Source organism: Gymnodraco acuticeps, unplaced genomic scaffold, assembly GCF_902827175.1.
Source record: "Gymnodraco acuticeps unplaced genomic scaffold, fGymAcu1.1, whole genome shotgun sequence".
NCBI lineage: Eukaryota > Metazoa > Chordata > Actinopteri > Perciformes > Bathydraconidae > Gymnodraco > Gymnodraco acuticeps.
The window spans coordinates 166,502-238,590 of NW_022989764.1; the positions used below are offsets into that span (position 1 = coordinate 166,502).

Here is a 72,089-nt window from a genome sequence, read left to right on the forward strand (position 1 = left end):
AGAACAGCTAAAAAATACATCTCACACCATGTCAGATTTTGGTTATTTTGGGGAGGTCGAGATAAATCATATTGTTTGGTGGATGCAGTTTGAACCAGAGTAGCAGCATGGAGGTTGGATCGTCACCAAAATAAATAAATAAGTGGTCAGAAAAAGGTTAATGACAAAAAAATACACAGCCTTACTCAGGCAGTGTATTTGTACCGGGGTTGGAGACCCCCCCCTTGATGAGAAACTGTAAGAAATGATCGGGGAATCCCTCCGGAGTGGAGTCATGACGACTGGATCTGAATTATTGTTTTGTATTTGGTGGTTTGTGTTCCAGCTGTTGTTGGGTTCAGAATTCCAGAAAAGACAGACAACTTCTAAGTTTAATTATTTATTGTAAAGAGAGCAAAATATATATATTACTTGGCCAAGGGCTCATCACGTCTTTGGGAATCACAGGCAGCGAAGCTGTAATCTGTAACCACCAAATCCGTTAAGAGCCTCGAACCTTGTGCGACAATACATTTTATTACACAGGGCGTTGCCCGTAAATGTATGATTGGTCAAGACTAGCTGAAGAGATACCACGGTTTAGACTTGGTTCTCTTTGGTTGGTGCACAGACTCAGATAGAGTCTCTTGGCAACACGATCCTCCAATCAGCATTCGGCCTGTGGAAGTGCCTCCCTACTCTAACACCATCCTACTAATTTGTTTTCTCTAACGTTTCTTCAGATATAGCGGGAAACCATAATGTTGCTTCCTAGCTTTGCAGGGGAGCGCGGCTCCCATACAAGTCAAGGCCGGTGTGATGTGCTGTTCTGACTACCTCTTTGTGTTCTCTCAGTCTCTGCACTTGACCTTGCTACTTTCAATATTGCAAGCTAAACTTTCTTCTGACTATTCCCCTCGTTGGTATCTAACCCATCAGAACCTGGGATTAGTGATTGTGTCTATTTATTCTATAGTCATAGCAATCTCATGAGCACAATAAGCATATCATGTAATAATAAGAATCAGTCTTGTAATGTTATATACAAATAGACTCCACACTGTCGATCAGCAACTATATAACCATAATCCACCAGTTAAAGGAAATACAACTAATGTGTTGTGTTATATTAGCTGTATAATTTACCACATATGGTGTTCTTAGTTTCCATACCTCCTGTGTTTTACGAGTGACTTATCAAGGCGGCGAATGGCATAAAACATGATTAAACATGATAGTATATAAAACCATGCTCGTATCTATACAACCTATAGAAATGCAAAACGGCGTCAGTTTAAAGTAATTCTGTTTTTCTGTTTACTGCATCATTTATGAGAATACATTTCTTAACAAGAGAACATAATCGAGGGGTGATCAACATTTCCATTTTTATTTATTTCACCAAGTTATGTTTTTGTGTGCACTGAGGAGTCTCAAACAGGCGTTTGTTAAATCATTTTAAGATTGGCTTTAATCAATGTTTGAAAATGAATTATTCATATATGATAAATGAGAGGTAACATTTTATTTATGGTATTATTTTCACATATTTCTCTCCATTCTTCCTTCTGCCAACGGTGTCGCAGTTTCTCGTATCTCCCGTTTTTGTGCTTAGTGCGTACGCATGGGTCAGAGTCATTTTCCCATCAAGTTAGTTTTTTATAAATCGCAAACAGTGCGAAGAAACTGGCGTACGCCATCTTTTGTGCGTACGCACCGTTTATAAATGCCGCCGTGCATATGTCCTCCACAACTACGCCATTAAATAAGGCTGTTGACACAGCCATGGCTTGTGTAGAGTGTGCACGGACCCCCGTGGGGAATGCTCTCCCCGTCTGTCCGTAGGCATGTGCAATGCACTCGCAAAGCCAGCCTGCCAGGCGTTTCTTGGACAAAGCTTTCCCAGTTACCCCACTGCCGAAACACACAAACAGCTGTTCTGTGTGTCTAAGGACAGCCGTCCGCACTACATAACATGCCAGCACACGCACCGGGCAGAGGAGGTGTAATTTAGCCTCCCTCGCCCCACTATGGGGGGGAAGATTAAAACCCCCCAACTGGATAGCCCTCGACCTGAACGTACTCCTTAGGCTCTTGGGCACAAAGGAGGGGTTTGGTCTGAGTGTCGCCCCGCTTTGGTCACCCCGGATGTTTAAACAACTCGGGTGCACCGATAAAGAGGTTAACTGAGACACTCTTTTGGCTGACGTTAAGGCAAGTAGCAATGCTGTCTTCCATGACAGTGTTTTCAGGGAAGAGAGCTCCAGAGGCTCAAATGGTCCTGTGACCAGAGCCTCGAGCACCAGCGGCAGGTCCCACTGTGGGGCAGAAGCGCGCACCACTGGGTACAGCCTCCTGACCTGTCACGATCTGTCTGTGTTGTGTTTTGTCTTGTCTAGATCTGTCTTTTGTTTTCTGTCTGCGTTGTGTTTTGTCTTGTTTAGATCTGTCCTTGGTTTCCTGTCTGTGTGTGTTCCCTCCTACCTGTTCCCTCCTACCTGTTTACTTGATTGTGTTCACCTGGTGCCCCTGTGTTTTCTCCTCCCTCCTCACCTGTCTCTTGTTTCGTTGATTAGTCTTGTGTGTATTTAAGTTCTGTTTTTGCTGTCTGTCCTTGTTGGTTTCTCGTTTGTCTGAGACTGTGTTCTCAAGGTAGTGTTCTGTTTTTTGTCACATACAACCTTGAAATAAAGGTATTTTTCTCTGTTCAATCTGCATTTGGTAGTGATGACGAGATGAAGCCTTATGAAGCTTTGAAGCTTTCCAGCCAATTGGTTCGCAAAAGGGTTCATCTCATGAGGCTTCATCATGGGCTTCATTTGAACACAAACCCCCTGTTGGTCAAAGTGTGTAAAACAGGCAGATTGGACATCTCAACAGTGTGCTCTATCTCATACCGAGTTCCCAATGAGTAAAGCCTTAGAATAACTCTAAACAACGAACATTAAATCATATTTTCATGTTAACAATATTGTTTTTATTCCAGTTGAATGATTGTGATTGAAAAGCCTAAGGAGGCTGGTAAAAATTACAAATAGGGATTTGTATTCCTTAATAATATTCATAAACGTAACCATGTTGTAGCCTGAGAAAGGCTAAACCCTATCAAAGAATACATTTATTAACTACATTATCTCATTTAGCTGTAGCTTTTATAAACAACAAAAAAGACGTATTGACGAGTCGTTGAACCAGGAACCCTGCGATCGTGAGTCAACTGTTTTCCAGCTGAGCCACAGCACACACGCTGAATATCCCTGAAAATACTGTAACATATTTATTCCTGTATTTATTCATTCATGTTTTTTTTCCTACATTTATTTATGCTTGTATCTATTTATACTTATGACATGTTCTGACCTCTATATAGGTGAGGTTTTGAGCTCTTTTAATTCCATCGTGTCACCAGCGGGCCCGGGTACAGGAGGGGTAATATCGTTCTTATTATACATCCATGGGTATTATGAGCGTTGTGGTTCAACGGTTCAACCGATCTGAATCGCTTCGTGAAGCAGTCACGTGGTATCGACAGGCAGCAAGGCTTCGTTTGTCATCGATGACGTCACTGGCCCAAAACGATACAAGCCTCGATACATGCTTCACAAAAAGCTTCGGGGATTACTCGACACACGCTCCGAAGCCTCGGCGCAATACGTAACATCACTAGCATTTGGGTCCTGCCTGTTTCACTAACCCTAACAGAAGAAACCAACCAAGACATGGACCCAGCAGATGATCCATTTGAGGTGGAATTACGACATTTTACCTTTTATTTGGCTTGCTGCTATGATTGGTGGAAGGAAGCGTCCAGTGTTCAGCAGAAGAAGGCCGCTCTGGTAGAGGCGCAACGGAGAAACCAGGTTTAGTGAAATTCTTACCTGGCTGGATTTTGGACTTCCTCTCGGTGTGTGATTCCTGGCCTGTTAGCCCCAGGCGTGCTGTCCCCCTGCCTCCCGGTTCCCAGCCTGACACCATACGTCTCGGCGTGTTACGTCTGGAGTCAACCTCTGCTTCTTCCCCAGTTCCTGCTCCTATCCAGGAGCCGTTCTCTGGAACTCGTCTGGCTTTTGGAGGTCCACGGAGCCTCCAAAAGGCTCCTAAGAGAGGGAGTCGCAAGTCCATAGCAGCCCGAGCCCCTAGAGCCATGGTTCCAGCCCCAGTTCTGGCCCCAGCGGCCATGGTTCCGGCCCCAGTCCTGGCCCCAGCAGCCATGGTTCCGGCCCCAGTTGCCATGGTTCCGGCCCTAGCAGCCATGGTTCCAGCCTCAGTCCTGGCCCCAGCAGCCATGGTTCCGGCCCCAGCAGCCAGGGTTCCGCCCTCCTCTAATCCCTTCTCTAGTCCCTTCTCTAGTCCCATCTCTAGTCCCCTCTCCAGTGCCTCCTCTAGTCCCTTCCCTAGTCCTTCCTCTAGTTCCTTCTCTAGTCCCTTCTCTAGTCCCTTCTTTAGTCACTTCTTTAGTCCCGTCTCTAGTCCCTTCTCTAGTCCCTTCTCTAGTCCCATCTCCCATCTCTAGTCCCCTCTCGAGCCCCCTCTCCAGTTTCCTTTCAAGTCCCCTCTCGAGTTCCCTCTCCAGTTTCCTCTCAAGTCCCCTCTCAAGTCTCCTCTCCAGTTCCCGCTCAAGTTCCCTCTCTCGAGTCCCCTCTCGAGCCCCCTCTCCAGTTTCCTCTCAAGTCCCTACTCAAGTGCCGTTGGAGGTTCCGCCGACTACTCTTCTGCCAGGGGTCCTGCCAACTCTATGTCCTGTGTCGTTGGAGGTCCCGCCGACTACTCTCCTACCTGGGGTCCTGCCAACCCTATGTCCTGTGCCGTTGGAGGTTCCGCTGGGGGTCCTGCCAGCTCCATGTCCTGTCCCGTTGGGGGTCCCGCCGACTACTCTTCCAATGGGGGTCCTGCCAATTCCATGTCCTGTCCCATTGGGGGTCCCGCCGACTACTCTTCTGCCGGGGGTCCTGCCAACCCTATGTCCTGTTCCGTTGGAGGTCCCGCTGAGAGTCCTGCCAATCCCATGTCTTGTTCCGTTGGAGGTCCCGCGGTCACCTGTCTCGCCGGGGGTCCTGCCACCTCCTGGTCCTCTTCCGTGGGGGATACTGCCGAAGCCTGTCCCACCGGCTCCGGTTCCTGTCCGGCCGACACCGGGTCCTGCCCAGCCTCCGGAGCTGTCCCGTCAGCGCCTTCCTGCCTGTCCTCCGGAGTTGTTCAGTCGCCGCCTGCTTCGCCCTCGAGCCTGGCCCCCTGAGAGCCGCGGTCGTCGCCTTCGTGCCCGGCCCCCTGAGTGCCGCGGTTTTCGCCCTGGAGCCCGGCCCCCGAGTTCGCCCGCTGTGGTATTCGCCCCTCCATGGACTCTGCCTTGCCCCCGGGCCTTCCGCCATGGACTCAGCATTGTTACTATTTTTTAATTTTCTTAATGAATTTGTCCATACATTACTTGCTTTGGCAATACTGTATGTCATTATGGTCATGCTAATAAAGCTATTTGAATTGATAAACGAATGCTTTCAATTCATTGTTGAATGTTAGTTTATCAAGGCCTAATTTTAGAACACAAATGTACTCAATGGTTACCTATAGAAGACGTCGTTCCTCAAAAGCATAAAGACGTACAGACCTTGTACAAAAAGTGTTTCCTTGAACATTTCAATAAGTATTGCTTAGTAATGATTCTTCTCTTTCTACTTGCCCCCCCTGTACAGAGTGCAAGTTCCACTGCATCAATGGGAATTGTTTGCGTTTGGGCTCGCTGATCTGCAACCAGCTGAATAACTGTGGGGACAACAGCGATGAGGAGAACTGCCCCGTGGTCACCCAGCACCCCCCCCCCCCCAAGCATCTTCAACTGTGAGTGATCCACCTTTCTCTCTGCTTTGTTATATGATGAGACATATGTGATACTGCAACACAACTCTCCATGGAGGAAAAAAAGACTACTAGGATTGTGTGTTATTAGTTGGGTGGGTAGAAGGGGGTATCATGCAACCCCCTGAAATATACTTTTAATCAGCTTTTCTAGATTGAAAAAATTGTGTAGAAAACGATTAGCTATGTTAAAAAGTTGAAAAATTGTCCCACGTATATTTTTTTCCCAAATTAGTGTTTATTTACCCTAACAATCAAGTTTCACTCTTTTTACACCTTTCACTATATCTCAGCCATTATTGCAGATAACTGAACAAATAAGGTATCCAGATCCATATTTTGACGGTCAAGGAACACAATACAACTATTCTTAAAGTGATCACATGTGTGTCTGGCATGCTATTATGCCAATTAGTGCCGCCATTACAAGAAAATAGCATTTTAGTCTTGTACCAAGAACGATGTATTTTGCACCGACACAGAAATATTCTTATAATCAGTGTTTCCTAAGTGGAAAAAGTATGTAGAAAATGATGAGCTATGTTAAGATGTTGTCTGGATGTCCCACATGTATTTTTTATGCAAATTAGTGTCACAATTGCCAAAAACGGAATTTTCACACTTTTCACTCTATCTCAGCCAATATTGCAGATAAATGAACAAATAATGTGTCTAGACCAGGGGTGCCCAACCTTTTTTGAACCGAGAGCTACTTTTAAAGTTGCCAGTCTGCCGAGATCTACCAGTCCAAATAGAGAGGCGTAGCCATTACTGACAGCCTACTACCAGGTAAATACACACTTCTTCTTGTATAAATCTGACCTTTGTACGATTAATACTCCATAACATACTGCAGATCCTTTATTTTACCTCTTTCTAATCTACACACATACAAGTATTTAACTGAAGTTACACAACAGTGTTGTTGATACAGAGTTGGAGTTTATTCACACGTCACTACAGTGGGTAATGTTTTCAAGAAACATTGAACAGTGCTGCCACATATGACACAGAAAGAAAGAAAAGACTCTGAACCCTTTCTTTGTCCTTATATAAAATTAGTGTTGCTACAAAAGTATAAATTAGGCTTACTAATAAGACAACTCAGATCTGAATCTACACAGGAATCTGCTGCAACAGTGCAATAAAAAAGACTAAATTAATAGAATCAAACCCTTTTTTTGTTGCATTTTAGTAGAGTATAAAAATAAATACCTTTAAAATAGGATGCAAGCAACACTAGTTTCTTAACCTGAATTGATAGATTATAATCAATTTAAGTTTGCATTATTATACCATTTTGTACAATAATTATAATGAATAAGTTCAAACAAACTCAAACTTACAGCTGATTAATAACGGTATCTAACTTGAGTTTTTATCATATCAAAAACCTGTTGAAATGCTACTGTTATTTTTATTACGCATCGGCAGCCTCCAGGAATGCTTCTTTCACAACTTCGCCATCTTTGAAAGACTTCATGTGTTTCGCAAGAACGTGCGTGACACGATAAGATGCTATGGTAGCAGCCTTGCTCTTGTTGTTGGGCCTGGTGAAAATGGACTGCTGTGCATTTAGCTGTCCTTTCAGGCCCCTCCCCTTTTGGAGCGTAGGGCAGAATTAGGAGGGAATTCCGTCTCGTAGCGTTTGTGCACTGTTTTGAAATGCCGCTCCTAAATTACCCTTCTTCGATAAAGCCACGCTCGCATTGCAGATGAGACAGATGGACTTTGAATTGGAATAGATACAAACATAATCATCCTCCCACTCGGAGAGAGAATTATATATGTTTTGCTTGTGTGCGGACCAGACCCGGCGGCAGACATACGTCTCTGGGCGGGCATTTGATTCACCCCGAAACGTACATATCCCGGGAAATCTGAATTGTCAACGGGGGGAGGGCTGTTAGACGCTTCCCAACTTGGGAAAGCACGCAGGCAAACCTGAGGAGCGCACACAGGGTGGAGAGGTGGAGTGAGGTTGAGTCATGGAGAGAGAGAGCGATATTGAGCGAGGCAGAGAGCGTGTACAGCGGTCTGCTTGCGCACAGAGCCGGAGTTTATGAGAGAGCCGGCTTGAGAGTCAATTTCTCTTCAAAATATAATTGATTGCCAGCCTCCCTTGTCCCTGGCTGGCTTGCTAGCTCGTTGGTAACGTAACTGATGTCTTATAATGTGCCTGCATCTGGCGCTGAGTTGCCATATTCCTTTCATGAACCACTTCCTGATATCCATTGTTGCAGATAAATATAAATGATAATAGCCAAACTAACCTAGCAAGAGTAAACTGACAGGCTGCTGTGCCGCATCTCACTCAAAAACCCACACGACTCAACCCAGCGAAAAACCAGTCTCGCGCGCAGCCTTTCATTCAGAATTTCATAGCAAAATAAAAAAATGATATTAAACTAATCTTTCAACATAGTTTAAAACAAAAATAAATATTAGGACAAAGCCCTACAAATAACAATAAATATAATAATAAAACAATTAAAATGTTGTATTCAGCCCTGATTAAAACAGCGGGCCCAAATCCTGGATGGGCGGGCCCGGCCCCATGGGGCCCGCCCATGACGCCGGGTCTGGTGCGGATGTCACTCCTGTTGACACGGACAACATTAGCGAACTAGTGCACTGCCCACTGCCCACCAGCCGCGCCCCGACAAGTCACGCCGGCCAATCACAAAGCTTTGATGCGTTCAAATGCATTATTCTGGCACAGGAAGATTATGTTATAGGACATTAACGATAAAACAGAATATTGTTGTTCTATTTTTAGACACATCTCGCGATCGACTGGGAATCTCCCCGCGATCGACCGGTCGATCGCGATCGACTGGTTGGGCACCCCTGGTCTAGACCCATGTTTTGATGGTCAAAGATCACAATAAAACTATTCCCAACGTGATCACATGTATCTGTGACATGCTATGCAAATTAAGAGATGCCAATATTGCAGTACAGTAAGTGAACACATAAGGTGTCTAGACAGATGTTGTGTATTTAACCAATATGTATTTGTTTTGTACTAGCCTACAGCAAGGGTCAAACATCATAATATAAGTATTGATGTGACTACTCTTTCCCATTCCAGATAAGCAGTCAAGGTTTGGCTCTCCACTATCTGATTAATACTCAATCATCATTTTCAATGCTATCATCAGAGTCAAATTCCTCTTCCTCTTCCTCCTCATCTTCCTGTTCACGCTCTGTCGTGTCCAGGAGATCAACCAGGGAGGTTGGCAGGACAGGACCACAGGACCATACCGGTCTCAACACTCCATCAGTCCTCATCCATCCCTGCTCCTCATCATAGAGGATTGGTTTTTCTAAAATTGATTCATCAGCTCGCATGTACAGGGCGACGCGATGGTTCACACGTTGGACGTGCGGCTTCAGAGCATCATAGCATGGAGGAAGGCGAGCCAGGTCAACCTTAGACTTGGCAGTGAGTTTATCGTCCTGCCCCACCATTTTGCGCAGCAACTTGGCACGGACTACGTCCACTGAAGACTCACGACTCTCTCCATATAAAGGACAGGTGAATTGCTCCAACTGCTTCAGCACCTCAGGCTTGACATTCCAGTTGTCACCGAGTTGACTGAACGCCCTGTGAAACTTCGGGTTCTTCTCCTGCTTTTTCAAGGGCCCCACCTTCCCCTTCCCTTTGAAGGCACTGGTGCAGTCTTCTCCGCTGAACACATGGAATCCAAGAAGTGTGGCACAGTAGTCTTCTCCCAGGGATTCTGCAAGCTCAGAGAGGTTGAGAAGTTGTCTATGTTTCCCTGACCCCGTATCCAGGTATATAGTCAGCCTGATGGCATGAGCGTGGTAAAGAAGAATCACAAAGATATCTGAGTCAGGTGTTCTGACCACAGCATTCTTGTACCCAAGGGCAGCAGCATGATGAAGGTAGAGTACCACCCTTGTATCAGTCTCTTCCTGGTTGCTGTAGATTGTGGGGAGCTCACTTACCTCAACCTGATACACAATGGGACATTGCACTTTGATTAACAATGACAGAGACTAGACACAAATCACAGATAATCACTTAGAGTATAATTAAACCATCAATCACTTTTAATATAGGTTGTGTCTTCCTGGTCGAATGTACTTATTGTAAGTCGCTTTGGATAAAAGCGTCAGCTAAATGCAATGTAATGTAATGTAATGTAATATGGGCTTTCAATTTACCTTGCCATTTGAGGAGAGAAGTTGATGGGCTCTCCCTTCCACGACCAGCACTGCCATTTCTGTTCTTTCCAGCCTTGAAGCTGCCTGTTGATCACTCCATACACGCAGCAGGAGCTGGCAGAGTTGCTTTTTCTTGTCATCATTTGTGAGAAACATCTTGAAGTCATATGGCTTCCTGGTTGCTGGTCCAGCCAAAATGATCTTCTCTGAACTGCCACGTCTCAAGCTCTCCTGTGCTTTGATAGATCCTGGATGGTAACTGTCAGTCGAGAACAAAAAGTGCTTTTTGGCCACCATCTGATCAAGCACTTGTAGGCATATCTCCCCACAGGTTGGAGGAAGGTTGGTGAGGACATGGAGCAGAGCCATGCCATCCTGAATGAACAGGGCATCCTTAGGGTATGGCAGATCCTTTGGGGTGGTGTCCGCCAGAATGTAAAGAAAGGGTCCAATCATAACCACATGACGGACAAATGTATCTGGCCAACACCAGATGATGGGTAGGGCTTTCATACAGACACCAAAATCAAATGTATTCAGGACCCACCTCTGATCCACCTGATCAGTGTATAGCTCAGAACGCTTCAGTAGCTCACAAACAACTGTATTGTCAGTGATTGGTTGATGGATGGGCGTGAAGTAGTCCACTGTTGATTTTATGAGTGGAGGAGTACCAGTTGCAGAGGTGAAGCCTCCAAGTCCAGGCACAGGCTGCTTTCCATTGCTTCCGATGTACCTGATAAAGAGCCAGATTTAGTACACTTGCATCTCAGTTGCATAGACTGTGTCATTCTCTGCTGGCGGTGTGAATGATGAGCCATCATTAAACTTTGGGTCGGCGCGAGTGAAGTGCAAGGGTGGGAGTGTTTCTGGTGTGTTGACTTTCAGGCTACGCTGTTGCGACTTGTCGATGACGGGTAGCATTTGGACCTTGTTGCTCTCAAACCCAGGCTTGACCACCTGGACCATGATTCCCCCAGCACTGTTGACAATGTTGCTGCCGTGCACACTGGGCGTGGTTTTATTCAAATTGTCCCACTCACAGTGGAATACCATGTTTCCCTCTCCTATCACAATTGCGGGTGTCCGATAGGATGAGACTTTGTCCAGGACCTTTGCCAGGGCAGTTTCCAACTCCAAACCAAATCCATAGCTCTCAGAGTGGCCAAGCCTGTGTAATATTGTGGTGAGCTGCTTGCTTCTGAACAAGTGCCTGACAGTCACACAGAGTATAATGTGTTTTGGTAACTTCCATTCTCCCTCTGACACTGCACGGCACAGTTCTTGCCCAATGGAGAATACCAGGCGCTTCATCTTTTCATTCGTCTCCATGTCTTCCTTGCCAGCCATAACCATGCTGAGAAACCGGACGAGGTCTATGGGTAGGAGGTTTTCAGGAGTGAGCTCCATGTTGTCAGCTGTTGGCGGCCACTTTAGGTCTTTGGACTCTCTGAAAGCCTGCAGAATATTCTGGCGGAGTAGGAGAGCAACGTTTTTGTACTTGTCTGTGGTTCCGAGAGTGTAAGCTCGTGCAACGGCATTCGATACCGTGATTTTCAAGCTGTACACCAGCCAGAAAGAAATGGCATCAGCATTGTCGTGGTCAACTCTCGTAAACTGGATATGCTCCTAGATTGGATCTTTCTGTAGCCGTTTCAGGAGTTTCTCTGAGCCATAATTTGTGTTCTCGTACCCATTCAATTTCAGCTCTTCCACATACAGCAAGCGCAAGGAAGATAGCTGTAGGACCTCAATTTGCTGGACTACATGAGTTCCAATGTGTTCCAGTATTGAAACAAATGCCTTTTCATGGGAGGCTGACATGAAAGCTTGGTTAGTATCCTTAGCTCCTGCTTTAAGAATACTGCTACGCTCGTAGTTGGCTAATGCTGTGCGTAAAGATTTAAAGCACGACTGATGGTGGTTAGCCTCACAAGCAAAGAGGTCTTTGCCCTTCACTTGTCTTTGAAGTCAAACTAGACCCATATTCTCAGCCCGTGATTCTATTTTCTCCCATGCATTTTCTTTGTTCTTATAAGATGGGAAGTATTCAGGTCTCTCAGTTTTACAATGACCATCTTTGTTCTAAACTTTGTCGCAACTAACTAATTTTAGTTCGGGTTTTTTTTAGTGTGAACGCCTAAAGACACCCTGTTATACAATCAGAACTTTTGAAAATTATAAAAGATGTTCTGAGAGCAGCCATCATGTTCCACAGTTTAACCTGTTAAGCCCTGGGCCTATTTTTCAGGCCTCAGGCTCGAAAATGACATGCCCAGAATGAATGATTATATCTTCACAACTAAAAGAGGTATATAAATAATATTTTTTATCAAAGCAATGATACAATAAAGAAATCTATCACTACACAACATATTTTTAAAAAATGAATGCCATTTTAGTTTTTTGTTACTTTGTTCTGAAAGCTGAACCTGCTGCTCCTCACAGAGAGAAGAGGGAAGAGGCTGTGAATTACTTTACATTGTGGATAAGGGTGGATAGCCCCCATTGTTCTGTGTGTCAAAATGAAAGACAGCCCACACATGCAACTAGACATGAGTCTAGTTGAGTTAGCTACTTACCTTGTGTGTTTGAAGGTTGAATGTGTGTGTGTAGCCAAGTTAGCTACTTGTTTGTTTTTGGTGGGAAAATGTTTTCACTACTGCCAGAGCTGTATGCCACAGATACATGTGATCACTTTGGGAATAGTATTATTGTGATCTTTGACCATCAAAACATGGATCTGGATACCTTATTTATTCAGTTATCTGCAATAATGGCTGAGATATAGTGAAAGGTGTGAACATTCAGTTTTTGGTAATGGTGACACTAATTTGCATAAACAATACATGTGGGACATCCAGACAACATTTTAACATAGCTCATCATTTTCTACATACTTTTTCCACTTAGGAAACACTGATTATAAGAATATTTCTGTGTCTGTGCAAAATACATCGTTCTTGGTACAAGACTAAAATGCTATTTTCTTGTAATGGCGGCACTAATTAGCATAATAGCATGCCACAGACACATGTGATCACTTTAAGAATAGTTTTATTGTGTTCCTTGACCGTCAAAACATGGATCTGGATACATACCTTATTTGTTCAGTTATCTGCAATAATGGCTGAGATATAGTGAAAGGTGTAAAAAGAGTGAAACTTGATTTTTAGGGTACATAAATACTAATTTGGGAAAAAAATATATGTGGGACAATTTTTCAACTTTTTAACATAGCTAATCGTTTTCTACACAATTTTTCCAATCTAGAAAAGCTGATTAAAAGTATATTTCAGGGGGGTGCATGATATCCCCTTCTACCCACTAGACCAGGGATCACCAACTACATTTGTCCAAGGGCCAAAATGTATCCAATAGACACTATCGCAGGCCAGCGATTTTTATATAGCCCAGAATTTTGAAGTGGGGGGTGCTAGTGGAGCACGCTCAGGTACTGTGGACCGCATAAAGCTAACGAAGGATCACTTCTAGGCAGGGTTGGGAGGGTTACTTTGTAATTGTAATCAGTTACTGAATACATGCTCTGAAGGTAATCAGAATACAGTTACAGTTACGTGTCTTAAAAATGTATTCAGATTACTTTTAGAATACTTTTGGATTACTTTCTTTTTCCATAACAGATGGGTATGTTTTGGTGAACAGGAGACACTTATTTTACTGTTTTAATATGGAGCTATTTCAGGGTCATAAGTTTTGATCATTCAAAAAAATACAATTTATTTGAAAGTCCAAGTTTTCATCCTGAACTTTGAAAAATACAATGTTGTATTCAAAACAAAAAAAAGTATTTGAAATCATTTTTCAGGTTGAATATTATTTTGATTCAGTTCAGCAATTTTTTGGAATAAAATATTCATATTTCACTTTTATACATATTTTGATATTTGAATATTTTTTTTTTTCAGTTTCAGATTTTATTTTTTCAGTTTCAAATTTTTTTTTTTCGCTTTCAGATTTGTTTTGTTCGCCTTAGATCGTTTTTCACTTTCAGATCTTTTTTTTTCGCTTTGAGACTATTGACCCTGATATTGCTTCGGGGGGCGGGGCTTACCAAAGAGTAGTTTGGTACCCTGAGTGACAGCCCTCCCTCTGTCATGATGCCTTCGTGGATTTTAGGTAGCGCAAGAAATACAACTACACACTTTCTATACACGATACTCCCATGATTGGTGGTAAACAAAACTGATACCAGCCTCAAAGTTCCGTTAAGCGAGCTGTTGAGCATCGTAGTTGGCAAACATTGCTGTATAAGAGCAATAAACTGTGCTAGAATGTGAAATTACGTATCCGCAATGAAGCGTTGTCCTTCCCCACTTCCACGTAGCTCCTTGAACGCAGCATAGTATTGGCTTGGCTTTTGTGATGGCGTCAGGTCCACCTGCTGGCTCCATGGCTGGCACCAGCGCACAGGTAAGAAATATTAACTTTTTTCCATTCATGGTCTTAGATGTTATCCAAGAGCATGATTATAATATTATAGCGACATACATAAAAGGAAGGCAGGCCTTTTGAGGTGGGGAATGAATGTGGCAATGCGGGAAACTAATCATGGCATTGAGGCTACTCATGTAGGCTATGCTATTAGCTATAGTCAGTAGGGCTGTGCAATTAATTGTATTTTAATCGCGATTACGATTTTGGCTTGCAACGATTACGAAACAACAACATCCGGTTTCACTCCGAGTGGTCGCATTTTCGAGAGCTCCCGCTTTGGCGGTTATTCCTCACGATTTTTTACATATTTCATCCTCCTGACAATATGGATTATGGACTCCTACCTCAACTCATCAATGAGGCAACATCACTTAGAGAAGGAGAGTAATGAAAGAGGGGATAAAATGAACCACAATGACTTTTACCTTCTCAACGGCTGGGAAAGGAAACACCTCGCTTTTGGAAGTGCAAGCATTCATGCCTTATTAACTTCAAACCCGACACGAAAGTACTTACCCCCGTCAGGCAAACTAGACCGAAGAAGTATGATCGTCTTGGTCTTATTGTTAGCGGGAGACATCCATCTGAATCCGGGCCCGGTGCAGACAAGAAGCCAGTCCTGCAGGCTCGAGGGGCTAGCATCTCAATTAGCATCAGAACTAGCATCTCTTCCGCTGCAACAACAACTACGCGACGACAACAGAGACCGTGGAGACAGCGGAGACCAAGGAATAAACGGATACTTCGACATTCCCCCGGGGACGCCTCGGCAGACAGACACGCATGAGGCAGTGACGAGAGGAAGAGAACCGAGATCCGAGGGAACACATATCCGCCATGTTGTTAGCCATGTTGTTAGCCACCCTGCTAGCATATCAACGGCTAAAGCTACAACGGAGCCTCCCTCCCCCCCCCACCACCACCACCACCCCACCACGACAAGCCGGTTGCTATAACGGACAAAGACAAATATCTGCAAGCTGACGACATTGTGCATTTAAGCAACAAAAATGGACTACATATTTTTCATCTGAACACTAACAGCCTGAGACACAAACTGGCTGAACTCAGGCAGCTATTCATGAACGGTAAGGCAAGCATATTATGCTTTTCTGAGACCAAATTGGACAATTCCATTACAGATTCAGAGATTGAAATTGAAGATTATCTTGTAGTGAGAAGGGACAGGAACGTGAATGGAGGTGGTGTCTGCATGTACATACATAAAGACACCAATTTCAAAAACCGTACTGACCTGCATCATGAAAATATTAAATCTGTGTGGGTTGAAATTCTTTTTGACAATGCTAAATCTGTAATAGTCGGGACAATCTATAGACCACCGGAACAGAGTGACTTTTATGATACATTAGATGGGTGTTTAGCTGATGTGGGGGATGTAGAGACAATTATTATTGGAGACTGGAACACGGATATGCAACGTAAAGACACGTCCGTCTTCAAGTCCTTCAGTAGGATTTGTGATCTGCACGGCTTCAGCCAGCTAATCACCCAACCCACCCGGGTATGTGAAACAACACAAACTACCATTGATCTCATTCTGACCTCTGACAAGTCCAGGATCTCCAGTAAAGGGGTTATAGCATGCGGTTTAAGTGATCATTATATGATATTCTGTACCCACAAAAAGCTAAAACAAAGGGCCGGCTGTCACAAAACAGTCATATCTAGAGACCTCAAAAACTACTCTAGCGAGGCCTTTAACCTAGAACTGGAGAGCCTGGACTGGTCAGATGAGCTCAGTGGTACACAAGTTGAAGAAACATGGCTTGGTTTCAAAAACAAATTCTCTGCAATACTCAATGATTTGGCCCCCCTAAGAACAACCAGGGTAAAAAATCGCGCTGAGCCGTGGATGCACTCCGGCATACTGACCGCCATGAAAACCAGAGACAAAAAATGCTCTGAGTTTCATAAAAGTCAGTCAATGCTTTCCAAAAGCACGAGCAGTGAACTCCAGGCCCACGTGACTGAACTCAAAATTGAAAGAAACAGACTAAGAAATGACGTAAGCTCCATGATCAAAACTGCCAAAAATAATTTCATCAATGTCAAAACTGAGGAAAACAAAAATAAACCCCGTGAACTTTGGAAATTACTCAATAACCAGCTTGGCTGCAGTAAAAAACTCAAAACGAGATTTTCTAACTTAAACATAAAGACAGATAACAGGCTCATCACAGACAAACTGGATGTGGCCAAGTACTTGAACATTTTTTTCACAAACATAGCCACAACTCTTGTAAATAAATTACCCTCTCACTCAGGGCTTTTTGGAGTAGATCACATCATGACCTACTACAAAAACCTAGGGGTACGCAAAGATGATTTCAGTCTAGCAAGGGTAACAACAGCAGAGGTACTCATTAAACTGAGCGCCCTCCAACCTAACAAGGCCACTGGCCACGACAATATCCCCTCCAAATTCCTCAGAGACACAGCAACAGCCATCTCACCAGTCATAGCTCACATAATTAACCTCTCCATAAAACAGGGAAAAGTACCCAAAGACTTCAAAATTGCAAGAGTAACCCCCCTGCACAAAAAGGGCAGCAAATTGGACCCAGGCAACTACCGCCCTGTTTCTATACTTACCTCCATCTCGAAAGTCATGGAAAAAATAGTATATGAACAGGTCGAAAAGTACCTCGCGGAAAATAAACTAATCTATGAATTTCAATCTGGCTTTAGAACATCCCACTCCACTGACACATGCCTTCTTTATTTGAGCGACCACATCAAACAAGAGGTGGACGAGGGCAAGTACTGCGGCATGGTGATGCTGGACCTACAAAAGGCTTTCGACACTGTCAATCACCCCATTCTGATTGACAAGCTAAAAGCAATTGGTTTTGATAAACTATCGGTGAGCTGGATGCAATCCTACCTGGAGGGGAGAGAACAGATGGTGGAGGTAAACGGTAATCTGTCCCCCCCCCTCCCAGTGAGCTGTGGTGTTCCACAAGGAAGCATATTAGGTCCGTTACTGTTCCGAATGTATGTAAATGACATGTCATCAGCATGTGACTGCAACTTGTTCCTGTTCGCGGACGACTCAGCCCTGCTGGTCTCTGACAGGAACAGGTTGCAGGTTGAAAAAACCCTCAGCTCCGAGCTCGGCAGAATCTGCACCTGGCTCGCCGATAATAAATTATCATTACACCTGGGTAAAACTGAGTCCATTCTCTTCGGTTCGAAACATAATCTCAGCAAATCCGACGACTTCTCAGTTGCAGTGGGCGACATTATTGTCACAAGTAAGAAGGAAATTACATACCTAGGATCTATTCTTGAGGCAAACCTCTCCTGTGACAAAATGGCATCCAATGTAATAAAAGTCAATCAAAGAACTAGATTCCTATACCGGATCTCCTCTCTGGTAAACAAAAACACCCTGAAAACTCTGGCAGGAGCACTCATTCAAGGGTACTATGACTATGCTTGCACGTCATGGTACCATAGCACCTCCAAGGCGCTAAAAATAAAACTTCAAACATCGCAAAATAAACTGGTCAGACTACTGCTTGACCTTTCATCTAGAACCTACCTCACCTCTGCCCACTTTGACAACCTAGGATGGCTTAGAGTAGACGACAGAGTACAGCTACTTGCAATGGGCCTGGTCTACAAGATCCACTACACCTCTATGGTACCCATGTACATGTCAAAATTCTTCCCAAAGGTCAAGGAATACCATGATCATAACACCAGAGGGAGCTCCACAAATCATGTGAAACCCAGATTTGGCACAAAAAAGGGGGAATACACGTTTCGCAATTATGCCACATCAAGGTGGAACGCTCTTCCCACAACTGTAAAGGAAAGTAAAACTATACTTACCTTCAAAACCTCTCTTAAAGAGCACCTTCAGGGGAGAGCATTGCAAACTGGCCCCGGTAATGGTACAAATCTCAACCTGTCGTTCAATGGACAGCTTTCCCCCCCCCCCCCCCCCCCATCTATGTATATACTCGCATTTTAGACTCTGTTACTAACTGTATATCTGTAGACTTGGTATGTCTTAAATGTCCGGTTAGGATGTATTAGAATGAAATCTAAAATGAAAATTGTAAACAAGCAATCTGTATGTAAAAAACCACCTGTATGTAAATTGTAAATAAGCCATCTGTATGTCAAATATGTCTTATATGTCTTAAATGATATGATGAATTGGAAATGGGGGACCCTGATGTAAACAAGACGAAAGTCTTTCTCTGGTCTGCATCCCCTTAACAATTGTATGTTTTGAGCTGTACTGTACTGTACCCAATATACAAGCTGTTAATAAACTTTTCAATCAATCAATCAATCAAAACAACGTAATCGAAATAAAACGATTATTATTTTTATTTAAAAAAAAAAAAAATGTAATTATTTTTTTATTGTTTTTTCAGTTGAATTATACTTACAGTTCAGGTTAATCAACTCTTAAAAACATACGGTTCACTTTTTGAACGGAAATGGATAATCGTTTTTAATAATCGTGATATCAATTATTGACCAAAATAATCGTGATAATGATTTTTGCCATAATCGCCCAGCCCTAATGGTCAGTGCAAGTGAATTTCTCTTATGTTGATAGAGTCCAGCTCACGTGTTTCTCAATCTGTCTTTGCCAGAGTGGCGACCGTAATTCATCTGTGGCTGCAGCAGCACACACTTTAATAACCATGCTCACACAGCATCTAAGCCAGGGACAGCCGGAAGGAAGGAAGGAGGACCAGACACTGCCTGGTCCTTCTGTAGAGCAGGAGATGGCCAGGTTTTAGATTATAATACATATATATTTGTGTTTATCTACAGGTAAACTGCAAGTTGATATGTCCATTTATGATTATGTGCTAAACAACATTACTTTTTTGTTTAAATAATGCAGATCTTTCCCTGGATTCTTTGTGAAAAAAAAAGATTGCCTTGGGAAGAGAAAGCTTCCAGCTCTCAAGACCTTTGCAACTCAAGCGAAGAAAAACTGGAGACCCTTTACATTTTATGTTTACCTGTTAAACTTCAATGCAGACAGTACCCCAACAGCATCGGAAGAATTTGCGCTTGCCCAGGCGGGACTGGGCAAAATACATATATCGATGCCCCTGGACGTGAGCCATGAAGAGGTATTGTATAAAGAAAACCATATTTATATAACCTGTGTTCATATTTGAAACTTCAAACTTATTTGTAGAGTTGGTTTGATTTCAAGAACACCCTACTTTATTGTTTCCTTAGTTCTTCAGTCTCCTGAAAAAGTAATATTCAAAGTTGCAGGCGCTGGATGGAGGATGGCTCCTCTACAAATCAACAGGTGCGAAAAATGTGTCAAATAACATTCATTGTAATACATTTTCATTTAAATATTGAGCTTAAAGCAACTGAAATGATTCAAACAATGTAAATTACAGGAGGTCAGGGTAAACGAAAACTTATAATGATTCCGCCTGACTCGGACGGATACACCGGCACACTCCTCCGCAGTGTCACAGGGGCAGGGAAGAACACCCTGTATATTGTCCCTCTGCAGCATGAATTCGACTTAACACCTTTGCCCGCGGATGCTGTAGAGTTCCAGAATATGCCAAAAGCCCAATGCCAAACATGCAAGTTACATTTTCCTCTGCAAATTTTGGCTCTGCATGTCCGGGAGTGTATGGAGGAGTGTCTATCATCGGAAGAAGACATTGAGGTAAATGTGGGCATGAAATATATGTAATGTTGCATTTTTAATAGTACAACTTGCTTTAAATATTTTTGTATTCAGTGAGTTATAACATATGTGTTGGTAATATTTTTTGTTTGTTAGACAACAAGTGAGGTGGAAATTGTTTCGGTCGTGCACCCTGTGCAAAACCATACAGAGAAATCTCTTGAAGAGGTAAAGGACTTAATTGTATTGCATTGCACTGTAAAATTGCCTATATAAACTTGATACAGCTGCTAATATTTAAACTTTTACCTCCATCAGAAGGTGCCATGTCCCATCTGCTTCGAGAGCTTCACACCACAGTTTTTAGAAATACATGCAAGCATGTGTGGAGAAAGGTATTTTAGAGCGAGTACATTAAGGTTCATTTTACATGTTTTATATTAACGATATACATCTCCTTTGTACTTTTTTAGAGATCAACATGTCCGTCTGGATGAGAAAACTGACATGGGCCACAACAATGGAAAGGCAATGGAGAGGCAATTCGAAAGGTAAATACTGGGTTCTTCATTCTGCTTGGATCTTCATTCTAAAAAAGCTCTTTATTCAATATCAGTAGTTTACGCCTGTTAATTATGAGTTTTGTTTGGCAGTGTTGATGACGTATTGGACACAATCTCTGGAAGAGTAGACGAAGAGAAACGTTTCAATATACAAATCTCACGAACAAACATTCTCGAAAGAGGCCTTCTACAGTGGCAGCGTCAAAAAGGGAGTTCACCCATAGCTACCCTGAACGTGACCTTCTTTGGGGAGGCAGGAGTCGACACAGGAGCCCTCCGAAAAGAATTTCTCACAGATAAACAAAAACAACAATTTTTGCATTCTTACATTTGACTCTTAATTAAAATAGTCTAGATTTATGGATAATGTCTGTGAAACTTTGGTTGAAGGGCTGATTAACAAAGACTCATGACATTTTTTTTCTTTTAGTCTTTGTTACATACTACTTAACCTTTTTTGTATTTAAACGGGGTTAGACATTAATAAAATACTTGTAAAATAGTATCCTGATTATTAAAGTAAATGGTCTTTGTACTTGTGTGTAGAAGTGGTGGCAGGAATTGAGGGTCGTTTCTTTGAAGGACCTCAACAGCAGCGGATCCCACGTTACTCTCTGAATGACTTGGACAGTGACCTCTACAGGTTTGTTTACTTTTAAGCATGACCAGTAAGGACCAACTGTTCATTTTTGATAAATGTTATATAACGTAAAAAATGCATTCATGCTCAATCTGTGTTAATAGGACAGTGGGAGAGATTTTGGCTGTTAGTTTGGCACAAGGTGGCCCCGCCCCTGCCTTCTTCAGCCCATGGACTTACAGTTACCTCTGCAGTGGACGTATAAACCAGAAGGTTCTCAACAGTGATTCAGTGGCAGATGTCCAGCTGAGAGAGTTAATTGACCAGGTATGAGTTCTATATTATGTAAATGCTGGGTTAATAAGAAATAAGCATTTATTTTCCAATTATAGTCATAGGTTTATATTGAATATGGTAAAGAGATGTACTTCTCTGTTTTTAGGTTGAGTCGGCGACTGAGCATTCAATGATGATAGGCCTATCTGATGAAATATTGAATTGTGGATACACTGGAAATGTCTCCATTCCAAACAAGGACACCATTGTTCGGTATGCTTGACACTTGTTTATTTTTGTATATTAAAAGATGTTACATGAGTACCTTTTATTTAGGATTGCATTTACTTTGTAATTTTGTAGTGCCATCATACTCCACGCAGTGCTGCGGCTGCAGACTATGTTGGAACAACTAAGGGAAGGCTTGCAGCTGTATGGGCTCCTTTCACTGATGAGTCAGTACCCAGATATCTGCCAGCCCTTGTTTGTTTCTGGGGAAGATGTCAAAGTGAGCAGAACAAAAGAGACCATTCTTTACAATTTGATATTTAAAGTTAAGGAGTAAAGAGTACATAATTTACATCTGGATTTGTTCTCATCATAGGTCAATGCAGAGTTTGTCATGACATCCATTCTTCCTCAACTGAGTGACAAAGGGACTACCAGGCATCAGGTTGAGCTGATATGAAGGTATAAAGTTTTCAATGTACTTCTAATGAAGATTTAAGTGTAAGTTGGGTTTTTAAATTTGAAGGCATTGGGCTTGGAAAACCATTAAAATGTCCTTGAATTTAATGTTTAAGATGTTGTAGGAATCCTGAATTACAAAAACTTGATTACCTTTTTTGGATCAGACGTTCTGTGGTTAAAATACCTCAGTACAATTCACTTGCACTAAAGGAAAACTACACTTTAAACTGTCATAACGGTTTTTGTTTATTTTCCTCATAGCTGAAGATCATGGGCATGTAGATACAGATGGCCTACATCCCATCACACCTGCAAGGTTTCTGCAGTGGATCACAGGCCAGGGTCACGTCCCACTTCTTCCCTCAGAGAAGAAGGACTTTGCAGTTGTGATCCAATTCAATCATGACTGCAGTGCAGACTTTGGGCATCACAGTGTCTGTTACCCTGTTGTGACAGCATGTGCCAAGACAATCACCTTACCTGTGAGACATATGAGGCCCTATGACAAATTCAAAAACATCCTGACTGAAGCGTTTCAATTAGGCCAAGAATTTAGCAATGTGTAATAAGGTAACCATTAATGACCTCTGTTCCAAGTTAACCTTACTGTTTAAGTGTTAAAGGTTTAGCATTGACTACTTCCAGTCAAGTAATCTTAAAAAAAAATGTAATGGCAGCAATAGAGTGGTGCAGTGATGACGTGTTTTTGTAGGCTGACCCGGAAGTAAGCTGCAAGGGTTCCTTCAACAAAAAAGCAGTGGGATTTCTCCATACTGTAGGATATCCCATTGCTTTTTGTCGAGGGAACCCTTGCAGCTTACTTCCGGGTCGAACTACACAAATACGTCATCACTGCACCACTCGGTTAAACATTTCTTAAAGAAAAACAAAGAAATTGATATAATGTTGTAACATGTTGCTACCCAGAACTGTGATATGGAATATAATAAAATGTTAAGGGTTTAAAGGTGTTGATGTTGTTATGACCGGCTCGTAGGCCACAACGGAAAGATGACAAGACGTACACGAGTTTCCATAAACCACGGCACATTTATTGCGGTTGTTCAGTATAAAGTACAAGGTGGATGGACGAGGGGAGAGGATCGCCGTATTACTCCTCCTGCGGCCGGCTTGGAGAGAGTCAGGGCCGCCATGTGACTCCGGGCAGCTGGGCTTAATAGCACCTCGGCTCCGGCCAGGTGTTCGCGATCGCGCTGATTGGCCTCTTCAGCTCCACCCCACCGTAAGACCTGTAACACACCTGCACACAGGCTCTGGGGCCGTTACAATGTCTAAATGGTTAAACCCTTGAAACATGTTTGCATTTAGGATGCATGATTTAATACATGGTTCAATACAGCTAAATAAATGTCTCGGCCGTAGGACCTAGATGGTCTTGTAACATCAATATTGGCCAAAAGTCCTGCCATATCCTGCTCACTGAGGGGACTTTCAACAGGTGGGAGAATCACTCCAGGACTGGTCTCATCTGGCTCACTGGCAGTGTTGAAATCAAGATCTGCATCCTCCATTTCCTTGATAAAAATTAAATATCAGTCATGGATTTTATGGGACCAAGAATAACTTTAAACACTAGAGAATGTAAAGAATAAAAACAAAACACTTTTTTGCCTTTTCAACTGTACACCTATCAAAAGAGGTGATTTTGAGGTCTTACAAAATGCATTTCAAGTGCAGTCCCATGCTTTGCATTTTACATTAGTAAGCAAGTTTTATGCAATTTTATAGAAAAATATCTATCTTTCATTTATTTGATGCTAGTGATTGTAAATTCCATTGAAACATGACAAATATAATTTTTTCCTAGCCCAAAGGTTCAATACTAATGTAATGAACAGCGAACATACAGTGGCAATGCCAATTTCTTTCATAATATAAGTTTAATGGAGTTCCTTTAATTTTGTTAAGCTGTTTTAAGCATAATACTTTGGTCTAATATATTTTAGTTGAAATAGTTTGAGAACACTGGCCAAAATTATGAGTAATGAGTACCTCTGCAAGGTCTGGAACATCAATAGGATTATGGAGGAGTCCCATTGTCCACAGTTGGTGTGGGGACAAATTTCGCTCTGTCCTTAGAGGGTGATTATCCCAACCCATCCTGAAGACATTGAGATCCCTCTGAAGACGCGGAACAAATACATGCTGGTCACAGAACATGTGGATGCTATCAGACGGATCTAGAACACCCTCATCCTCGAGGCTGTGAAGAACCTCGTAGTGCACGTTTGAAACAGCCATCCAAACATCTCGCCACAAACGTTCGATTCTGTTAAAATAAAAATCATCAAATTGGACAAAGCACAGTATATTCACAAATTATGGCTTTGTGTTTGTCATTGTTTGACATTACTTCAAAGAATGTACCTTTGATTGTGCACACTTTTCCCTGACATGAAGCTTCCCCTTCCACAGCCCCTTATAGTGAACATGCATCGCGCTATGCCAACATTTTCCACTCCTTGGTCGGCTCTTACTCTTAAAAAGATTAATCACACACATGAAATAAAACATTACAAAAAGTTATGACATGGCATTTTTAAGATTTCTTAATGTAGAAGAAAATAGGCAAGTTATTTTTATTATCGTTTTTTAAAGACAGGTCAAAAATGAATATGTAATGGTATAATGGAAATAATCCTAAACATGGTTTGTTTGGAGAGACAGAAGGTGACTTAGTCATCAAGTATTCTATACGATATATTTTATCATCAATAGGGCTTTGGACAGATTGAGGTTGGTTTCAGTCAGATTTATTTCGAGAGTCGTAGTTACTTCCTGACTCGGTCGTGAATAATTCTCGGGTCATTTCAGTGATCAAAACATTGATCACTGTAAGTGTTATACAAACCATTATGCATCTTTTAATGACAGATAAGGCCCAAATTACTAAAGAGTACAACAGGGAGCCACACCTAATGTTGGCCTTACCTTAATGGAAAGCCATACTTTTGCACACCCTCCAAGAAGAAGTCAAGTGAAGTCGATGCTTTATTATTAGTGGCAGCACCCAGGTACATGATCTGCAGCAGAGAAAATTATTAAGCAGAATAAATAAAAGCAGATCTCTAAATGTGTTTAAAAACCAAAACCAGACATTCTTGCTACAAGGTTTAAGATGGATACAAACTTAAAATATAGATATTTTGAAAGGAACTGTAAATCATGCATCAGGTTTAGTTATTAACCAATAACTGTCATTATCTGACTTATAAATAATCGTTATTTGTGAAAACAAAATTACCTTCCGTGAGAAGCCATCAATCCCTCCAAAAATAACAAGACCATATCTTTGAAAAACAACACAAAATCACTTTTAGTGTCTGTTATCTATTATGCAAACAACTGTGACGGGGCATTTTAAAACATAACTTTTTTAATTTGTACTCTATTATCCTTTATTGTAAATAGCATGTAAACATCAAATGTGTGGCGTACCTGATGAGTTTATGATTTGTGTCGATGTGTACCAAGTGCAGAGGACCCTGAACAGAATATGTCCTTCTTGCAACACACCCCATCCTTGCCATTCTTGTGAGTACACCCACAGAATCAACACGATGCATTGATGAAGACACTCTCTTCCATTGCACACGGTGACCCATGGCCTTCAGGATTCCTTTCATCATTCGATATCCTACATGTGGTGTCCTGGCCTTAACTGACCGAACCAAATTGTCTAGTTCATCATCAGTTAGGGTACTGTAGGACTGTTTTATGGAGAGGCCATTTTCATGCATGCGCCTTTTGACTGTCTTCTCAGATACACCCAGAAGTTTTGCTATGGCCGACACTGGTAGGGACAAGTCTTCTATTAAGCCTTGTAGTTGCTGAGGACAGACAACATATTTTGGTCGTCCCATTTCTCCTTGCATTACTGGCACTTGATGAGGGGTCTGATTAGAGATGTCTTCAATATTGACAAGCCTTGACAGCTCAGTCAAAGCATTGATAACATCCTGTGGCATATCAACCTGGCCTGATAGCGACCTAAAAAGAGCCATCTCCTGGTCCACTACAAACTGCAAATAGTCAACATCTAAGGGCAGTCTTTGCGTGATCTGGGAAATTCTAGTCAGTAGTCTCTGAAGAAAGTCCCTTTTCAGTTGCTCCTAGAATTGACAAACATCAATTTACCATATTGCACTGGATTAGTTCATGTTCAAATAATAAACAGCATGAAAACTATCGTTAAGGACATGTGCAAAGAAAATGACTGCAACAATTATGCTTTGTAAACAAACTCTATAAATAGGTGATCAAATCAAAACATAATGTAAGTTATTACCAATCATTTAAAGAGAGGTGCTGTGTGAGCACGGTTATTAAAGTGTGTGCTGCTGCAGCCACAGATGAATTACGGTCGCCACTCTGGCAAAGACAGATTGAGAAACACGTGAGCTGGACTCTATCAACATAAGAGAAATTCTCTTGCACTTACTATAGCTAATAGCACGAGTAGCCTCAATGCCATGGTTAGTTTCCCGCGTTGCCACATTCATTCCCCACCTGAAAAGGCCTGCCTTCCTTTTATGTATGTCGCTATAATATTATAATCATGCTCTTGGATAACATCTAAGACCATGAATGGAAAAAAGTTAATATTTCTTACCTGTGCGCTGGTGCCAGCCATGGAGCCAGCAGGTGGACCTGACGCCATCACAAAAGCCAAGCCAATACTATGCTGCGTTCAAGGAGCTACGTGGAAGTGGGGAAGGACAACGCTTCATTGCGGATACGTAATTTCACATTCTAGCACAGTTTATTGCTCTTATACCGCAATTTTTGCCAACTACGATGCTCAACAGCTCGCTTAACGGAACTTTGAGGCTGGTATCAGTTTTGTTTACCACCAATCATGGGAGTATCGTGTATAGAAAGTGTGTAGTTGTATTTCTTGCGCTACCTAACATCCATGAAGGCATCATGACAGAGGTACCAAACTACTCTTTGGTAAGCCCCGCCCCCCGAAGCAATATCAGGGTCAAAAGTCTGAAAGCGAACAAAAAAAATCTGAAAGCGAAAAAAAAAAATGTGAAACTGAAAAAAACAAATATTCAAATATCAAAATATGTATAAAAGTGAAATATGAATATTTTATTCCAAAAAATTGCTGAACTGAATCAAAATAATATTCAACCTGAAAAATGATTTAAAATACTTTTTTTTGTTTTGAATACAACATTGTATTTTTCAAAGTTCAGGATGAAAACTTGGACTTTCAAATAAATTGTATTTTTTTGAATGATCAAAACTTATGACCCTGAAATAGCTCCATATTTTAATGGCTTATCAAGAACTCAAACACAACATCTTGGTGTCATTCTGGACAGCTCCCTCTCATCTGCACCCCACATAAAAAACATCACCCAGACTGCATTCTTTCTAGTCTTAAAACCTTTCCTTGGAATATGTTAGGTGTCCTTAGGTGCTTTGAAAGGCGCCCCTAAATAGAATGAATTATCATTATTATGTATTATCTGAAACGATGTAATAACTTTAAAAACTTTTTCCAGTCACTTGCCCCATGCATTCAGCAGCAGCAGGCCATTCACTTAGATTTGATCCAGTTATAAATGTCATCATCTCGACAATAAAGAAATGCTACATAAACGTTATCTTGCACATTTTATCGAACCATCTCAGTTTCTAACTTTCAATATAGTTTAAAAGAGATCTTTCTCTCATCTGCGTGCGGGGGCGGGGCCTCACAGACACGCTGCATCTCTCTCTCTCTCACAGACATGCTGCAGCGCTGTGCAGTGTGCACACAGTTCTGCCGGTAATGAATATTACATTTTGTGAGGAAACGTTTCCTCCAATAATTCCAATAAGTATTCCAAAATGTATTCACTTCAGGTTTACGAAAGTAACTGTAATCAGATTACTCGTTTTTCAAATGTAACGCCAGCTGAATACAGTTAGCCTACTTGATTTTTGTATTCTGATTACGTAACGCCGTTACATGTATTCCGTTACAACCCAACCCTGCTTCTTATGGAATGCCATTTAAGCCAATATTAAATAAATAAATATATACATAAATAATTAAATAAATACATATATATATAAATATGCCTATGAAATAAATTATAAAATAAATAAATTAAGCAATAAATATGTATACATGTACATTTAAATACACATTTATTTATTTCATGGGACTTTTATTTCATAATGACACATTTATTTATTTCAAGAGACTTGTATTTCATAATGACACATTTATTTATTTAAAGAGACTCGTATTTCATAATGACATATTTATTTATTTCAGATGACTTGTATTTCATAATGACGCGTTTCTTTATTTCAAGAGACTCGTATTTCATAATGGCTTATTTCATGTGACTTGTATTTCATGATGAGACATTTCCATTCCTTATATGGAAATGAACGGGGCGTGGTTAGCTCACAGGTCCAGAGACCCAGACCAAAGCAACAGCACCACACTGACTACTCGAGAAGAGGAAGAAAATGGAGGAGAAGGACTATAAGGCAAACTACTAAATTCTCAGAGTCAGACATCGCATGTAATCTGATACTCTAAATTTCACCCGCCAGAAATGTTCGCTTCTTCTTCTTCGGTGTAAATTGTCCGTTGGCAAACCAGTTGACTTCTTCTTCTCTCGGTTTTTTGGCGGATTGCAAACAACTTTAAGGTGCATACCGCCACCTACTGTACATGAGTGTGAATCATCATATAATTCCATCTCTTAACTCATGGACGTATCTATGATCTAATCCAAAAATAAATAAATTAGGGCTGTCAAACGATTAACATTTTTAAATCAGATTAATCACAGCTTAAAAATTAATTAATCATGATTAATCACCATTCGAACCATGTCCAAAATATGTCATTTCTTTATGTATATTGTTGTGGGAATGGAAAGATAAATGAAAGAAGGCGGATATATCCATTTAACATGTTTATTGTAAACAATTTATGTGTGTCAAAATGAAAGAGAGCACCTATCAATCATCAAACCGTGGGGTCTTAATTCATTACGTATTGATTTCTATCTTACTTAGAAACTTCAGGAAAGTCGACGGGGGGGGGGGGCGCTAGTGGAGTGGAGTACTTCGTGACCACAAATAGGCCATAAGGTGAACCCTGTTATCGTTTCATCCCGCTCCACAGAAGTGGAACTACACAATCTTTAGTTCATAAAAAAGAACGAGTCATGCTTATCCACCAAAAAAAAGTTTGTCGCTAAAATTCCTGTCAATTCTTCGAGGCACGTAATTATTGGCTGAACTAGTCCCTTCAAAGCGTAATAATATCTTGGTCAAAAGTAGTGCCACGGTCCGTCACGTGATCGTGCTACACCAATTGGGTAGCTGCATATACCGGTATCAACAAACAGATTTGGAAAAAATGGCGACCGCCATGGTTTCATCGAGTAGCGCACCAGAAAGTCTCAAAAAGTCAAAATTATCAACACACAAACATTGTTACATGCATATTACGTCTGTGAAGCACGAAAAGGTTGATTATTTTACCAATACAAGATGGAATACGTACAGGACAAGCTTACAACGGTGGCATTGATTTTGAAGTTACAAATACAATATTATCATATTACAATAATAATAATATAATATATATATATATATATATATATTATATATCTATAATAATAATATATATATATATATATATATAATAATAATCTATATATATCTATAATAATAATCTATATATATCTATAATAATAATCTATATATATATATAATAATAATCTATATATATCTATAATAATAATCTATAATAATAATAATAATAATAATAATAATAATGCAATTCATCAAATTATTATATGATGAATGAGTAAATAAATGAATCAATGGTCATTGGTGTAAGTACTGCATTTTATTGATCTAAATTACTTAACGTAACAAGTTAACCTTCTTGGACGCAGCTATGTATGAAATCAAGTCATGTTTATTGTAAGAGTGCATTTAACGTGTACAGGGTAACAATAACAACAGACAGACAGACAAAAAGTCCTCAGTCTAATGGAATAATCCACGAGCTCAGCCAATGAACCTAGCGATGCGAACATGGTAGTCCAGGAATGTTGTTGTAGCTGGAGTTGGCTGATAAACGCTGCTAGCCAATGTTGATTCGATGGTCAACTCTGTTCCCAGATAGTAAAACCTCTCACAAATACCGCGTATATAACGCAAATACCTCGGACTTAGTGATGTATTAAGACATATGACAAAACATGACATAAAACAGGCATACAGCACTGTTTAGAATCCATTTGGTCTGGTTTAGCGTAACCATGTAGGCGGCCATCTTTCACTTCTGTTGACAATATGCAGCTACCCAATTGGTGTAGCACGATCACGTGACGAACCGTGGCACTACTTTTGACCAAGATATTATTACGCTTTGAAGGGACTAGTTCAGCCAATAATTACGTGCCTAGAAGAATTGACAGGAATTTTAGCGACAAACTTTTCTTTGGTGGATAAGCATGACTCGTTCTTTTTTATGAACTAAAGATTATGTAGTTCCACTTCTGTGGAGCGGGATTTCTTTTCTAAAGGACTTTTCGAGGTTCACCTTGCGGCCTAAGAGTGTGAACGTTGTGATCAGCTGTTTTAGCGCAGTTCTCCAGTGAAGGGAGGAGTCTCCCTCTGCAGCCGGTTGGCGTAATTTTGGCACAATTCCGTTGTACAGACCGACGTTAACAGCAGCTCTGTCTGTGCACACGGAGACCGACTCTGTCGTCCGGTGATCTAACCGCCTTCTGGAAAAGCTTCACAAGTACGTCGGTACGCAAATGTGCTTTGTGACACAAGTGACGGTACGCATTTCAGATTACGCACATAACCTGCGTACCAGTTATGTGTTACCTGTACTACAGCTAAAGTATTCTCCGTCGGGACTTCCTGCAACAACACCACGCCGTTATCTTGATTCTGATTGGCCAGAAGACATTATCAAAGATGTTCTATTGGGAAGACGATCACTACGTGACAAAAGTTTTCAAAACCGTTTCTGGTCTTCCGTATTTCCAGACAAGTGGCTGCTGAAATCAGTCTTACTAACTGCTGTCTGTGCAATTTACTCCGCGCGAGTTGGCGGACTTTATTTTGCTTACTTTAACATCATTTTTCATGGTGGGGCTAAGCCATTTCTTGGTATGGGTGTAGCCTACCCCAGCCATACCCTGTCTTTATAAATATTTGTGTGCTGGCATACCAGCAGACCAGCATTTATCTATCACCAGCTTATGTTAGTATTAAATATTCAATGTATTCTGGTAACTATCAAAATAAAGACATTGTATAGTGTTCATAACAGTATTTTTATTTAATAAATTACACTTAATACAATATTACAAAAAAAACCTACATCTAAATAAATATACAGGGTTCTTACACCTTTTCCAAAGTCAAATTCAAGAACTTTTCAAGCATTTTCAAGGTGCATTTTCCAGCTTTTCAAGCATCTTACAGCTGTTGTAAATTACATATTTATATACACATACACAAATGATTATTTCCCTACCTCACATTAAATCAGACGTTCTTTATGCGATAAACAACCAAATGTGTGTTTCGTGATAGCATTCTACACGAGGATGAAAAATTAAAGAAAACAAAACTAAGTTTAATATTTCAAAATGAGTGACCCATCTGTATGTCCCATATAACCTGTCTGAGCCAATATAAAACAATCAGCCAAATAACTTTTCAATACATTATTGATTACTATTTTTGAGGTACTTTTAGGTTGGAAGTGAACATAAGTCAGAGGTACATGGTGTACTTTTCCTCCACTATATGTATTTAATCCCTTTAGTTACTTCACAGATGTGGAGGAATTATGTGAAATCTAATCAAGTGTTAAATCAGACTTTAGTTCCACCTGGAGTAAATCCACCAGCTACCCTGCAGTATACAAAGTCATTCAAACTAGCTGCACCTTTACCAGCTTTGAGAACACTTTCATGATCAATCATTATAAAAACATATCATATATATTATTCTGAAATGGACCAATCTGCACAATGACTACTTTAACTGTCGCTACTTTCACTATATTTTGATGAGAATACTTTTCTACTTTCACTTGAGGAACATTTTGAATGCAGGACTTTTACTGTAACAGAGTATTCCTACACTCTGGTACTTCTACTTTTGCTAAGTACAAGATCTGAGTACTTCTACTTTTACTCAAGTACAAGATCTGAGTACTTCAACTTTTACTCAAGTACAAGACCTGAGTACTTCAACTTTTACTCAAGCACAAGATCTGAGTACTTATAATTTCACTACAAGATCTGAGTACTTGTACTTTTACTTTTACTCAAGTACAATATCGGAGTACTTATTCCACCTCTAGTAGTGTATTAGCCTGAATTGTAGCCACAAAATCACGCAGAGCTGCATAAAAATAGACTCACAATGGTAACAAGTGGAAAATAATATGTACAAATGTGTACAATGATTTGTAGGTAATTTTGACTACTCAAGACACCTGACTTCTACATCTTCAAAGGAAGACTGTGTTCATTCTACAATTACATGGGATTAAAACAAAATGTAGTTTTACTTGTATAATACTTCAATTTTATATAAAAGACAGTTTGTTTTCATGTTTTCAAATAAACAAAGTATTGGCTTTCAGAATATTAAACTTGTTTCGGCAAATGTAGATGATAAATACAACTTTGAAGCTTCGGCATAATTACAAGCAGAGAACGGACTAATGTAACGTCACAGCAAGCAACAGCCGGTGTTTCTTGTAAGTGTTTCCCCGGTACACAAACGCAAAAATACACAAACACACTCGCGAGCTTCCCCCAGACCAGTAATACAAACGAAAATGTGTCTTCGGGTCAATGTGACTGATTTCGATAGAGCAAGTCACATTTGGTTTAGGCACGAAACATACTACCAGTAGAAATACATTGCTTTCAAAATCGCTCTGTGTCGAATCAATAGATTATATTTCGTGACTATAACACAAAATGCCGTGAGTGCTTCATCCTCTGAACACCACAGGATGGCGACTGTAACGCACATAACATAGGTACGCTCCTCTGAAATGATTGTCCCATGCAATTATTATTATCCCTCAATCGAGTTCGCTATTCAGCTTGCTAACGTTAGCTTAAACAAACGTAACATGCAACGTTCGCCTAATCTAAAATGCTCAACTACGGCGTACCTTTCATGGCTCGTCAGCGCAGACTCTCCCATCGTTATGTTGCAAACTTTGCAGGAGGCTACTCGTGGGCTGTTGCAAACTTTGCAGGAGGCTACTCGTGGGCTTGACCCTCGTCTTAGCCATGGCTTGTATTTGTCTTCTGCTAGCCAACGCTCGTTGAAACTGCACCTCCTGGCACACAGTCATCTATCACTCATCAGAATGCCCAGGTCACACATAACACAAACACTTGCAGGTCGCGCGCATAGCGCGGGAAGGTGCAGCGGAGCTGTTTTATGTAGAAGCGAAGCAATTATTTTTCTTTTAATCTAAAAAGCGAACTATACAGTCAGACAGACATTTATTGTAAAAGTAAAGCATTTACATTTTCAAGCACTTTCTCAATTTCAAGCACCATTCCCATAATTCAAGCACTTTCCCAACCTTGAAAACACCACATCAAATTTCAAGCATTTTCAAGGATTTCAAGCACCCGTACGAACCCTGAGTACTGCAACAGCGACTGACCCAAAAATGACTTGGCATCTAGAAATATGACAGATTTTCTTTTTCTCACCCCGTTGTTGTTGCCACTCATGCTCTGCAGGACGGGACGGTCCAGCCCGAGCTTCAGACTAGCTTTATCCAGCATTTCCCTCTCATAGTTTCTAGTGATCAGACGGTACACCTCCACCGCCTTAGACTGGCCAAAACGATGACACCGAGCTTGAGCCTGAAATACAAAATTAAAAGAGGGGTCAAAAGAGCATCATGTGCAGCTGCTGTTCAACGTTTTTAAGCATTAAATGGGAAAATATACACTTAAAGAACCGAGGGAATAAACGGAAAGACTGTTGTTGTTGTTGTAGCCCTATTGAACTATCTTTAGGACGGACAGAGCAGATATATATATATATATATATATATATATATTGTACCTGCAGGTCATATTGAGGGTTCCCAGTCAGAGTGGAATATCACACAGGTGTCTGCAGCAGTGAGGTTCACAAGCTCTTGATCAGGTGTTTGATGTGGGCTGGCATGATCCTTTCTGCAGCGATGAATAAAGAAAACAAAGAAGACATTATTAATAATAGTAACAACAATAATATTAGTATAACTATTTATATAGCACTTACACAATAATTGCAAAGTGATTCTCACAACAAAAATTAAGAACAAAACAATAAAAAAACTAATTATTATAGGAATGTTAAAATACAAATAAATGATAAACTACAAAAGGTAGACTCAATGGCTCTTGATGACATCAATGAGCAGTCCCAAAACATGCTGCTGTATAAAAATAAATAGGTCCAGATTTCTTCTATTTAGTGTTGGATGATTTGTTGTATTGATTGCTGATGGATGTTAAGAAATGTTTTACAATTATAACAAAAAGATTATTGTAATTGGAATCAAAAAGTTTACAAATCGTAGTTTTAATAAAATGACTAGCAATATAGGATTTATTCAACAGCGGTAAAGCATTAAGTTACTAAATTAACGTACACTGAACTGTAAAACTTACCACTATTTAGGAAAGGACCTGATCTGAAGGATTGACTAGTAAGACAGCAAAGAGGCGGAGGAGGTCTCTGTCATGTACAACCATTGGTAGATGTTACACCTGAAAGAAAGATAAGGAAATAAGACAACACAGGAGGACAAACATCTTCTTAAGTAAAAGACCAAATCATGTCAAGCTTTAACCTGAGGCTGTTTTTTCAGTCTTTACAATGCACAGTTGGAAATTACATTCCAAAAGCTAAATTCAAACTCAACACCATAAATAACTGGGTACCAAAGTGCTTTACCTGATAGGACACGTTCCACACGGAGCAGCAACCATCCGGCTGGGCCGTATGCTGCATATCATCTCCTCCCTCTCCACTGTTTCCAGTAGATCTCTACTGCCTGTCCAATAAAACTGAAATGCCCCAAAACAATCATATTTCAAAAGTTAAAAACAATAACTTGCTTTTGGCATTCAAATGTATTATAATCTCACCTTTTTCCTGGATGTCAGGAAGGCGTTCCCTTCAAGTCCGCAACCAGTCATAGGAGTTCAAATGCAAAGCCTGAAAGATGACAAGAGCGGGAGACTTACATGTTACAAGATAAGTAATACCAGAGCAGTGTTTAGGACATGCAGAGAACAGATCAAATCCCCTGACAGACTCACACACTTTGGTGATGTCCTCATCTGATAATGATGTTTCATTTTTAGCAGCAAAGTAACATTACTCAAGGTATATGTTGGACCCAACTCATGTACAGTATGTTTTGCATCTCCTCAACAATGGTCTGTATAGTTGAGTAGAAACAAACTGTCCCTACAGTTTCAGGTAGATTAACAAAGAAAAGTTTGCAATGAAGCACAAAACCCCTCTTTGTATTAAGCTAGCTGCCACAAAAAGTACAGCTTAACATGCTAACCTGGTGGAGCTAACTTCCTGTCCAACACAAAACCTCTAACGTGCATTACATTGACGATTTTAAACACAACTTAACTCTCTCAACTTGTAAAATAACGTTAATTTAACATACCCTTAAATAACTACATCACGTTTTTCAGGGGCAACACAAACTGCAGAAAACGTTAGCTGCTAACTGTTGTTAGCTAAGAAAGCTAGCTCGTAACGATAGCCTCCTAGCAAACGTAAGGTTACGTTAACATTAACTTAACGTTGTAAGAAAGCAAAACGAACCTTCGAGACATATTTTACTCTCAGACTGGGTGTAATTGTGTAGCGTTGCTTACCTCCAGAAGGACTTTTAGCTGTTTCCCAGTAGAGAGAGAGCTGTCAGAGCGGTTGCTCTCAGAAGAGCAGCATTGGGCGGACCAGATAAGACCAGAGAAGCCCAGATAAGAACCAGTTAAGTCTTGGAGCCCACCGACGTCTTCCATGTTGTTATTTTCATTTAGTAGTTTGCCTTATAGTCCTTCTCCTCCATTTTCTTCCTCTTCTCGAGTAGTCAGTGTGGTGCTGTTGCTTTGGTCTGGGTCTCTGGACCTGTGAGCTAACCACGCCCCGTTCATTTGCAGATAAGGAATGGAAATGTCTCATCATGAAATACAAGTCACATGAAATAAGCCATTATGAAATACGAGTCTCTTGAAATAAATAAATGTGTCATTATGAAATACAAGTCTCTTGAAATAAATAAATGTGTCATTATGAAATACAAGTCTCTTGAAATAAATAAATGTGTCATTATGAAATAAAAGCCCCATGAAATAAATAAATAAATATGTATTTAAATGTACATGTATACATATTTATTGCCTAATTTATTTATTTTATAATTTATTTCATAGGCATATTTATATATATATATGTATTTATTTAATTATTTATGTATATATTTATTTATTTAATATTGGCTTAAATGGCATTCCATAGATTCTAGGCTACTGTCCCGCAGCTCCAGCCTCTCTGTTGGACTCTGTCGCAGCGGGGCTACTGCTGTGGTGCGGACCGCATTAACCAGACTCTTCACAACGAAGGATCAATTCTTGTTCAAGGCAGGGAAGGTTTCGCAGTACGCAGTCTACTGACCCGCAGCTGCTGCCTCTCTGTTGGACTCCGGTACTGCACCTTACTCACGAGACGTTGTTAAAAAAAAAAAATGGGTAGGAGGCGAACGCAGTAACCACTCCGCCAACGCCACAGTCACCCCCGTCGTGCGGGCCGGATGAGAATGTCTGGCGGGCCGGATGTGGCCTGCGGGCCGCCAGTTGGTGATCACTGCACTAGACTATGGCAGGTAGATTAGACTATGGCAGGTAGATTACAGGTCCTACGACCCTCAGCACAGAGTGATTAAAGATCCTGAACCTTAATCAGACTTTACACAACACAACAACCACAACCTTTCTACAGGGTAAAGAACATAAAGGAAGTCAAAGACAAGAAGACAGATAAGATCTTAAATATTAAATTTAAACAATGTGTGTAAATGAATAACAAAACATTAAATAGAAAAGTATTTCCTTATTATATGAAATCGAACGAGGCCCTTTATCACCAGCTTCCCTTTATCAAATGTGACTATCTACACTGAATTAGAGGGGTTCCTGCTACGCTGATGGGCAGAAGAAATAAATATTTTTTTTTTAAAAACACACTTTTGTTCGTATACTTCTCACAAAGCAACTACTATCTTCATTCTTTCCATAACATTTCTAAAATAATGTTATTATCCAATTTATATCCAGTTAAAACTCTGAGAACAGGGACATGTTACATCATACTGTAATCCAGTGGCGAACCATGTCTATCACAACTGGACAGTACACACGCACCCCCCGCCGCCGCCCACCCCCCTCCGCGGCATTATAATGTCTGTCTTTTCACTGAATTGTCGTCTTGGAAAGGGTACTCACAACATTCCGCAACAACTTCATCTTCACCTGTTGCACTTGTCATTTCAACGTTACAAACAATAAAACGGCATGAATTGCTTCGTCGCATTCATCTAGATCCTCTGTCTCGAGCCAGTTAACTAGCGGGCCTTCTAGAGTACCCTGGAACCGAGGGAAACTCTGAAAGAATACGCCCATTGGCTACAAATCAATATATGATTGTTTGATCAAACTGTCAGTCCAAATGTACGCTCTCATTCAGTGCAACGGCCAGGGCATTCGATCAAGGATGTAGAATACCTTGGTTGAAGGATATTCTACCCAGAGACCCAGAACAAGATCTGATTGGTTGCTTTCTTTTCTAACACAAAACCACTGAAATGCGTAATGCATGGTCCGAGAAGGACAAACAAATCAACGTAACACTGTGATATTACAGATCAACAACACAGATACGATTCTCATTTTTTCATTTTATATACATTTTATTTATATAATTAAATCGATTTGTTGTTTGTTTTATCTGAGTGTTCCAGGGTATTCTCTGAATACCTTGAAGGCCCTGGCGGTTCGCCACTGCTGTAATCACTACAAGAGAAAAGCGCCAGTGTGTTTCAGACTGATGAACATTGTGTGCGGTGTGTGAATGTGTCTCCTGTGTATTCCCAGTCAAGATCAAATGATACTCCAGGATAGGTATGATTCATATTTCTACACATTTTTGATATCCACGCAAAACATCTTCCTGAAATGTTCCAACGTTTCAATTTCCGAGCTGTTTTTCTTTGAATCGTTTTATGAGCACCCCTCACCTCGCTCTACCCCCTGCTGAGCAGCTCTGTCCAGGGAGCGGGATGAGACTGTTCCCTCCACCCGTCACGATCAATGGAGAGAGGGGGGGGGGGGTGAAGGACAGCGATGGGCTGCGATGGCTGTCTGCCAAGACACTTTGATGTGCTGCAGCTTCTCTTTCAACAACTTTTAGGAGGAGAGGGAAACTTTTTACAACAGCACTTTCATCCCTGGGTCTGTGTTTGTCTGGCGGGTTCCTTACCTCCCCAGAGAGGTGGGAGGGAATGAGAGGTATGGATGAGGGAGAGAAGGACAGGGGGAAAGGAAAAGAGAGGGAATAACTGCCAAAGAAAGTGCAGAGAGCCTGAGAACGAGAGAGTGCTCTGAGCGGACAGACAGAGAGAGGGATGGAGCAGGACGGAGAGCGAGAGATGTAGAACATGTTTCCGTGATAATGGAGTTTGCCATCTCGTTGTAGCCGCTGGCTGTTGCCGTGGTGGTGGCAGACAGATGGATCATGAATACTGTCTAGACACACTGCAGCCTGACACCCCCCCCCTTTCGAGGGCTGGGGAACTGTCTTCCCTATTGCAGTGGTTATTTAAGCAATCATACACGAGAGGCCGTTCTTTAACGTCATTATTGGTACGACAGTACTGCGGCAGGACCGAGGCGCTTGCGCCGAGGTCCGTACGTAACTGCAAGCAGTTTGCTTTTCAGGCCAAGGGTATACCGTTTTTCTCAGACGCGGAGGGATACTGACTTGTTGTGAAAAGGCACGTTCTATTTGACCGTTCTTTGATCGTGGAATCAAATATGCCTATTGACCAATCAGAGAGCTTGCTCACACCTATGTGTTATAGAATAGTTATTAATTACACCTGTGTTCTCACTGAACTGTGGTCTGGAATCTAATGGATGCCCAGTTAGCTGCATAGCATTACAACATTTTTTCTTAACTATTAATTGACTTTAAAAGCTTGTTTTAATACTAAACAATTGGACTTCTGAATGAAGAAAATAGGGATTTAGCATGTTCAACTTTCTTTTAGCCTCAGTACACTTTTCACATTGGAAAAAATATTGAGGGACATCAATAACCATGCAAGTGACATATTGTAGTCTAATACAGCATAAATATTGACAATGTCATGACAAATGTCTCAATTTGGCTAAGGAGCTATCTTTAGCTCTCTCAGACACCTCTGTGGTTTCCTGTTTGTTTACCCAGGCGGACCAAATAGTCCTTGCTCCTGTTTAGAGGTGACGGGAATTATTAGTTTGGAGATGAGGTTTAAAGGTCACCTATTATGCTATTTTTAGGCAATAGCATAGGTCTCAGATATATAAAAATTAGGGCTGTCAAATTAACGCGTTAATAATTTTTTCCTGCGATCAACGTATGTGCATTTGTCCTCGGCCTGCCCCGTAGTTTCAGAGCCCAAAGGCTTGACGTTGTTGTTGATGTTGTTGTTGTTGTTAGTTGGATGGTGGGAGATTCTAGCGAGAGATATGGATACAAAACAAGGTGTTTTAAACAGCAAGCCAAGCACACAGCTGATGCTGACAGCCACGCTCCTGCCGCTCGCTTGCGGTTTGAAAATTTGCCGGGGAGACGCCTGGGCACGGCGTCTACGAGCAGCAAGCTTTCAACAGCGCTAGCTAAATAGGTGGCGGTGGCTACAGCTTTCAGGACAATTAACATTGTGGAGGACGAGGGACTGTGTGAGATAATTCAGATCGTATCCAACGTGTCGACTGCACATCACAGCGCATTATTTTGACCCTAGGTGGGAACTTCAGCCTCATGCTTTGACTGTTATGAAGACAGAGGAGCGGCATTTCGCCGACAACTGTAAACAGGCTTGTCTGTATGAGCAACTGGCTCAGTGCAGAGAAGTACACATGGTTGGGAGAGAGTGTAAGAGAGAGAGAGAGTTTCCAGGTTGTTGTATTGAAAATATTCAGGAGAACATTTGTCATTGTTCCAATGATAATAAACAAACATTTGCATGAAGCATATTTGTCCACTCATATGTTAATGAGAGTATTGAAAACTTGAAAAGTATTCCTCTAAGGTACATTTAGAACAGATACAAAATGTGTGATTAACTATGGACATCATGCAATTAATCGTGATTAAATATTTTAATCGACTGACAGCCCTAATACAAATATATAAAAAACATGTCTATGAAGTGTTTTGCTCAAAATATCAAACAGATCCCATTCTAGCCATGCCTCATATCCCTCTATTTCACTTCCTGTTTCAAAAGTGCTGATTTGGGGTATAAAGCTTAAAAAAAAAAAAAGTGATTTAAAAAAAAGTAGGGGGCTGAGCTCATGCGGGAGATTCTACCGGCAGATACTGCGGTGATGAAACGCCATGTCATGGATTATCAAGGATTATTTCTGAAACAGTATGGAGCTCAAAGGCTTTCTGTCTTGCCGGTTATACCACAAGGTGAGTTCCGTTGTATTTCCTGCTTCTTCACACACATGCTCTGTGCAGTACAGATTAGATCTGAGTGTTAGCGATGCTAATGTAAACATGCATGTTGGGGAGTGTGAACACAATGAGAATCATGCTGTGTTCTGCGGTCCCCCCACATACCTCACCTGGGGCACCATTTATAAAACGGGAAGATGGCGTACGTAGGACAAAGGAAGTAAATACGCACACAAATATTCAGATTTATAAAACATCCTACGCCGGTTTCCCTTTTAGAAATCACAATTGTTAGAAATTAAAATCAATGTTTTATGGCATCATTTAGTTTGAACATACCATCAGCTTAAAAGCTGTTTTATTCTGAAAAACCGGCAGTTCTCGCACAATCTTAATGCCAAGCTTTTATTCTGAAAATCCTTCATCTCCGTTTAGCATTTAGCATGTGGCTAATATTACGCTTTCTAGAGATGTGAATGTAAAGCTAAAATGTACACGGAGTGTTGCACACCAAAACCTACTGATTTTAACACCACATCTATAGACGTCGAGATATTATTATTGCTGAATATTAAATGAAGGTACAGTTTATTTGAATAAGTTTTGTTTATAGACGTAAGTACCAATGACGACATCCGGGGCTACCGTAAATGATAACTGCCGCAAAGTATTTCCAGTATTATTAAAGTATTGATTACAGCCGTTAAAATGCAATAAATAAAAAGTCATGAAAGAGAATATGAGGAGAAAAGGCGTGTTTAGTTATGTATTGAATGTACAATGTCTGAATCCTCTGTTATGCGCAATAACGGACATTGAAGACCAGAGGCGGGCGCACCCCCTACAACGCCAACCGACACACGAGGAGGGGCCATTGGAGGATACTTAAGGAGCTGACGTGCGTGTTTGGGGTCTCTCTCCTTCGCTCTCGAGACCCCGAGAACACAGCTGTTTTCTCAGAAGCATCTTCTGCCTGTAACATTACCACGCCATTTTAATTAAAGTACCCATTTGTACCTTATTCCAGAGACTCCATTGGTCTCATTTATCCTAAGCTTCTCTCTTGGGACGCGAGAATAACGAATACTCTAATACAATCAACTCGAATTGTGGCGCAGCTTTTGCGGGCTTCACGTAACGCCCATATTTTATAAATAGTCAAAGAAACACCCTGTATTAATATTAATTTAGACCAGGGGTAGCCAACACGTTGCCCCTGCGGGCACTTAGTTGCCCGCAGGGGCAACGTGAGTCGCCCATGGGGCATGTTCTAAAAATAGCTCGCCAAGCAAATCCAAAATGTAAAAAATACACAAAACAAAAAAGGAAATGTAATTAAAAGAATCTAACCTATGCATAAACGAAACCTCAATCATAGCGAACTCTCTCTACTTACTTCCAATCTATATCTATCTAACACCCCTCCTCCCCCCACCCCCCACAATGAATATCGACCAATCACGTTCTTGATTTGCGGGAACGGCGTTGCAGTCGGGAAGAAAAGTAATGTGGAGCGGCACTTCACCACTTCATAAGGAGTTTGACCTTTCCTTCTGGCAGAATCTACACAACACATCAGCCCCATTGAACACAGCCTAGTCATGCCAGCCTATACAACACATGAGGGGCAGAGTTTTACTGTGTGTGTTGCAACTTGCATATTTGTATTTATTGCACTTGACGCACACACACGCATGGCGTAATTGCCACAGAGGAGCACTGTTACGCTCTCCGAGAGCTTACAGGAGTGAACCCACAATACTGAACACTTATGAGAGGAGACTGAAGTTTATGAAGCAAAAAGGGTTTAATATCCAAAAACCGGTTTAGACAGAACAGCAGAGGGAATGGATAACCCACAATGTCCAGGGCCAGGGAGTTTCTCCGGAGGTGGAGCGGAGGTCCGAAGCCGGGGATCCAGATCCAGTTGGCGAGAGCGAGCAGACTGGAGCTGGTGTGCGGGGAAGCCCGGAGGAACACAGACGAGGGGTAGGTGGCTGGACGTGGCAGGCAGAGGTGTAGGCAGACGGATTCTGAACAGAGAGAGCACAAGGTAAGGAAAAACAGGAAAACTGAGATTTAGGTTTAGCTAAGAGCTAAGATACCAAGACGTATTACCACTGTGGTGAGACGACGAACTGGTGAACACTGGATGAAGAAACCGGGTATATAAGCAGGTGTAGGTGAGTAGTTGAAATCAGAGTGACTTGCAGCAGCTGAGGAGGTGAGTTGGCGAGAATCGAAAGTAGGTCAACCACGCCCAGCCAAGAAGACAGACACACAGACAGACAGACAAAAACAAAAGGGGAAAAGAAGGAGGCAGAACTGTATATCCTTACAAGCACACAGCGTCTGTGAGCGAGAGAGCTAGAGAGAGCACACCTTTATCTATAGTTGTAAAAAATAAAGTAAGAAATCATTCCAATGTGTACTATAGGACAGTGGTTCCCAAACTTTTCAGGAAAAGTAAAAATCTCAAGGCACACCTATTGTGCAAAATAGCTCTTATAACACGTGTTATCACTCATATCATGTAAAATATCTGTAAATGTGCATAATTATTTACTAATGCCAAATAAAATGTGACAAAGACAACTATATTACTCATGAAATATTTATTAACGAAATATTTCAGAAATTAATTTGAAACTTTATCAAATTAGGCTTCATCAAAGCAGCAACACACTCATTTAAACAAGACAGGTCACAACATAAAAAATGGGGCAAAGGAAACTCAGCAGAAATTCAGCACAGAGAACTGTCAATGCAAGGAAGCTGCATTGTCCATGGTCCTGAACTACACATTATAAATGTAACATTTCAGCAATCAGCATTGAAACATATTGTAAATATTTTTGCCGACTTACAAATTAGTGAGATACATGTGCCTGTCGGGCGCGCAGAATTTTGTAATCCTTGGTGGCACTGAGGAGAGGGCCACTCGCAAGTCCTGTTCAACAGAGAGCCATGACCTCCTGTTGTTCTTCATGTAAATCAGAGTAGAGAACGCCAACTCCAGAGATGGGGTCGTTACTAAAAATTTTTTCTATATTACATATTACTTTAAAAAAAAAGTTATATATTAAACTACTTCGTTACTATCTACATAAAGTAACCCGTTACTTTACTCGTTACTTCACTCGCCGAGCACGTACGAACTGCGCATGCCTGAGTGGCAATAACTTTCCTTACCAGCAGGCGGCGGTAGTGTGTATTTGTCATTCAAAACAGGCAACAACCGGAAGACAGAGAAGAAGAACAGACTGCGTGATATAAACAAACAACAAATAGCGTGTGCGTTAGCTTCACCTTAGCATGTGTTCTTTGCAGGTGCTTGTTGAGGTTTAACGTGGTGTTTACAGCAGTGAATAACAGCTGCTGGCCTGGACACAGTTTGCACCTCACCGTCACATTCCTGTCTATTCTTCGGACGGACTCAAAATAATGGGCATACCTCCACCCCTCGAAAGTTATCGCTGACTCAGCCATGTTTATGCAGCACTGCACGTGGAGATGTGGACGCACAAGTCGCGCAGATTACGTACATATAAACCTACAAAGTACTGATATAGTACATTAAAAAGTAATTATTTTTGTGTAGTTGTATATTGCAATAATAACGTATGGTTGTCACAAAATCCCACGGCACACCCGGACTTGCCTCACGGCACACCAGTGTGCCGCGGCACACCGTTTGGGAACCACTGCTATAGGACAGTAAAAAAAAAACAGATTAAAAGGGGAGTGATTAGTAAAATATTCATAAATAAAAAGAAAGAATGCTAACTAGGTAACATAAGAATAAACAAGTTTAAATGATTTGTTATTGGTTGTGATCATATTCTAAAGATGTTTGGATTATTGAAAGTATAGAGCTCCCTTTCATCTGAGTGTTGAGAGCTGTATCCATACATTCATTGTGTGCTCAAAGTGCACCAGATTGATGCATTTCACTTCAACATTTAAAAACAAATCTTCCCTTACTACTTTTTTTAGTAAACACTGAAAATGGGTCCCACAGACCCAAACAGCACACAAAGGTTAAAGGTAAGTATATAATACTGTTCAAATGTGCTAAATATATACACTGCAAAAAACAAAAAAAAGTGGAGTAAAAGTAGCTCACGACTTTTTGAATTTTTTGAAAGTAGCTCTCATCCTAAAAAACGTTGGAGACCCCTGATTTAGACTGACTGCATGAAGAAGATCGCAGGAAATGCAGACAGAACAGCTAAAAAACACATTTCACACCATAGAGGTTTCTCAATACTCTAATTTCCCCTCCTCGACTCCTCGGTCCTCCGGTAGTGACCCGGAAATGAATTTCAGCGCGCCTTGTTGAAGGACATCTAATTTCTCTAAATCCACATCGAGGACCGAGCATCAAGGAGGCTCTCTGGAGGAGCTCTAACCGAGGAGACACTGATGGGTCCTCCACGTCTCCTCCGCGGATGCATTTCCGGGAACGGTGGAGGCGTGACGGCCGGACTGATCTCAGCCAATGACAGCTCTGCATGCATCCCCTGGATATTATTTTAGAAACTGCTTTCATCGCGAAGTGATGTTTCCAGAGAGAACAGCTGTGAGGTCCGTGCAGAAAGCAGAGCAGTGTGTATAATATATCACTCAGTATAACAGGCCTACTCTCTTTATTTGTATGCTGTAGTTTAGTAGATAACTACAAACAAAGAGTCGATATTTTTCTAAGACCATTTAGTGCTTCACATAATAAAATACACAACGGCTGTAGCCTGATTATGCTTTAGGAGCTGTAGGTGTGTGTGGTACAGTGTGTAGATGCGGCGGACAGACAAGTTTGGTTTGGTGTCCTATGCTTACTTGTAATACTTGTAAATACAACTTTTGGCCCGTAATTTATTTTCCTCATTGTAACGACCAGAGAGGGGGGGGATATATCCAGTCTCTGATTGTGTTAGGTTATTATGAGAGTGCTCTCATACTTGTTTGATTCTGAAATTGTATATATTTATATAAATATATGTGTGTGTATATGTCCGCATCTGTAGCCTGTTACTGTCTCATTATACCGCACTGTCAATTAATTAAAAGTAAATATATAAGTGGTCATGAACACATCTGTCCATCAGACAGAGGGCTGCTGTGCCTCCTGTCATCATTAATGGACATCTCTTTAAAATGACCTCTCAGAGGAGAGGAGTTCTCATCTCTCTAACCGCTTGCTGCTTCCCCTCCTCTCTCCTCGGCTACCCTCCTCAGTCCTCCGCTCGCATCTCCTGTGGGCGGGACTAAGTCTCGAAGATAGGAGTCGAGGAGGGGAAATTAGAGTATTGAGAAACCTCTATAGAGATATGTTGGTTCTTGTTGGGGAGGTGGAGACAAGTAAATCAGATTGTTTGACGGATGCAGTTTGCAGCATGAAGGTCGGATCGTCACCAAAATAAATAAATAAGAGGTCCGGAAAAAATTAATGACAAAATACACAACCATCCACAGGTGCCGGGGATAGGAGACCCCCCATGATGAGAAACTAAGAAATTACCGGGGAATCCCTCCGGAGTGGAGTCATGATGACTGGATCTGAATTTTTTATTTTTGGTGGTTTGTGTTCCAGCTGACGATCAGCATGTGCGCAGCGTCTCCACTGCAGTCTGTGCGTCTTAACCCCCCGCTGCAACTCTATATCCACCAGTTAAAGGAACTAAAACTAATGTGTTGTGTTATATCAGCTGCACAATTTACAAACTATATGGTGTTCTTAGTTTCCATACCTCCTGTGTTTTACGAGTGACTTATCAAGGCACGGCATAAAACATGATTAAACATGATAGTATATAAAACCATGCTCGTATCTACAACCTATAGAAATGCAAAACGGCTTCAGTTTAGACGCAATTCTGTCCTCCTGCTTACCGCATCATTTATGAGAATACATTTCACAACATTAAGACAACATATTCGAGGTGGTTTTAAATAACATCCGTATTTATTTATTTCTCCAAGTTATGTTTTTGTGTTCACTGAGGAGTCTCAAACAGGCGTTTGTTTAATCATTTTAAGATTGGCTTTAATACATTTTTGAAAATGAATTCTTCATACATCAGGTAACATTTTATTTATGGTATTATTTTCACATTTTTCCATTCTTCCTTCTGCCAATGGTGTCGCAGTTTCTCGTCTCTCCCGTTTTTGTGCGTACCGCGTACAGATGGGTCAGAGTTTGCGTGGAGGACCGCACATTTTCCCGTGAAGTTTGTTTTTTATAAATCGCAAAGATTGCTTAGAAAATTGGCGTACGTATGCCATCTTTTGAGCGTACGCCACGTTTATAAATGAGGACCCAGAACACCAACAGGGCGCAAAACTTTGGAGTGAGAGGATGTTGACCATCATCATGATCATCATCGGTAACGCTCTATGCAGACCAGATTTATAGTGCATAAGGTCAATCAATGTGAGTTATAATGGATTCATAATGCTTTATTTCTACACACACGCACACACGCACATGGGCTTTTATTACATTATGAATACATATGCGTAGCTATACAACCCAGTCTCACGGCATTTCGTGTTCACCAACACGATTTTTAATCTATTGATTCGTGTTCACCAACACGATTTGCCATTTTTTTTCGTGTTGCACAGCACGATTTTAAAAGCAATGTATTTCTACTGCCTGCAGCACGTCTTTTTCTCCGGTCGGGTCGAGGAAGACCGGAAGCTGTGTGGTTCATAAAAACATGTTCTTACTCAATATCAAGCCACAGTTATTGCTTTTATTTGAAATCGTATAATTTCGGACTTTTGTTGCCGTCTGTGAGGAAAATAAATGGGGCTCAGAGCCCCAGGATACTGAAATCTGTATTTTTTAAATATTTTTTTCCTTCTAATTTGTTATTCTTTTCAAAATAACACACTGTTATTTACTCACCAATAACACACAATTATCCGTGCTTTTATTTATTGGTTTAATTCCATAATCTCGGGCTTTTTTGGCGTCCGTCAGGAACTGAATTTCAAAATAAAAATAACCGGAAACAGACGTAGGCATTTCGAGCGATTACCCAAGATCCTCAGCTATGGTTTTAAGCTCGCTTATTGGATGTTTTAGCCGCAATGCATGCTGGGATTTGGTGTTTATATGATATGAAATCCGGAAAACATTTTAAAAGAATAAAATAATACTTAATTCCGAGCGCTCTTGCTTTTCTCTTTGAAAGTCATCACATAACGGCATTGTAATACACGGTTCGGCTGCATTACATATTACAGATCTGCCGTAGTTCTTTATTTATAGAGCCCTGATGAGAAGACCTTTGGAAAAACTGAGAAAATGCCGCCGAAACTGAATACTTGACGTGGATCATAAATATATTCAACAATTAAACAACATCTTCAATTTCTCTTCACACAATACGTCTCCTTGCAGTATCAACACTAATTCGGCTGACTTTTACATTTGATCTAATTCACAGATAGGTTATATTTACACCATAACGGTGCACAGCTGATATAAAAGGACTGTAGTTTTTAAAGATATTACTGATTTTCTTTTAATGTAAGAATGTAAATACTGAGTCTGAAATAGTATAGCAATATGCTGTAAAATTATGTGAAAGCATGCATAAAACTACACATCTTCAGATGTTGTACGAAAACATAAGTGTCCTACACTAATAATACAAAGTTATTATGGCTGTGTGTACCTTGTGTGCACCTCCTAGTGGTTAAAGCACGTTATTGAATTATTGTGTTTTATTTGATTAAAAAAATATTAAGAGTACATACTTTCATAGGGGGAAAGTATAAATATAGAATATAACAAATCAAGAAGATACTATAAGTGATCTCTACAATAAAACAGTTTAGTGCAGAATGTACAAAGATATTAATAGGAGGAGGTGCAAAACAGAAAAACGAATTAACCTTTATTTAAACATTAAATAACAGATTAAGGTATTCTTGTCATGTCTAGGAAACTAATAGTGAAAGTGTATTCTTTATGTTAGTTTTGTCATGTCCCTTTGCCCTGTGCTTTATGTTTATTCCCTTAATTAATCATCCCTCTCATTTCAGGCCTCCACGCTCCCCGCCCCCATCTGTCTCCTGCGTCCTTGATTGTTTTCCCCGCCCTGATTGTTTCCACCTGTGTCCCCTTTACCTGTGTATATATTGTGGTAGCTTCCTCCTGTTCATTGTCAGTTCGTTGTCTTACTATGACCCACGTTCCTGAGGACAGTTACTGTCAAGGAGACTCTGAGGCATGAACTCAATTGCACGACACAGATAGTGTTCTCAAAAAATAAAGACTTTACTGGAATTTTGCACAGTAATCAAAACAAGGAAAACAAATATACTCTTTCGAGGAAAACTAGCAAGTGATCAATGAGGTAGATCCGTGGAAAGTCCGTGAGGTAATCAGGAACGTGGGTCATAGTAAGACAACGGGCCTAGCCACGGCTCTGCCGTCGATTGGCGGAATTCTCCAGGAGCTTCCGGGGATTATCGCTAAGGCAGCCGCCTGGCGAGATCTCCCCGTTCCCCCAGCTCAGGTGAGCACGTATTTGGATGACATGTCCGGAGTGTTCTCCCAGGATCAGAGGGTCAAGAGTGATCCGATCTGGCCACGCTTTCCGCCCATCCGGAAATACCAGGAGGGAGCGGCAGCGAACCCCAGGACATTGAGGGCTCCTATATCCACGTACACTCCCCTTACACGGGTAGAGGGATTAACGGATAAAGGGTTTCCGACCGTGCCTCCGCTGGAGCCGAACCTCACAACGTTTTTTGGAGCTAAGCAGGCCAGCACGGTTGCCGGACGGCGACCCATGTTGACTACCTCCAGGGATCAGTTTGTCGCCCGACAGACCGACAAGATGCACCAGTGTGCTTTCCAGGCGTCAGCGGCCGCAAACAATATTGCGTTGCTGGCAAATTCCATGGTGCGGATATCTGAGCAGTCCGACACCATGTCCTCAGTGGAGGCTGAGGAGATCGGTAAGGCGGCCAGCACTGCACTCACCCTGAGCGTGGCAGTCGCAGTTTCGCAGGCGCGGATTGCGACATGGGCAACTCAGGTCCACCGGTTCCTCTGGCTGCAGCAGGGAGCTATACCGGAGGGTGCAGGGAAGGAGCTGATAGAGGCTCCAATCAGTCCGGACGGATTGTTTGGACCTCAGTTCCACACCATGGTGGAGTCAGTGAAGTCTGCATCGGAGAGAGCAGACGACATACGACGTCACGTCGGCTGGCATCAGCCGGTCAAACGTCCCCAGCAACAGCAGCGACAGCAGCACCCGCAGCACCTGCAACAGTCTCAGCAGGGGCAGCGCGGGCAACGGCGAGATCAGCAGCGGCGCCAGAATCGCCCTTCGGCGGCTGCGGGGGCACCGTCCCATATCTCCGATCCTCCGCCACGGAGGAATCTCCAGGCGGAGAGTCAGAGAGGAACGAGGAACCCCCGCTCCTGGTCTGCTCCTCAGAGAGAACCTCCGAGGAAGCAGAGCCGAAAGTGACTTTTTGGGGGGGATGTGCGGGAAAATATTTTCAATAAAAAGGTTGAAAATTACAACAGTGTGTCTGTAGCAGCTGTTTCTCACATTTCCCCCACACTAGTCAGGCCGGCTGTTGTTGTTAATCAGTCGGTTAACACACAGCAAGGTTCGCTGCATAAGACAGCTGTTTTTAACCTATCGGTTAACAGACAGCTGGGCTCGCCGTTTGAGCGGGTTGCCTCTGACCTGTCGGTTAGCAGGCGGCGGAGCTCGCTGCACAAGCCAGCTGTATATAACCAGGCGGTTATTAGACAGCAGGGCTTGACGTGTAAACCTGTTTCCTCTGGCCTGTCGGTTAGGCAAGGCAAGTTTATTAGTTAGGAAGGAAACACGGTTTTTCCTCTGTCCCAGGTGTACCTACGTCACACGGTCGTAATGGGCCTAGGGCTGTTATTACGCGCTGTGTGAATAGCACTGCACACACCCCTGCTCATTCCTCAGGGTGGGGTGAGATGCAGTGTGTGGAGACCAGCCCTTTCGGGCGGGGCCCCCCTTGGGTTGCTTTACAAGCAACAGCGGCAAGGGCTCTGGCATGGCTCGTCACCATGACTACCACAGTACAACAAAAGCAGGTTTGCCCGCTCTCGGAGCATTGCTCAGAGTGGCGGCGGATATGTTTGATGGACAGATGGATGAGCAGGCTGATCAGCAGAGGGTACTCTCTGCAATTTGCCTCCCCCCCCCCCCCCCGCAGTTCAATGGGATTCAGGAAACACTTCTGTTATCCCAAGAACAGTGTCTTGCGCTCCCGGCGGAGCTACAGGAGCTTCTGGTAAAAAGTGCGATTTCCAGGGTTCCTCAGGGGGAAGAAAATCGGGGGTTTTACTCCCGTTATTTTCTTGTCCCGAAAAAGACGGGGGGAATGAGACCCATCCTCGATTTGTCAGCATTCAACAGAGTGATAGTGAAAAGACCTTTTCATATGCTGACAATCAAACAGGTGCTGGAGTACGTTCACCAGGGGGACTGGTTTACTTCAATAGACCTGAAGGATGCCTACTTCCATATATCCATGATCCCGGAACACAGGAAATTCCTGCGTTTTTCATTCCAGGGGATATCGTACCAGTTCAATCGACTGCCGTTCGGATATTCCCTGGCTCCTCACTCTTTCGCACAAGTGTGTGGAGACGGCGCTGGAGCCGCTACACAGAGGAGGGATGAGGGTGTTATTTTATCTGGACGACCTGCTGTTGCTAGCTCGCTCCAAGGAGGAGGCTGCGTTACAGACGATACAGCTCGTATCTCATCTGTCAAGTCTGGGTTTCATTGTCAATTGGAAGAAGAGCTGTCCTTTTCCATCCCAGGTTATCGTTTATCTGGGAGTGGAGTTGAATTCAGTCCGCATGAGAGCGCGACTCTCACAGCAGAGAGTGGAGAAAGTGACAGCTCTCCTCCGGCGCGTCACACCTCACAGGGTGGTGACAGCCCTCTCCGTGATGCAGCTGTTAGGCATGATGGCAGCTGGTCACGTGGTGATCCCTCTGGGACTCCTTCACATGAGGAGAATCCAGAGGTGGTTTATTCGTCTGCATATCGACCCCGTGCGTCAGAAGAGACGCATGGTGTACGTTCCCCCTTCCGTGGGTCCGGATTTAGCCTATTGGAAAAATCGCCACGTCCTGTCAGTGGGGGTTCCCCTGGGCAGAGTGACGTCACACACCGCGGTGTTTACAGACGCTTCTCTCACAGGCTGGGGGGGAACATGCAGGTCCCAGGCAGTGGGAGGACAGTGGCCGGCTCACATGTCCCGCCACATAAACGTGCTGGAGTTAATCTCCGTATGGAGAGTAATCCAACACTTCGCCCCGTTGCTCTTCAATCAGCATGTGTTGATTCGGACAGACAACAAAGCAGCGGCAGCATATATAAATCGCCAGGGAGGCGTACGATCAGCGCAGCTGCTGAACACAGCCAGACGGCTGCTGTGTTGGGCACAAACACACATACTCTCTATCAGAGCGGTGTATATCCCCGGCGTGTTGAACAGAGGGGCGGACCTAATGTCCAGAGGAGGTCCTGTTGGAGATTAAAAGGGATAACTGGTCCGCTTTTCAAATCTCCGCGCGTTCCTATGAAGCTGGTTATAATACAGGAAGGAATCCATATCTACAAAGTAACCGTTAACAATAATCTACTTTAATGGCAATATGACAATGCAATACAATCATTACAATACAACATGATATATTACAGTTATATTGTAATGCTTAAGGAGTAATGCCGGCTTACTCCTGCACTGGTTCGCATACTGCAGAGCTACTTTCACCCGAGGGCAGCATGTGAAGAGAGGCCGAACGCCAGGGATCCACCGGATATATACCAGAGTAAGAAGGAGGGGTTTGGTGTTAGGTCAGCTGGTCATCTTTTCAGGTCATCTCATTGGGAGACGCAACGCTGGCCAGCAGGAAACCAAACAGGCTCACTTTACAACAAAAGGTCTCAAGGCCTGCATACCTACACCTCCCCCACAGAGCAATAAAACCCTGTTTACTCCAACCAGCCCAGAATGTTTATAGCCATTTGTAGTCCTTACATTTATGAAAGGATAAAACAGAGAAATCAATATAAAACACAAACACAGGTATTGTTTGAACAGTATTCACTTAACTGCTACTGTTGATAACCACCAGAGAAACCCAAGGGACCTCTCTTAATATCACAACCACTGTAGCTCGTTCTAAGTTGAATGCAAATCAGGACATGCTCTCACCTTCCCCCATCTTCCTTTGTCCTCAAAAATACATGTCAACAGGCCCCAAATGCAGCTCACAGTTTTACCCAAATTATTCCCATTTTAAGCTTATCCATAGTTTGCTAACATGAATAAATACAAATATAACTCTACAAATCCCCCTTTTTATCTCCTTCTCCAGAGATAAACTTAGACAAGGCATTTTGAAATATACCCACTGTCATTCTTTTCTACTGTGTCCGTAAATCCATCCGAAGCTGGTATTCAGAGTACTTGAAACCTTCATGGAGACAGAACACCACTTTCCATGGCAGTGAAGGAACCATGAGGGGGTAGCTGAGTGCTATAATCATCAGCCCCCCCCCCACCCCCCCCACAAGGACAGCTAATAGGGAGGGGGAGATGCAGCTTTCCCTTCACGGGTAGAACTGATCAGAGCGAAGTAGACTCCTCTGCCGCCTCGACAAGTCCCCTGTGCCGTCCTGGCTTGCCGTGTCTTTGTCCCCCCAATCCGCTGACAGCAGCTTCTGGGCTGCCTGCTAGAGAGATGTCTTCCTCCTCCTCGTCCTCCGGCCCGCTGATGGCGGCTTCCGGGTCGATGCTGTAGAGATGTCTCCAGGGTCCTGCTCCTCCAGTCTGCTGCTTCCGAGTAGTCCACGTCTGCCAGGGCCACGTCCGTCCTGATGTCGTCCCCTGGTCCTAGTAGGTGGTTTCCCCGCCGCACACTGGCTCCCGTGGTACGAGCTGTCCCCCTTTTCTCCCAGGCAGACGGCATAAGAGGTCCGCTGGGTCACTCGGTCGGGGTCGGAGAGCCTGGGGTTGAGCCACTTTGTCCTGATGACTTTCAGCCAGACGAACTCTGCTGTCGGCCTCGTGCTTCTCGGGTCCCCCTTTTGGCGCCAGCGACCTGTGTGGAGAAATCTGATACAACTCCCTCAAGCCTACGCTCAGCTGTTTTGACCCACTTGGAGCCTGTTGGTGGGGTGTCTTGAAACAACAGCCGTCTGTAAACAGGTTTTCCAAATTAATTGTAGACCTCCTATCTGCCAGTGCAGCTTCAGAATCTTAATACTTGGATTGTGCCAACTAAATAAGAACCTCAACATCTTTAGGTAAACTAAATAACATATTTCAATAGCTCTGAATTTCTGACAAGCATCCGTGTTTATTTTTAAATGAAATCCTATTTAAAATCCAAATATAATATGAACTGCTAATGTTTCTGGTAAGGAAACACACTAATGTTCTGGATTCAAAAACAACCAAAATCACGATACTAACAAAGTGAATGACTTCCTGGTGACACTGCTTTTACCTGTCAGTGCTTAGATATTATCACGCTGAAAAAATGAATACAGAATTCCAACAAACTGTCATCAAATGTCTTTCTATTATACATTTAGATGAAATGTATATCCCCATAATGACCTAAACAATAAAGTCTATGGATTTTACTCCTTTACCAGGCTAGTTACATGATGTTGTCTAAATTAAATTCTGTCTCAATACACTACTATGTTTTAGCTTTAACTGTAATATGTTCTTTCTACATTTCAAACCTCAGTTACTCTAATGTCTGTTAAAATATTACAAAATTGTTTCATTATCACAGGTCAACTTCTTCGGTTTCACAGTAGCCCCTTGGCCACTGCTTCTTTGTTACCTGCTATAATTCAAATCAATATTTAGAAACATCTCAACATTCATCAAACAGTATCTTATCCCCAGATATGGAGCAGGTTAATTACATTCAATGCTCAGTTTGAACATCTGGGTTGGGGCGGAAGGTTTCTGTCAATCCTTAAAAGAAAAATTTAAATTGTGATGTTGAGATTTATACATTATACTCACTCCCCCTTTTTACACATGAAATCATGTGTAACAAAACCCTGTAATAGGAGGGGAACAAAAACTGTCAGGTAATTGGTTAGGGACATAACGAACATTATTTTCAATTTGACATCATTATCATTATTTCCACAGCGAACACTTCAGTGAAAAGAAGTGTTCCTCTCCGTCCTTCAGGCCTAAAAGAAACAGAATCTTCAGATTTTAGTTTGACATTTGCAAACCGCCAACTCATGTGAGAGGAAAATATCACATGTGCGGTTTCCCCTTTTTGTGGAATTTTTAGGAAACCTCTCGTTTCCCTTGGAGCTCCAAAATAATATGTTAGTCCAAAAACATGCTTGGTTAGTTATTGTTTTAGAATCATGCAGTTACACTGATCACATGCCGGCATACATTCACACTCACACTGTCTGGTTGTCATGTCAAGTTTGGTCAGGTTCACCCCAGAGTCAGTCATCCACAGTGCCTTGTCAAGTTACACTGTCGGTCAGGGTCAAAGGTCAGTTGGTCTCCGTCTTTTTTGGCCATGTGTCGTGCTCTGCAGAGACTTTGACATTTCAGCATAGGCCAGTATCCTTTGTCTACAAAAATATGTCACGATTTAAACTATAATTTTCAAGATGATTCTCACTTGTCATTGGGACTTCTGCCTCCCACTTTTCCTGAAACTTGGTACAAAACTCACTTCCTTCGAGTACCACTACTACTGCAATCCATTTACACCTAATTAGTATTAAAATGTCTAATGATCTATTTCAGAAACTTGTGTACATAACTATTATCTTGAGTCAAAACATTACTAGGATCTGTGTCGCTCTGCATTTCATAGCTCATTATAATTCTGGTCTACTTAAAAAACAATGATAAACTCTTTAGCAGTGTGTGGAACCTTGGGTGTCCGAACATGCAACAATTACTCCCTCCTTTATCAAGGATTTAAAACCGAAGTCTGGTAATAACTATGCCACAATGGTGAAATCAACACTTTAGATTGGAATTTAATATGTGGCTTGGCACTAGCCATTAATACAAACAAAGATTTGTCCTATAGAGTGGTTCCTAAAACTATCCTTATAATGGTGATCAATATTGTAACCAATGAGATCGCTACTTCATTCACACGTGAATAAAAATCTCTTAAAGAATGATTTGTTAACATGATGAAAATATTGAAGAATAAAGTTCTACTCTGTCAGTGTGTTTTAGGATGATTCTCATTTTACCTTAATATTTTCCTCTTTACTGCTATTTTTAATTGACCAAATGATTAATAAATCTTTCTGTCTTTACGTATTTATGAAGTTAATTCAAGTTATTTAAATGTGCGTTTTGTGAATAAGTGTGTTTATGTGTAACTCACTCATTCCCGTTCTCCTTTTCTCCTCCCCTGGTTTTCTCAAGCCGTGACCCCGGCCTCCGCACTTCTAATCGACCATGCCAACTCCTCTGATTCTGTCTTCTCTTCAGTCCATCAGCTGTTGCAGCCCCATCATGCCACTGTTGTTGCACTCCTCCTTTACAGTCTCTCTGCTGTTTTTATGGAGGGCGGATTCTGCTCTCATGTCCTGTTTGAGGGGCTGATGAGAGTATCTCTCTGTATGTCAGCATGCTGGTTTGGTTCTGGATGCCACAGGTGGAGATAGTTCTGGCTGCAGTCTTGATGTAGTCTTGTTGTTGTTGTTGGTTCAGCTCTGGTTCTCTGTCTGTACGATGGAGAAGGAGGAGTCTCCTGTTGGGTTAGGTGTTTTTGTCTGCTTGGAGGGTCGGGATCAAAGCCTTTCTAACTCAGAGGGGGAGTCCAGGTCCCGGTACACATTACCTATAAGAAGTCTAGCCCACTGATGTTAAATAAATCCAACCCTTTCCACTCTGTCTCTTTCTAATCATACTATCTGTCTTAGTTGTTAAATGCCATCTAAACAACATAATTAATGTCTACTTATGATATTACAAAAACTCACTCCAAAAATGGTTTCATCCATTGTTACATATCTACCCAACACAACTCCGAAATACTTACATGTTTCCAGCATCACATATTCCACACACTATGAAAGAACATCTCCATATCTTCTCTCATTTTAAATCCCACTGTTACTTCGAACAATAGTAAACCTGCAGAGCACACCAATCGGATCACAGTAATGACATTTGAATCAAGTGTAGGCTAAATTTGCAAACAGTTCGAGTGTAAAATGTGTTTTGCACAATGTATTTACACTCTACAGATTCTTGAGTTTACTCATCTCCTGGTGCTGTCGTTGTAAAAAATGTTCAATCCCTTATTGTTTTGTACCAGTTTTAGCTCGCAGAAGTTTCAAGGGTGTGATACCCCCTTTCAGCCACTAGATGGCAGCAGCAGAAGTTTCAAGGGTGTGATACCCCCTTTCAGCCACTAGATGGCAGCAGCAGAAGTTTCCAGACAAAGGGAAACGCTCTCCCTCGATTTAATATATAACAGACCTCTGGCTTTAAGCTTTTAGCATTGGTCTGTTATTTAAACCCCAGTTTTAAACGGCGACTCGATCTGATATATCGAGTTTCCAGGTTTTGTCGTGCAGGAATCAAACCTCGCATCCAAACAAACTGCCCCGTCTCCACGCCACTCAGGAATAAACACCTGTAGATCCACGCCAAACTGCTCTATTTTACGTCACGCAGGACTTTCGTCTACCTGTCGATCAACGTTTACGTTTTGTATATAACTTTCCTAACATAGTAAAATATGCATTGTATATTCCATTTAAACTATAAAAACACTGAAACGCCTACAGACAATCCTAAAGTTTTAGCGTATCCAATTACAGACAGGCGATTTTCATCGTCTGCTTACCTTATTTGCAAAGTTGCAGAGTCCTGCTGATTGTCTGAGATGTTTGAAAGCGTCTGAATTCTTCCTCAGCTTCGTTATATCTAGACGTCGGGGTCACCATTTTGTTAGAGATTTGGAGGGATAACTGGTCCGCTTTTCAAATCTCCGCGCGTTCCTATGAAGCTGGTTATAATACAGGAAGGAATCCATATCTACAAAGTAACCGTTAACAATAATCTACTTTAATGGCAATATGACAATGCAATACAATCATTACAATACAACATGATATATTACAGTTATATTGTAATGCTTAAGGAGTAATGCCGGCTTACTCCTGCACTGGTTCGCATACTGCAGAGCTACTTTCACCCGAGGGCAGCATGTGAAGAGAGGCCGAACGCCAGGGATCCACCGGATATATACCAGAGTAAGAAGGAGGGGTTTGGTGTTAGGTCAGCTGGTCATCTTTTCAGGTCATCTCATTGGGAGACGCAACGCTGACCAGCAGGAAACCAAACAGGCTCACTTTACAACAAAAGGTCTCAAGGCCTGCATACCTACACCTCCCCCACAGAGCAATAAAACCCTGTTTACTCCAACCAGCCCAGAATGTTTATAGCCATTTGTAGTCCTTACATTTATGAAAGGATAAAACAGAGAAATCAATATAAAACACAAACACAGGTATTGTTTGAACAGTATTCACTTAACTGCTACTGTTGATAACCACCAGAGAAACCCAAGGGACCTCTCTTAATATCACAACCACTGTAGCTCGTTCTAAGTTGAATGCAAATCAGGACATGCTCTCACCTTCCCCCATCTTCCTTTGTCCTCAAAAACACATGTCAACAGGCCCCAAATGCAGCTCACAGTTTTACCCAAATTATTCCCATTTTAAGCTTATCCATAGTTTGCTAACATGAATAAATACAAATATAACTCTACAGTCCTTACCAAGGGGATTGGAGCCTCCACCCCGAACTGGTCTCCCAGGTATGGAGCAGGTTCGGGAGAGCGGAGGTGGATCTGTTCGCTGCACGCGATAACGCGCAGTGTGCCCTCTGGTTCTCCATAAGAACGCAGGACCACCCCCCCCTGGGCGTGGACGCGTTCGCACACAGGCCGTGGCCCAAGGGGTTGTTATACGCTTTCCCACCAGTCCCTCTGATTCCTCGGTTCCTGGACCGAGTGCAGGAGGAGAGACTGACAGCAATCTTAATAGCACCGGAACGCACGGGAGCGTCCTGGGTTCCATGCCTACGGCGGATGCTGTCAGGGAGACCGTGGGAAATACCGTGGCGCAGGGACGCTCTCTCCCAGGTGGAGGGAGCGATCAGCAGTCACCCAGTATTGGGCCAACGTTTGTGGGCATGGCCCCTGAATGGGAACATTTAGAGGGGCTGGGCCTCTCTAAAAATGTTATCAGTACCATTCAGGGTTCAAGGGCGGCGTCCACCAGGGCATCCTACACAGTCAAATGGACAGCGTTCCAGCGCTGGTGTGTAGGGAAAAGTCTGGACCCCGTTAGGTGCCCCCTGTCTCACATACTGTCGTTCCTCCAGACATTACTGGACAGAAAATTGGTTTATAGCACGATAAAAACGTACGCGGCTGCCATATCATCTTGCCACGAAGGGTTTGGTGTCAGCACGGTGTTTAGTCACCCTCTGACAACACGGTTTCTACGGGGAGTACAGAGACTGAGACCGGTGTCACGCACTTTGGCGCCTCAATGGGATTTGGCGTTGGTGTTATGCGCGCTAAGTAAAGCTCCATTCGAACCTTTAGATCAGGTTCCCCTAAAGTTTTTGTCAGCCAAAGTGGCTCTGCTCTTGGCGCTGACATCAGCAAAAAGGGTGAGTGAATTGTTTGCTCTATCTGTGGCTCCGTCATGTATACGAATACAAGGAGATGGTAGCTCAAGCTCTTTTAGATCGAGAGTGATCACTTTGGATGGTTTCTTCCCTCCTCCTCACAGATCGGAGGAAGAAGCCACATCTCATCTCCTATGTCCCGTACGTGCGCTGTCATGCTATATTGCACGCACAGCCACGTTGCGCAGGTCCCAGCGCCTGTTTGTGCATTACAGAGAGCGCTCAATAGGGCAGCCTCTGTCGGCACAGCGCCTGTCACACTGGTTGTGTGAAGCTGTGTCACAGGCGTATGTTTCCTCTGGGTTGGATCCCCCAGAAAACATCAAAGCGCACAGCACCAGAGGAATTTCAACCTCTAGGGCAGGGGTGGCCAACCCGCGGCTCTCGAGCCGCATGCGGCTCTTTGCCTAGTTTCATGCGGCTCTTCAGTTCATATCGAATTTTATATGTGTGAGTTTGGGGGAGAGACACTGACTCCTGACTAGTGTTGCACGGTGTACCGATACTTGAAAGGTACCGCGATACCCTGCCGTTAAAAACGTTACGATTCCTCCGTTTCATTAGTATCGGTACTTTAAGAATAACGGGGGAAAGTACTCCGGTGAGAAAGCGCCGTTTTAATAAGAGCCGTGTATGATCAGCGCTCTGCTTCCACTCCCTGCACTGCAGCCGTGCCTGCAGTCCCTCCCCTCTCAAGCACGCTCTAAGTCCCGCCCCTCTCTCGTGCACGCGCTAGCTGCCAGAGCATGTGAGAAAACGAGAAGCATGGCTGCAAGTGGGAGTGCAACTGCCGCTGCGCCTCGGCTTGTTGACAAAAAAGACGCCAGAAGCGAAATTTGGAAGTATTTTAGCTATATCTCTGACAGTGAGGGCAAGCCTACGGACACCACGAGGCCTGTCTGTAAGACATTTATTAATTTTATTTAATACGAATTCTTGTCATTTATTTTATTTATTGTTCTCATTGTTTAAAAGTTTGTGTTATGGTTCTGGTGTGAAATAAAGCACAATAATTACATTTAAGACCGTTTCCCTTTTTTTAAGAAAATATCGAAAAAGAATCGGAATCGCAATTCTTGACTTGGTATCAAAACCAAAATGTTGGTATCGTGACAACACTAGCTACTCCTGACAGTTAAACCTGATATTTAGTAGGTCTGTTAAGTATTGAATGCTGATAATTCTGACGTAATTTGGCCGGTCAAAGTTGTTTGGGCTCGGATAAAATCGCTCCGTTACTTTCGTCCCGTGTTATGTATGTGGTGTATGTGTGGTGTCAGTATGAGAGGATGACAGCGCGTATAATTTTGATGTGGCCCAAGAGCCAATCACAATAATACCTGCGATGCAGTGAACCAATCACCTTTTGAGGGGGGGAAAACCTATCGTTGATTAAACATTATCCAGTGTTTCCCCTACCATTGTCTTGGAGGGGCGCTGCGCCCCGCCAACGGAGCCCCGCGCCCCCCCTGAAATTCAAGGTGTTTAAAAAATATATATAATAATTTTTTTTAAATATATATATAGCACCAAATTGCAAATAATCTATAACTACTGTCACTTTTCACATTGAACATGTGCTCTTTTATTAAATAAACTAAACGCTTTCATTTTAAGTTGTGAGTTTAGTGTTTTTGACCCTAAGAAACACTGATGCATTAATCAATAACAATAATCCACAGCTCCTCTCTCTGCTCCAGAGGATTTAAAAAATATATATCCCAATGCCACAAAAATGCATCAGTGACGTGGTTGAAATCTTGTCTCCAGAAAACAAAAAACTGAAACAAGCGGTATCAGTGACTGTGTGTTTGATGTGGCTCTTTGCAGTAACATAGCATGTGGCTCTTAACCTCTGACTGGTTGGCCACCCCTGCTCTAGGGCGTTGCACGGAGGAATGACGGTAGAAGACATTTGCAATGCTGCATCGTGGTCTTCCCCCTGTTCTTTTATTCGTTTTTATTTGAGGGATGTCTCTCAATCATCTCTGACACTGTCACGATCTGTCTGTGTTGTTTTGTCTTGTCTTTTTCTATCTTTGGGTTTCCTGTTTTATTTTGTAAATTGTTCACCCCCGTTTCCTGCCTGTTGCTTTCTGTCTTTTTTCCCTCCCTGATTACCCGATTGTGTTCACCTGGTGCCTCTGTGTTTTCTCCTCCCTCCTCACCTGTGTCTTGTTTGTGTGATTAGTCTTGTGTGTATTTAAGTTCTGGGTTTTCTGTCTGTCTTTGTCGGTTTGTCTTTCGTTGTTGACTGTGTTCACCGGTGAGTGTTCTGTCTGTCCTAGTTCTATATTTCACTATCCTTGAAATAAAGGTATTATCAGTTTATCTGCATTTGGGTCCTGCTTCCTTCGCTCTACCGTGACAGAACGAACCGACCAAGAAATGGACCCAGCAGATGATCCATTTGAGGTGGAACTACAAAATGTTTCCTTTTATTTGGCTTGCTGCTATGATTGGTGGAAGGGAGCGTCCAGTGTTCGGCAGAGGGAGGCCGCTCTGGTAGAGGCGCACCGGTTGGCTATGGAGAAACCAGACTTGGTGAAGTTCTTACCTGGCTGGATTTTGGACTTCCTCTGGGTGTGTGATTTCCAGCCTGCTGAATACAACCGTCTCTGTGTGTTCCATCTGGAGTCAACCAGTGCTTCTGCCCCAGTTCCTGCTCCTGTCCAGGAGTCGTTTTCTGGAACTCGTCTGGCTTTTGGAGGTCCACGGAGCCTTAAGGCGGCTTCTAGGAGAAGGAGTCGCAAGTCCAGGCTAGAAGCCCGAGCCCCAAGAGCCATGATTCCGGTCCCAGTTCTGGCCCCAGCAGCCATGGTTCCAGACCCAGCTCTTGCCCCAGCTGCCATAGTCCCATCTCAAGTCCCTTCTCTAGTCCCTTCTCTGGTCCACTCTCTAGTCCCTTCCCAAGTCCCTCCTCAGGTCACTACTCTAGTCCCATCTCAAGTTCCCTCTCGAGTCCCCTCTCGAGTTCCCTCTCCAGTCCCTACTGAAGTGCCGTTGGAGGTTCCGGCTTCAGTACCGGCCCACACAGCAATGATCCAGGCTTCAGAACCGGACCTTACAGCCATGATTCCGGCTCCAGAGCCGGCCCATTCAGCCATGTTTCCGGCTCCAGAACCGGACCTTACAGCCATGATTCTGGCTTCAATTCCGATCCCCGCAGCCATGGTTCCGGCCCCAGCAGCCATGGTTCCGGCTTCAGTACCGTCCCCGGAAGCCATGGGCTCGACTCCAGTTTCGGCTACAGGGCTGGCTCCTCAGCCGACGCCAGCTCCCCGAGTCTTGTCGGCGTACCGGCCGACTCCAGCACCTCGTCTTCTGCTGGCTCCCCAGCCGACGCCAGCTCCCCGAGTCTTGTCGGCGTACCGGCCGACTCCAGCACCTCGTCTCCGGCTGGCTCCCCAGACGACGCCAGCTCCTTGTCCTGTCCCGTTGGAGGTCCCGCCGTCTACTCTCCTGCCGGGGGTCCTGCCAATCCTTTGTCCTGTGTTGTTGGAGGCCCCGCCGACTACTCTCCTGCCGGGGGTCCTGCCAACCCTTTGTCCTGTGCCGTTGGAGGCCCCGCCGACTACTCTCCTGCCGGGGGTCCTGCCAACCCTTTGTCCTGTGCTGTTGGAGGCCCCGCCGACTACTCTCCTGCCGGGGATCCTGCCAACCCTTTGTCCTGTCTCGTTGGAGGTCCCGCCGTCTACTCTTCTGCCGGGGGTCCTGCCAATCCTTTGTCCTGTGCCGTTGGAGGCCCCGCCGACTACTCTCCTGCCGGGGGTCCTGCCAACCCTTTGTCCTGTGCCGTTGGAGGCCCCGCCGACTACTCTCCTGCCGGGGGTCCTGCCAATCCTATGTCCTGTGCCGTTGGAGGCCCCGCCAACTACTCTCCTGCCGGGGGTCCTGCCAACCCTTTGTCCTGTCCCGTTGGAGGGCCCGCCGACTACTCTCCTGCCGGGGGTCCTGTCAACCCTTTGTCCTGTGCTGTTGGAGGCCCCGCCGACTACTCTCCTGCCGGGGGTCCTGCCAATCCTATGTCCTGTGCCGTTGGAGGCCCCGCCGACTACTCTCCTGCCGGGGGTCCTGCCAACCCTTTGTCCTGTCCCGTTGGAGGGCCCGCAGACTACTCTCCTGCCGGGGGTCCTGCCAACCCTTTGTCCTGTGCCGTTGGAGGTCCCGCCGTCTACTCTCCTGCCGGGGGTCCTGCCAATCCTTTGTCCTGTGCCGTTGGAGGCCCCGCCGACTACTCTCCTGCCGGGGGTCCTGCCAACCCTTTGTCCTGTGCTGTTGGAGGTCCCGCCGACTACTCTCCTGCCGGGGGTCCTGCCAACCCTTTGTCCTGTCTCGTTGGAGGTCCCGCCGTCTACTCTCCTGCCGGGGGTCCTGCCAATCCTTTGTCCTGTGCCGTTGGAGGCCCCGCCGACTACTCTCCTGCCGGGGGTCCTGCCAACCCTTTGTCCTGTGCTGTTGGAGGCCCCGCCGACTACTCTCCTGCCGGGGGTCCTGCCAACCCTTTGTCCTGTCTCGTTGGAGGTCCCGCCGTCTACTCTCCTGCCGGGGGTCCTGCCAATCCTTTGTCCTGTGCCGTTGGAGGCCCCGCCGACTACTCTCCTGCCGGGGGTCCTGCCAACCCTTTGTCCTGTGCTGTTGGAGGCCCCGCCGACTACTCTCCTGCCGGGGGTCCTGCCAACCCTTTGTCCTGTGCTGTTGGAGGTCCCGCCGACTACTCTCCTGCCGGGGGTCCTGCCAACCCGTTGTCCTCTCTCGTTGGAGGTCCCGCCGTCTACTCTCTTGCCGGGGGTCCTGCCAATCCTATGTACTGTGCCGTTGGAGGCCCCGCCGACTGCTCTCCTGCTGGGGATCCTGCAAATCCTGTGTCCTGGTCCTCTTCCGTGGGGGATCCTGCCGAGGCCTGTCCCACCAGCTCCGACACCGGGTCCTGCCCGGTCTCTGGCACTGTCCCGTCAGCGCCTTCCTGCCCGGCCTCCGGAGCTCTCTGGTCTTCGCCCTCGAGCCCGGGCCCCTGAGAGCCGCGGTCTTCGCCCTCGATCCCGGCCCTCTGTGAGCCGCAGTCTTCACCCTCGAGCCCGGCCCCCTGAGAGCCGCAGTCTTCGCCCTCGAGCCCGGCCCCCTGACTCTTCCTGCTGCGGTCCTCGCCCTCGGGCCCGGCCCCCTGACTCTTCCGGCCGCGGTCCTCGCCCTCATGCTCGGCCCCCTGACTTTTCCGGCCGCAGTCCTCGCCCTCATGCTCGGCCCCCTGAGTTCGCCCGCGGTGGCCTTCGCCCCTCCCATTTTGGACTCTGCCTTTCCCCCGGGCCGTCCGCCCGAGACCCCTTCCTGGTCCTCTGCCTTGCCCCCGGGCCGTCCGCCCGAGACCCCTTCCTGGTCCTCTGCCTTGCCCCCGGGCCGTCCGCCCGAGACCCCTTCCTGGTCCTCTGCCGTGCCCCTGGGCTGTCAACCCAAGCCCGTCCTCCAGACCCCCTCCACCCACCCTGGTGGCTTAGTGATGCGTCCCTCCTCCGGACCCCCTCCACCCACCCTGCTTAAGGTTTTGGACTTTTTTTAGTTTTGTTTTGGGACGTCTGGGATCCGTCCCTTGAGGGGGGGGGTACTGTCACGATCTGTCTGTGTTGTTTTGTCTTGTCTTTTTCTATCTTTGGGTTTCCTGTTTTATTTTGTAAATTGTTCACCCCCGTTTCCTGCCTGTTGCTTTCTGTCTTTTTTCCCTCCCTGATTACCCGATTGTGTTCACCTGGTGCCTCTGTGTTTTCTCCTCCCTCCTCACCTGTGTCTTGTTTGTGTGATTAGTCTTGTGTGTATTTAAGTTCTGGGTTTTCTGTCTGTCTTTGTCGGTTCGTCTTTCGTTGTTGACTGTGTTCACCGGCGAGTGTTCTGTCTGTCCTAGTTCTATATTTCACTATCCTTGAAATAAAGGTATTATCAGTTTATCTGCATTTGGGTCCTGCTTCCTTTGCTCTACCGTGACAGACACATTCAGTACTGAGTGTTCTGTCAGATTGTGTAAATGTCAGGGAATAAACGGCGTGCCCTCTCTCCTGCCTATTGGCATTTAGAGAGCTGCCCCTTTTTCCCCCTCTTTTATCGTTTTAACAAGTGGGATTGTTATCTCTACTTTTTAAACGACGGGTATTCACCTTCATTCCCTTTAAGAGAATATTCATTTGGAATAATGCTATATTTCCAGGGACTGTGATGCTCCTTTTCTTTTCGCATGGGTTATTAATTGAGTAGAGGTGTAGAGGCGCATCACTAAGCCACCAGGGTGGGCGAGGGGGTCATGAGGACGGGACTGAACTGACCGCCCAGGGGCACGGCAGAGGACCAGGAAGGGGTCTCGGGCGGACGGCCCGGGGGCAAGGCAGAGTCCAAAAAGGGGAAGTCGGGCGGACGGCCCGGGGGTAAGGCAGAGGACCAGGAAGGGCTCTCGGGCGGACGGCCCGGGGGCAAGGCAGAGTCCAAAAAGGGGGACTCGGGCGGACGGCCCAGGGGCAAGACAGAGTCCAAGGTGGGGACCATGGAGGGGCGAAGGCAGCGGCAGGAAGAGTCAGGGGGCCGGGCCCGAGGGCGAAGGCAACGGCAGGAAAAGTCAGGGGACTGGGCCCGAGGGCGAGGACCGCGGCACTCAGGGGGCCGGGCTTGAGGGTGAAGACCGCGGCTCTCAGGCGGCCGGGCTTGAGGGCGAAGACCGTGGCTCTCAGGGGGCCGGGCTCGAGGGTGAAGACCGTGGCTCTCAGGGGCCCAGGCTCGAGGGTGAAGACCAGACAGCTCCGGAGGCCGGGCAGGAAGGCGCTGACGGGACAGTGCCGGAGGCCGGGCAGGACCCGGTGTCGGAGCTGGTGGGACAGGCCTCGGCAGGATCCCCCACGGAAGAGGACCATGACACGGATTTGCAGGATCCCCGGCAGGAGAGCAGTCGGCGGGGCCTCCAACGGCACAGGACATAGGATTGGCAGGACCCCCGGCAGGAGAGTAGACGGCGGGACCTCCAATGAGACAGGACAAAGGGTTGGCAGGACCCCCGGCAGGAGAGTAGTCGGCGGGGCCTCCAACAGCACAGGACAAAGGGTTGGCAGGAGAGTAGTCGGTGGGACCTCCAACGAGACAGGACAAGGAGCTGGCAGGACCCCCGGCAGGAGAGTAGACGGCGGGACCTCCAAGGGGACAGGACAGAGGGTTGGCAGGACCCCCGGCAGGAGAGTAGTCGGCGGGGCCTCCAACGGCACAGGACAAAGGGTTGGCAGGACCCCCGGCAGGAGAGTAGACGGCGGGACCTCCAACGAGACAGGACAAAGGGTTGGCAGGACCCCCGGCAGGAGAGTAGACGGCGGGCCCTCCAACGGGACAGGACAATGGGTTGGCAGGACCCCCGGCAGGAGAGTAGACGGCAGGGACCTCCAACGGGACAGGACAAAGGGTTGGCAGGACCCACGGCAGGAGAGTAGTCGGCGGGACCTCCAACGTGACAGGACAAGGAGCTGGCAGGACCCCCGGCAGGAGAGTAGTCGGCGGGGCCTCCAACGGCACAGGACAAAGGGTTGGCAGGACCCCCGGCAGGAGAGTAGATGGCGGGCCCTCCAACGGGACAGGACAATGGGTTGGCAGGACCCCCGGCAGGAGAGTAGATGGCAAATTCAATAATTCCAGCTCGAACGGATCTGCTGGGCCCATTTCTTGGTCGGGTTGTAATGTTACGGTGTGTGTAGGAAGCAGGACCCAAATGCAGATTTAAGTGACAAAAATAGTTCCTTTATTTCAAGGCTATATATACGTACAGACAGAACAGGACACTCACCGAAGACCACGTCAATACACAAGACAACCCGACAAAGAGAGACAGAAAACCCAGAACTTAAATACACCCAGGACTAATCACATAAACACGAGACAGGTGAGGAGGGAGGAGAAAACACAGAGGTACCAGGTGAACACAATCGGGTAATCGGGGAGAGAAACAGACAGAAAGCAAACAGGCAGGAAACAGGGGTGGACACTTTACAAAATAAAACAGGAAACCCAAAGATAGAAAAAGACAAGAAAAACACCAACACAGACAGATCCTAACAGTACCCCCCCCCTCAAGGGACGGATTCCAGACGTCCCAAAACAAAACAAAAAGTCCAAAACCCCAAGCAGGGTGGGTGGAGGGGGTCAGGAGGACGGGACTGAACTGACCGCCCAGGGGCACGGCAGAGGACCAGGAAGGGGTCTCGGGCGGACGGCCCGGGGGCAAGGCAGAGTCCAAAAAGGGGAAGTCGGGCGGACGGCCCGGGGGTAAGGCAGAGGACCAGGAAGGGGTCTCGGGCGGACGGCCCGGGGGCAAGGCAGAGTCCAAAAAGGGGGACTCGGGCGGACGGCCCGGGGGCAAGACAGAGTCCAAGGTGGGGACCATGGAGGGGCGAAGGCAGCGGCAGGAAGAGTCAGGGGGCCGGGCCCGAGGGCGAAGGCAACGGCAGGAAAAGTCAGGGGACCGGGCCCGAGGGCGAGGACCGCGGCACTCAGGGGGCCGGGCTCGAGGGTGAAGACCGCGGCTCTCAGGCGGCCGGGCTTGATGGCGAAGACCGTGGCTCTCAGGGGGCCGGGCTCGAGGGTGAAGACCGTGGCTCTCAGGGGCCCAGGCTCGAGGGCGAAGACCAGACAGCTCCGGAGGCCGGGCAGGAAGGCGCTGACGGGACAGTGCCGGAGGCCGGGCAGGACCCGGTGTTGGAGCTGGTGGGACAGGCCTCGGCAGGATCCCCCACGGAAGAGGACAATGACACGGGATTTGCAGGATCCCCGGCAGGAGAGCAGTCGGCGGGGCCTCCAACGGCACAGGCCATAGGATTGGCAGGACCCCCGGCAGGAGAGTAGACGGAGGGACCTCCAACGAGACAGGACAAAGGGTTGGCAGGACCCCCGGCAGGAGAGTAGTCGGCGGGGCCTCCAACAGCACAGGACAAAGGGTTAGCAGGACCCCCGGCAGGAGAGTAGTCGGTGGGACCTCCAACGAGACAGGACAAGGAGCTGGCAGGACCCCCGGCAGGAGAGTAGACGGCGGGACCTCCAAGGGGACAGGACAAAGGGTTGGCAGGACCCCCGGCAGGAGAGTAGTCGGCGGGGCCTCCAACGGCACAGGACAAAGGGTTGGCAGGACCCCCAGCAGGAGAGTAGACGGCGGGACCTACAACGAGACAGGACAAAGGGTTGGCAGGACCCCCGGCAGGAGAGTAGACGGCGGGCGCTCCAACGGGACAGGACAATGGGTTGGCAGGACCCCCGGCAGGAGAGTAGACGGCGGGACCTCCAACGGGACAGGACAAAGGGTTGGCAGGACCCCCGGCAGGAGAGTAGTCGGCGGGACCTCCAACGTGACAGGACAAGGAGCTGGCAGGACCCCCGGCAGGAGAGTAGTCGGCGGGACCTCCAACGAGACAGGACAAGGAGCTGGCAGGACCCCCGACAGGAGAGTAGACGGCGGGACCTCCAACGGGACAGACATACGATTGGTAGGACCCCCGGCAGAGGAGTAGTCGACGGGACCTCCAACGGGACAGGACATGGAGTTGGCAGGACCCCCAGCGGAACCTCCAACGGACCAGGACATTGGGCAGGGACTTGAGACGTGACTCGAGAGGGGAACTAGAGAGGGGACTAGAGGAGAGACTAGAGGACGAACTAGAGAAGGGAACTCGAAGAGGGACTAGAGAGGGGACTAGAGAGGGGACTAAAGGAGGGAACTCGAGAGGGGACTCGAGAGGGAACTGGAGAAGTGACCTGAGGAGGGACTAGGGAAAGGACTAGAGAAGGGAACTCGAGAGGGGACTCGAGAGGGGAACTAGAGAGGGGACTCGAAGAGGGACTAGAGGAGGGACTAGAGGAGGGAACTCGAGAGGGGACTGGAGAGGGAACTCGAGAGAGGGCTCGAGAGGAGACTCGAGAGGTGACTCAAGATGGGACTCGAGAGGAAACTTGAGAGTTGACTGGCGAGGTGACTTGAGAGGAATCTCGAGAGGGAACTCGAGAGGAGACTCGAGAGGTGACTTGAGAGGTAACTCGAGCGGGGACTCGAGCGGGGACTCGAGCGGGGACTCGAGAGATGACTTGAGAGGGAACTCGAGAGGAGACTTGAGAGGGAACTCGAGAAGAGACTCGAGATGGGACCTGAGAGGGAACTCGAGAGGAGACTTGAGAGGGAACTCGAGAGGGGACTCGAGAGGGGACTCGAGATGGGACCTGAGAGGGGACTTGAGAAGAGACTCGAGATGGGACCTGAGAGGGGACTTGAGAGGGGACTTGAGAAGAGAATCGAGAGGGGACCTGAGAGGGAACTCGAGAGGAGACTTGAAGGGTGACTTGAGAGGTGACTCGAGAGGTAGCTCGAGAGGCAACTCGAGAGGGAACTGGAGAGGAGACTTGAAAAGGAATTTGAGAGGGAAGTCGAGAGGGGACTTGAGAGGGGACTTGAGAAGGAACTTGTGTCGGTCGGTACGCCGACAGGACACGGGGAGCTGGCGTCGGCTGGAGAGCCAGCAGGAGACGAGGTGCTGGAGTCGGCCGGTACGCCGACAAGACTCGGGGAGCTGGCGTCGGCTGGGGAGCCAGCAGGAGACGAGGTACTGGAGTCGGTACTGGAGTCCACAGTGTACTCCGTGGGACCATGGCTACTGGGGCCGGTAATGAAGCCAGAATCATGGCTGTAAGGTCCCGTTCAGGAGCCGGAAACATGGCTGTAAGGTCCGGTTCTGGAGCCGGAAACATGGCTGTAAGGTCCGTTTCTGGAGCCGGAAACATGGCTGTAAGGTCCGTTTCTGGAGCCGGAAACATGGCTGTAAGGTCCGGTTCTGGAGCCGGAAACATGGCTGTAAGGTCCGGTTCTGGAGCCGGAAACATGACTGTAAGGTCCGGTTCTGGAGCCGGAATTGTGGCTGCTCCGGCTGCTAGCCTGGCCTCGCGACGACTCCTCTTAGCAGCCGCCTGAATACTCCGTGGACCTCCATAAGCCAGACGAGTTCCGGAATACAACTCCTGGACAGGAGCAGGAACTGGAGCAGAAGCACGGGTTGAGTGTAGGCGGAACCCACCAAGGCGTATGGTGCCAGGTTGGGAATTGGGAGCCAGGGAGCTAGCATGCCTGGGGCTGGCAGGCCGGGAATCACACACCGGGAGGTTCTTTGAAATCCAGCCAGGTAAGAATTTCACCAAACCTGGTTTCTCTCTAGCCATCTGGCACGCCTCTGATAACACCGCCTCTCGCTGCTGGGCCCATTTCTTGGTCGGGTTGTAATGTTACGGTGTGTGTAGGAAGCAGGACACAAATGCAGATTTAAGTGACAAAAATAGTTCCTTTATTTCAAGGCTATATATACGTACAGACAGAACAGGACACTCACCGAAGACCACGTCAATACACAAGACAACCCGACAAAGAGAGACAGAAAACCCAGAACTTAAATACACCCAGGACTAATCACATAAACACGAGACAGGTGAGGAGGGAGGAGAAAACACAGAGGTACCAGGTGAACACAATCGGGTAATCGGCGGAGGGAAACAGACAGAAAGCAAACAGGCAGGAAACGGGGGTGAACACTTTACAAAATAAGACAGGAAACCCAAAGATAGAAAAAGACAAGAAAAACACCAACACAGACAGATCCTAACAAACGCAACATTAAAATGAATCATAAATCATTACATATGCATACATATGTACTTCACTTTACTGAACACATAACATGATAACTTATGGTACTGCATGGACTATTATTGCACACTATAAGTATGCTGCAGTCATAATGTAACATTAGCCGATCGTCTGCCTGTGTTTCAGAACAGGAGCAGCTAACCTGCTGCCGTCTGTCCTGACGATCCTCCTGCATTACATGACACCATTACAAGATCCAATCAGACATGAAGAGAAGGAAAAAACAAGTAGAATCATTATGTAAATACTAGAATTATGTTTTTGCCAATATCTGGATGAATTCAGATGGATGGAAAAACTAAACTTAAATTGAGTCTTGATTTAAAATCATATTATTCCAGATTCATTTAAATAATCATTTCACATAACAACATAAAAATGTGTAAAAATATAAGGCAACCAAACCCTCTAGCTACAGATTTGTAGATGATCAGAATTACTTTTTTTTTTTACTGATCTTTGAAAGAGAAGTGGATGTCTGAAGCACCATTTAGCACACAGATAAAAGAAGGGAAGTGTGTGTTTTTCAAAGAGTGTACCATAAAACGGGGATGTTCCATGCTGCCA

General features: G+C 44.5%; 2 protein-coding genes across 8 annotated transcripts; both read right to left on the reverse strand.

Annotated features, from left to right (window-relative positions):
• Window positions 1-8,700: 8,700 nt before the first annotated feature.
• On the reverse strand, window positions 8,701-12,340 carry LOC117545981. The gene is made up of 2 exons (XM_034216041.1): window positions 10,027-12,340; window positions 8,701-9,813 (listed from the first exon to the last, which is right to left on the reverse strand). The coding sequence occupies exons 1-2, from the start codon at window positions 10,537-10,539 to the stop codon at window positions 8,968-8,970; spliced, it is 1,359 nt and encodes a 452-aa protein (XP_034071932.1). The 5' UTR covers window positions 10,540-12,340; the 3' UTR covers window positions 8,701-8,967.
• Window positions 12,341-23,075: 10,735 nt separating this feature from the next.
• On the reverse strand, window positions 23,076-36,487 carry LOC117545947. 7 transcript variants are annotated; one of them, XM_034215988.1, is made up of 13 exons: window positions 36,211-36,487; window positions 35,458-35,527; window positions 35,264-35,376; window positions 34,978-35,076; window positions 34,385-34,497; window positions 34,024-34,179; window positions 26,886-26,971; window positions 25,712-26,385; window positions 25,518-25,563; window positions 25,205-25,296; window positions 24,641-24,751; window positions 24,266-24,542; window positions 23,076-23,787 (listed from the first exon to the last, which is right to left on the reverse strand). In XM_034215988.1, exons 7-13 carry the CDS (start codon window positions 26,931-26,933, stop codon window positions 23,578-23,580), a joined length of 1,458 nt encoding a protein of 485 aa, XP_034071879.1. In that variant the 5' UTR covers window positions 26,934-26,971; window positions 34,024-34,179; window positions 34,385-34,497; window positions 34,978-35,076; window positions 35,264-35,376; window positions 35,458-35,527; window positions 36,211-36,487; the 3' UTR covers window positions 23,076-23,577. The 7 variants fall into 7 exon arrangements, with proteins under 7 accessions (XP_034071879.1, XP_034071906.1, XP_034071913.1 ...); XM_034216015.1 differs by lacking the exon at window positions 36,211-36,487 and adding an exon at window positions 36,158-36,205; XM_034216022.1 differs by lacking the exon at window positions 34,978-35,076.
• Window positions 36,488-72,089: the final 35,602 nt, after the last annotated feature.

What these genes read in the sequence shown, in the direction of transcription:
- LOC117545981 (XM_034216041.1), bottom strand. Translation starts at nt 10,539, where the DNA reads ATGAAAGCCCTACCCATCATCTGGTGTTGGCCAGATACATTTGTCCGT. An exon ending in TTCTCTCCTCAAATGGCAAG is followed by an intron (nt 9,814 to 10,026) that starts GTAAATTGAAAG and finishes ATTGTGTATCAG; the next exon opens with GTTGAGGTAAGTGAGCTCCC.
- LOC117545947 (XM_034216022.1), bottom strand. Translation starts at nt 26,933, where the DNA reads ATGGCGTCAGGTCCACCTGCTGGCTCCATGGCTGGCACCAGCGCACAG. An exon ending in AAGTATGGCTTTCCATTAAG is followed by an intron (nt 24,752 to 25,204) that starts GTAAGGCCAACA and finishes AATCTTTTTAAG; the next exon opens with AGTAAGAGCCGACCAAGGAG. An exon ending in AAAAGTGTGCACAATCAAAG is followed by an intron (nt 24,543 to 24,640) that starts GTACATTCTTTG and finishes TTATTTTAACAG; the next exon opens with AATCGAACGTTTGTGGCGAG.